Source organism: Crocodylus siamensis, chromosome 5 (genome assembly GCF_052110815.1).
Source record: "Crocodylus siamensis isolate JL-2025a chromosome 5, ASM5211081v1, whole genome shotgun sequence".
Classification (NCBI taxonomy): Eukaryota; Metazoa; Chordata; order Crocodylia; family Crocodylidae; genus Crocodylus; species Crocodylus siamensis.
Genome location: NC_143399.1, coordinates 161,670,589 through 161,742,677, shown reverse-complemented (window position 1 = coordinate 161,742,677; position 72,089 = coordinate 161,670,589). Strand labels below are relative to the sequence as shown.

Genomic DNA, 72,089 nt, shown 5'->3' with positions numbered 1-72,089 from the left:
TCCTTCCTCAAGGAGGCTATCCTTGGGGCACAGCAGGATGCAATTCCTCTGCTCAGGAAGGCAGGAAAAGGGTCCAAGAAACCTTCATGTCTGAGCGTGGCTATCCAGGCTGGCCTGAAGGCAAAGAAAAAAGCGTACTGGCGGTGGAAGCAGGGGCCAGGGACCAAGGAGGAGTACTACACCTCCCTGACCCGAGCTTGTAGGGATTTGGTGAGGAAGGCTAAGGCAGCACTGGAGCTTAGATTAGTTTCTGGGATTAAGGATAACAAAAAGTCCTTCAAGTATATAGGTAGCAAGAAGAAGTCTTGGGGTAACATTGGACCCCTACGAGGCAGGGCAGGGCAGTTGGTGATGGATGCGCGAGAGAAGGCAGAACTCTTCAACAAGTTCTTTGCCTCCATGTTCCTGTCCGCTGACAATGGGGTGCTCTCGGGTGATAGTGTAGAGAGGCCCAAGAAGGATGCGAGTCCCTCGACTGTTAGTTAAGACCTAGTTAAGGACTACTTGGAGGGCTTAGATGTGTCCAAGTCAGTGGGCCCAGATGACCTTCGTCCGCGGGTACTGAGGGAATTGGCTGGTGTCATTGTGGAGCCATTGGCACGGCTGTTCAAGGACTCCTGGTGCTCGAGCCAAGTCCCTGAAGACTGGAAAAGGGCCAATGTGGTCCCTATTTTCAAGAAGGGGAGGAAGGATAAGCCTGGCAACTACTGGCCAGTCAGCCTCACTTCTATCCTGAGGAAGGTCTTTGAAAAAGTTATCAAGGTCCACATTTGTGAGAGCCCTGCAGGGGAAGTGATGTTGAGGGGTAACCAACATGGGTTCATGCAAGGCTGATCCTGCCTGACTAACCTGGTCTCTTTCTATGACCAGGTAACAAAGAGCTTAGATGGGAAGGAGGAAGTCGATGTCATCTTCTTGGACTTCCAGAAGCCCTTCGACACGGTGTCCCACCCAATTCTGGTGGGCAAGCTGTGCATTCATCAATGCCACAGTCCCTCAGTCACATGGGTGGCAAACTGGCTCCAGAGGTGTACCCAGAGGGTGGTGGTGGACAGGTCGATGTTGACCTGGGAGGGTGTGGGCAGTGGAGTCCCCCAGGGCTCGGTCCTTGGGCTGGTGCTGTTCAACATCTTCATTAGTGACCTGGATGAGGGTGTGGAGAGCACCCTGTTCAAGTTTGCTGATGACACCAAGCTGTGGGGTAAAGTGAATACACCAGCAGGCAGGGACCGCATCTAGGCAGACCTGGATAGGTTAGAGAAGTGGGTGGATCTGAACAGGATGTGGTTCAACAAGGACAAGTGCAGGGTGCTGCACCTGGGGAGAGGGAACCAGCATTATGGTCATTGGTTAGGGGCTGACCCTCTCGGCAGCACAGAGGCAGAGAGGGATCTTGGAGTCAGGATTGACTCCAGGATGAATATGAGTTGCCAGTGCAATGAAGCAATAGGCAGAGCCAACTGCACCCTATCATGCATCAACAGGGGTATCGCTAACAGGTCCAGAGAGGTCTTGCTCCCCCTCTATGCAGCGCTGGTCAGGCCACAGCTGGAGTACTGTGTCCAGTTCTGGGCACCGCACTTCAAGAAGGACGTGGAGAACCTGGAGAGGGTCCAGAGGAGAGCCACTCATATGGTTGAGGGCCTCCATGGTCAGCCCTATGAGGAGAGACTGAGGGACCTGAATCTCTTCATTCTCCACAAGATGAGACTGAAGGGGGATCTTGTGGCTGCCTACAATGTTATCAGGGGCCACCATCAGGGACTCAGGGAAAGTCTGCTCACCAGGGCCCCCCTTGGAGTCACCAGGAACAATGGCCACAAGCTGAGGGATGATAGGTTTAGGTTGGATATTAGGAAGTGTCCCGGGACGCAAAGATACTCACCGGCAACTCCAGAGCCCACAAACAGAGAGCAAAAGGCAAAGCCCGCGCGGCTTGTTAGCCGGTTGTTTATCCAGCTGCAGCCGGCCGGTGATGTAACTGCGGAGTGCCAGCCGGCTCAAATAAAAATGGCGGCGCATGCTGTGGGGCCGGCAGAGAGGGTGAGGAGGCTGCACCCGATGTCCCTGCAACTAAGGCAGGCAGTAACATCAGAGCAAGGGGAGAGAAACACCCAGTACGGGTGTGAGAAGAAGGAAGAAAGACGCTTGGACAGCTCTGCGGGAGTGGCTGCCAGGAAGTGCCTGAATTGCCCCTCGGGAACTTTGAAGAATACCCCAGAGAGGTCCGTCTCAGGAACAAGAGACTGCGGGGAATCCTGGAGAGAGGTGCCACTGAGGGAAACACCGTCGCTGGACTGAGAGGTGACAGGGAATAGGCAGGGACTGAGTGAGGCTTAAGGCACTCAGTGCTCCAGTAAGGTGGGAGGGTGGGGGGGCCATTAAAGGGGTGGTATGCCCAAGTTGTGTGTTGGAATTTCTTTGGTTTTCTTTTGGATTTGCCTTCTCCCCGAACCCCAGGGGATACCGGAGGGCATAAAATCCTCACAGTAGGCCTAGTCGGCGTTAGGCAAGAGCCCGCTTAGGATCCGGTCAAGCTAGGGGGCAGAACAATGAACAGCTTGGCACCACTGTATAGGAGGCGTGAGGCCGGGGTGTAGGGGTGCTGGAGCCCTGAGACTGACTGCCGGGAGGAACCCCAGGGCCGACGAGCGTGCACATTGAATGACCCCAGACACTGAAACCATCAAGTCGTGGCAAGTCGGAACGGGGTCAAGGAGTCGTGCGGAAACCATCAGCTCGGGCGAAGGCGCAAATACTGGAGGGGTGGGACATCAATCACCCGGGGAAGAGTGGCACGAGAACAACTAGTCGAGTCCCGGCGGCGACAGGAAGAACTACTTCACTGTAAGGGTGGTCAGAGCCTTGAATAGGCTTCCCAGAGAGGCGGTGCTCTCACCTTCCCTGGAAATCTTCAAGAGGAGACTGGGTAGGCACCTGGCTGACCCCTCTCACCCCCAGTGCTCCTTCCTGCCCATGGCAGAGGGTTGGACTAGATGATCTGTCTAGGTCCTGTCATGTCTGAATTCTACCTATCAGTTACAGTGCCGATGCCAGCAGAGCAAAAGACTATAATAACTTAGTAAGGACACAGGCCAAGAAAGACCCCTCAGCACTAGTAGCCTTTATTTCTTTGCTGAGGGAAGCATTGCAGTTGGAGTTCGTTAAAAGTTTGTTCTCCATACTTAAGAAGCTTGTTATCTGTAATGGTAAGAATTGCAGGTGCCAATCGCATGTTTGACCTTTTGAACCTGCTGAGGGCAGTAAAGTAGGTCAGATGAATAATGTATCTAGGTCAGATGAATATGTATCTAGGTCACTGGTGTAAGAACGTAATTGGCGGTCAGTAAATAGTCACAATTGGCATGTAGTGATTGGTCACCACTGACTATAACTAAGAGCAGATTCCCGCCATTAAGCAGAGAATCCGTGCACACCAAGGAGACACAGTCAGCAGATTGGCCACCTGCAGACATCATCTTCCCGCCAACCGATCTTCATTTTGGCATACTTCGTTCCTCACCGGTTCATCTGTTCTTCTCGTCAAAGAGCTCTCGGAAGTTTGCTGATCGAAAGTGCATTATAGTTTCTCCCTGTGTATGAGCTGTTGACCAGTTCTGGGACTATTGAGTCGGGCAGCCGCACCTAGCCTGCGGGTTAGAAAGCAAGGGCTCGGCTCAGGAACCCCGTGAACCAACAGACCCCTTTAGATTGTTCTGTTTTATGCACTGTATCTGAACAAGCCAGCTATCCTGCCTACGCTGCGACCATTGGTAGCATAAGTACAATAAACCTTTCGTACAACCAATACGCTTCAAGCCGCCTGACTCCTACTCGCCGCTACTCCCCACCTGTCCGGTCATCTATCCCTTCTGTGCCAAGCCAGTCGTGCCGACCCAGGCTCGCAGGTCAAGGGTACACCAGTTATGAGGTGCAACAGGTCTCTTCCGACTCATTGATTCTATGACTGTCCAGGTGCAGAGAATGTCTTCACATACCCTAATATTTTGCATGCACCCCAACTCTGACTTATCCCTGCAAATGATGTTTGCTGCTAGAAATTGGGTATAGAAAATGGGTTAATTAGACCAAAATATTTATATGGTGTTTTTAAATGTGATGACAATTTAGTTGTTCCAAAATTGGTTACTCCTGAAAATGAGCCTGCAAATTTCATGGCTGAAGTGGTCACCTTAAAATTATGCCTTGGTAATTATTCATGGTCCTTTTTTCATATGGTGTGGTTGAAGCTGAGTGGCATTATTAAAATAAGTTTAATCCTTTTGTTGCATTCTAGTCATATAGTGAATTTTTATAACTATAACTAGTGCTGCTTTATTTGCTGTCCCAATAGCGCATGGCTGAGGAATAATAATAATATTTCACAGCATGGTTGTCTTATTTCACAAAACGTTTCATTGCATCTTTAGAGCCATCTCTTACCTAATAAGCTTTCCCGCCAATGTGCACACCCACCTAAATCAACCACAGTCAGCAGACTTGGGAGGTAAATGTTCTTAGAACAGTTTAACAAATATCTAGGCAGATAATTTTGCTTAAGAAGAACCAGCAGGAGCTGTGAAGTGGAGGATTATTATGTCTGCACCCTGTTGTTCCCAACTGTGGCTTTAATTCCCAGTTGTATAATGTGAGTTGGTAATCATAATCCTTCATAGTACAGTGGATCCTGCTGCTTCTGAAGCTCTAGTAGGATATATATTACCAATAACATTTTTTAAAACCTAAATATGACATATATTAGATGCAAAGATGCTAATTTGCACTCTTCATGCTCTGTCTCAAGTAAATATTGTGGTAGGTACAAAAAACAGGAAAAATAAACCCTACATCAAAATATTGTTCATAAAGAAATTCTTAGAGAAAACACTGTTCATATGAATTCTATGCTTCTCCAGGTGTTTGTCGTTCTCTTCCCTGATGCTCAGTATTTACATGTTTTGACATTTACTCTCATGAATTTCCAGTGGCCCTTGCAAAACAATATTGTTGCCCTATCATACAGTATTCCCAGGAGAAGACTCCCTATTTGTTTTTAAAAGCAGGTGACAGGATGATTGATGTGGTGTTGAAAAGGCATTTGAGAGATGTAGACAACTTTGTGACCTAACAAATTTAAACTCTAAGCAAACTAAAACTAGATAAGAATGGAGAAAGTGATGGGATCATCTAGCAAAATTGTGTTTGATATTTCATTATATTTGTAACTTATTTTTGGCAGTCTTAACTCTCCATGGGCACATCTACACATTCATTAACGGATCATAATTATGGTGCATGAAGCGTAGTACCTGTAATGATGGGTACTAAACTTAATGCACCATAATTGGCGCTATCCTGCATTAGTACAAATGAACAGTCTTTTGTGATGTTAATGCACAGTAGTTTAAATTTGCTGCACGTTAGCATGGTTTTTGCCCACCACACTAATGCACAGTAGAATTAGTCTACTTTGCTCAAAGGATCTCATGTAGACATGCCCCACACGTGTTCATTACATCAAAATACCAAACGTTTGATGTAACATCAGCAGTTATTGAAGACTAAACACCATGCCAAAAAACAGGTGGAAAATGTATACTTGAACTAGGAAAGTATAGTACCAGTTAGATCATGAACTGTTCCTCTTTCATATCTATGTGGCTTCCGCTAACTGTTTTGGCTCAAACCGGTAATGTCTGTCCCTGACCCCTTGCTGGTTTAAGATAAACCAGCATCCCGGCATGCTTTCTAGGCTGGGTGGGACTCTCTGCTCTACAGCAGGGCTGGCCCTTCCCCTCTGCTCTCTAGCCAGAGCAGGGACCAGCCCTAGCAGTGATGCCAGCAGGCATGACCCCATTAAGGCAAAGTGGGCAGGGAGGGGATTAATTCTTCCCTCCTTTCCTTCTTCCCCCACTGCAGCTGGGGTCTGCCTGTCTGCCAGGGAGCAGAGGGGAGGGGGCTGCAGCTGTAGTCTCTGAAGCTGGCAGACAGTGGCTGCAGGGAAGGGCTGGAGGGAGGAATTAACCCTTCTTTGTTCCTTTCACCTTAATGGGGCCATGCTGGGTTGGTTGGGTGGGGGGAGGCTCTGTCCATGCAGGGGGAATCTCTTCCCACTTCTCCTCCCAGGGTGTGGAGGGGGATGCTGTGAGGCACTGGATAGGGACTCTTCCTCCTCCTCCCCTTTCCCCCCGCCACCCTGGGGCTGGGGGGGAGGGTGCTCCACGTGATGCTTCTTGGCCCCAGAGTGAGGGTGCGGGGCAGAGGGAGGCTCTCTTCCATGCTGGGGGAACTCTTCCCTCTCCTCCTCCTCCTCCCCCCAGAAGGGCAGTGGGAGCGTGAAGCTCAGCTGGGCAGGGTGTGGGGGTGTGGTTGGGGGGTGTATGGGCGTCCACTGTGGCGTGCAGTCCGTGCTGCCTCGCAGCAACAGCAGGTGGGGACATCAGGGCACGTGGGCCTGATGCAAATGCGGCTCTGGCCAGCACTGTGCAGAGGAGGGAGCAGAGCTTGCCTTATCCCCAAGTCTCTGCTCTGTATGCCTGTGGTGGGCCTGTGCTCCTTTCCCCCAGTGCAGTGCTGGCTGCCTCTATCTCTGATGCCCCATGCTGCATGCCTGCAGCTGCATACTCACAGAGGGGAAGCCCTGCACTGGACTCCAGGGGAAAGCAGGGGTCGGGGCTCCATCTACTCCCAGCAGAGTGTAGGGACTGCACAGTTGGGAGCAGGGGAGACAGCAGGCTCCAGTCTGGGGCTTCCCCTGCTGCAAGGGATGGAGCTACAGGCATGGGGAGCAGAGCCTTGGGGATAAGGCAAGCTCCACTCCCTCCTCTGCACAGCACTGGCTAGAGCCGCACCTGCATCAGGCACGAGTGCCCTGACATCCCCCACCTGCTGCTGCTGCTGCCAGGCAGTGGGGCCTGCATGCCATGGGGGGAATGTGTGGGGGTCCCTATACCCCCTGCCCCCACACCCTGCCCAGCTGAGCTCTATGCTCCTGCTGCCATCCTAGGGGAGGAGGAGGAAGGGGGAAGAGTTCCCCTCAGCATGGAACAGAGCCTCCCCCTGCCCGGGCGGGGTGGGGAGTAGTGGGGGGAAGAGTCCTTCTCAGGGGCTGGGTAGCATCCCATAAAGTCCCCCTCCCCACTCTGTAGCAATTGGGGGGGAAGCATGACAGGTTGCAACGGTGGGCAGACGAGAATAGGATGGGGTTTAACACTGATAAGTGCAAGGTGTTGCACATGGGGAGGAAGAACCGGCACCACACTTACAGGTTGGGGAACTCCCCTCTTGCCAACACGGAGACGGAAAAGGATCTTGGAGTCGTCATTGACTCCACGATGAACATGGGCCGGCAGTGTGGGGAGCCAGTCAAGAAGGCCAACCGTATCCTGTCATGCATCCACAGATGCATCTCGAGCAGGTCCAGGGAGGTGATCCTCCCCCTCTATGCGGCACTGGTCAGGCCGCAGCTGGAGTACTGCGTCCAGTTCTGGGTGCCACACTTCAAGAGGGACGTGGACAATATGGAAAGAGTCCAGAGGAGGGCCACTCGTATGATCAGGGGTCAGCAGGGCAGGCCTTATGAGGAGAGGCTACGGGACCTGAACCTGTTTAGCCTCCACAAGAGAAGGTTAAGGGGGGACCTTGTGGCCTGCTACAAACTGGTCAGGGGGGATCAGCAGGTATTGGGGGAGTCCCTGTTCCCCTGTGCGCTGCCAGGAGTGACCAGAAATAACGGTCACAAGCTGGCAGAGGGTAGGTTTAGATTAGATATTAGGAGGCGCTACTTCACAGTCAGGGCGGCTAGGGCCTGGAACCGGCTTCCAGGGGAAGTGGTGCAGGCTCCTAGCCTAGGGATTTTTAAAAGGAAGTTAGATGAGCACCTTGCCGGGGTCATCTGACCCCGGTGCTCTTTCCTGCCAAGGCAGGGGGTCGGACTAGATGATCTTCCTAGGTCCCTTCCGACTCTAGCTACTATGAAACTATGAAACTATGGGGAAGAGTTCCCCTCTGGGGCCACGCAGTCTCACAGAGGCCTCTTCCCCACCCCATGGTGGCAGCAGGGGAGGAGGAGGGAGAAGAGCATGCCCAGCACTGAACAGGACCCCCTTCCTGGCTCCGTGGTGGTGGGGGAGAGGGAAGAGGGAGAGAGTTCTCCTCTGGGGCCAGGCAACCCTGTGTGCCGGGATTGTTCCTGACTGTCAGGAGCCACTGGGATGGGCCTGCTGGGGCCTGGGCATGCTCCCCCCACCCTGCTCTCTGCTTAGCTTCCCTGGGGAAGGCAGGGTTCCTCTAGCACCCCCAGGTTTCTTGCTTGAGCTACTGCAGGTAGGTGCTAAATGTCTACCCATTTGCAAACCAGTTCACTTTCTGCAGGGTAGACTAACCTGCAAAGATTGAAACAATTCAGGGTCAGGCTTTTTGAATGGCTGTCCCTAGCCTAAAAGGCTGCCATGTTGTTGTCCAGATTCTACCTTATACAATCTAAGGCACCTTAGAAGTTTGTTGAAGTTGTTTAAAATAACATTCAGGGACAAGGGCAGGGTGTGTGTGATATGCAGGCCACTGTAAAATAAGGACAGGGGGACAGGAAATGGGGGAAGGGGTGTCTTACACGCCTGGGATCTCTACACAGAATGTAGCTGCTAGTGCTATGGTAGCAGCTACAGGAGGCTGCCTCTGCTATGATAAAGACTTCTGTGGGGAGAGGGAAATTCTGTCCCTCTCCCCACCCCTTCCCCCCCAGTAGTCAGAGCTGGGGCTGATCCCCCCGCCATTTGCCCTGACCTAGTTTCTTAGAGGCAGGGCTGTGGTTCGAGAGACTTCTAACAAACCGGTAGGAATCAAGAAATTCAGCTAAGGTCTCACATACTAATCACAAATGCTTCTAACCCACTGTAGTAATCATAGTGTGGAAGCATACTAAAGATTTCTTTTTAAACCTAAACTGAAATTTCTAAGAGATGCAATAATAATGCAAAGGGGTTTTGGTGGTTTTTTCTTCCTATTTATGTATGGTAAAGTTATACTTCCTTCCACTCTACCTCCTAGGGTGATGGGATTCACAGCACTTTATTTTCCAAGTAGAGTTCATAGAAATTCCTATAACATACTGTGTTGTGAATACAATGTTTGCTTTGTTCATAGCTAACTGATTATAATATGAAACTTTTCGATAGGTCTGCCCTGAGACAGGATCCTGCTCTTCACGGATTGCTGGGGAAAGTGGTTTAAAAACAGCATGAGTTAAAAAAGATATCTATTGATGGGCAAAGAAATTTAACAACTTCATAATGGCAATAAACAGTTACTGAGTGAACTGCCAACAGACAAACATTGAAACAATGACTCTAGCAGGATTTAAGGTTCATACAGAAATTACAGAAGAGCAATACAAGTTCTCTGCAATTTATTCATCACCTAAACAAAATATACCAAGGAATGCAAATAATTCAACTCAAAGCTTAATAATAAACTTTAAGGCTAGGGACATATGTTACACTGGTTTTAAATGATCAGAAACTGGTTTAAACCTGTAACAGAACAGAAGTTCTGTGCACATAAACTGATTGAAACTGGTTTAAGCAGTACAGAAGTAAGAAAGTTTGGACCCAGGGCAAGCCCGCAGAAGCAGCCCACCCTCACCCCATGCACAGATCCAGGGCACACACCTTCCACCTTCCTGGCCCAGGAGTGCACATGGCGTCAGAAGCCGCCCTCCCGTCTCTGCACACCCTCCCCACAAACAAGCTGCTTATGGCTCTATCCCATCCCCACCCCAGCTGGGCAGTGACTATTGGCACGCCTTGGCTTCAGCACTCAGGGCAGTCACCCTGCTTACCCTCGCTGCTATGGTACTGGGTTTAAGATAAACCTGGTTGAATGTAGTATCAAACTTAACTGATTTAGATCAAACTGGTTTAAGATACTTCTGTCCCAGACCCCTTTCTGGTTCAAGTTAAATCATAGCATCCCAGCATTTTGCAGCCCTGGGCTGGGCTGTCTGCTCCAGAGAGCAGGGCTGCTGGTCCTGCTCCTCTGCTTCTTAGCTGCAGCAGTGGGACCTAGCTCACTGCCCTCCCCCAGCAAACCCCAGGTAGTAACTGGGGCCAGGTAGGGGGGTTAAACTTCCCTTCCCTTAAATACAGAGTTGCCCTGCCCTGCTTACTTAATGTTGGCTGCAACTGTGGGCTACCAATCCCAGAGGTACCTGGAAGAGAAAATGATGAGCAACCCTGAAGAGTATTGCTGCTGTGATTGGACTGAAAATCCCAGAGACCTCGGGGGAGCAGACAGAGGAAGCAAGCACACAGCCTATGCTGGCTACATGTCAAAGAGCGATGTGCTAGCACCTCCTCTGGCTTCTGGTTTGAACCGCTGCAGGCATGTGGCTGTATTTCCTGAATCAAAAAATGAATTCCTGTTCATTTGCTTACTGGTGCAATCTTTGCAGCTTAAGACTAACCTGCAAAGACTGAATTGATTCAGCCTTAATCTTTTTGACTGTCTGTACTTAGCCTAAAAGGATTCCATGAACACTATTTTTAATCAACTGTTCTATCTTTGTAATAAGGCTGAAAGGAACCTCAAGAGTTCATCTAGTTAAGCTTTGTGTTCCAGGTAGAATAATCCTGATCAAAATTATTTCAGACAAATGTTTGCCTAACCTTTGCTTAAAACCTCCTATAATGGAGGTTCCACAACCTCCCTACAGATTCTCCCTTGGCAACATATTATGTAGATTATAGGTGCAAGGTTACAGAGAATTGCACAAAGTGTGTATGTACAGAGCTCAGTTCTGCAAGGATTTCATTGCACTGGTACATGTTAGGAAGCAGGAATAAAGCATGGCTAGGCTGAGGGAAGGAGTCCCATAACATTTGTAAGAACCACTTCAGCCTCATGACTCTAGTTGCCAATAACCTATGAATCTGAAGCTGGTCTGAGATTTCAGGGGGAAGATTTTTCTCCTAGTTTCCTACTTTAGAGTGTATGTATACATGCACCCAGTATGCAGTACTCCAGCTGCGGCCTTACCAATGCCACATAAAGGGGAAGTATCACCTCCTTAGACCTGCTCGTGATGTACCTTCCAATGCATGAAAGAGCGTGGCTGGCTTTACTTATCACTTTGTCACATTGACGACTCATGTTCATTTTGGGTAGCTTATTACTTATCACTTCATCAAAATTGATGACTCATATTAGCTTTACGGTAGCTTATTATTATTAAATTAATTTGGCTTCAGTGGCCACGTCTAGACAAGCAGGGGTGTATGCTTGCAGAGGCACAAATATGCTTGCAGAGGCAAAAATGTGTCCCACTACTTTGTGCCTCGGCGAGCGCCCCTGCATGTGCACTTTGTTGTGGGACACTTTGTCCTGAAAATTGCCCTTTCTTAGCTCCTCCTGGCTCTCAGCATGCTTGAGCAGCCAGGGCACAAATGGAGCTGCAGAGATGCTCTGGCCAGCAGCCATACATCACTGAAGGACCAAGGTTTTGCATGTCAAATTTTGAAGTGCATCAGCAACACTGTAGACTGAAAAGAATTAAAAGGGAAAAGTCCCTAACAAATACAACAGCCATGACATTTATCTTGGCAGGAATGATTTTCCCTTGACTTTGTGTATTACTTGTGATTTGTAGGAGAATCGGTAGAAAACTGGCACCTCTGTTGATCACCTTCATAGGTGACTGCGGGCACGGGAGGGACGCTGCTGGCGGTGTCTGTGGGTGCTCAACATGCCCCCCCCTGACTGGGCCATCCCCTCTGGCACCACCTACAGCGTCTGCGGATGCTCACCAACTCCGGCCACAGGTAGCGTCTGCCCCCCAGGCTCAGGAGGCACGAGTCGCCCATGACCACATTTATAACAGAAGGTGACAAAACTAGGGAGGGCTAATCTATTGCCAACTTAAAACCTGACTTTATTCAATATTTTCAGTTAAACTTGCTAAACTTGCATGAACTTGAGAAACTTGATGACAATGCTGTCTATCAGGAAGAGCTGAAAGGAGGGAAGACTCCTTAGTGAATATGGGAAGAGCATTTATCACCTCATTGTACTGAAATTTTACTCCTATACTAATTATTTTTTGAAAGATTACCAATATATTTGCCCATGACATTTATTTTAAGGAAAAAAATCCCTTTGTTTTATTTAAAAAAAAAAAAAAAAGGTTTGGGATCAGTAGATAAAATAAGAAGTCATTCCTTATACATATCTAACTTCCTAATCCTCAGGGTTTGAGGGTATTAACTACTATATTAAATTTCCTGGCAGTAGGTAATTGCTCAGACCATCTTAGTGCATATTTCCTTTTTATGTAAATGCTGAGTTTCTGGAAGAAATCAATAGTGTTTTTTGCCCCTTAGGACTATTTTGAAAAGGACACTATTGAGAGATGCTGTCAAACCTGAAGATATGGCTGCTCAGAGGTTAAAAATAGTACTGTTTATAATGGCATATAACATCAGGGGGTTAAAAATAATGAATATCAAAAAGTGTTTCCTTTCTTTCCTTGAGAGGTAATTTGATGACAAGCATGTGGTTATGTATAGGATCATTGTGATGTCTCCCATCAACAGGACTGTTTTACACAATCAGTGTGCAATAGGATTGCAAGTTTTAAGCCAAACGCTGAATTCTCAGTGTAGAATCAAAACAAATCCTGTGCTAATCTACCATGCCCATTAAGAAATCAGATTCCATCCCTATCTAAAGCCTTCCTGCAGAGTATCAAAAAGTGTTCTATAAAACGTTAAAGAATTAAGCAGTACGGCCTCTGTGAAGCAGATGGTTAGAATTTGAAAAGTGCCTGAAGGTGTTAAGAGCTTAATTCCCATTGGCTTCCCATTACTTCAGAGCAACCCAAAGACCTAAAACGTCAATAAAAAATAAGTGTTAAAGGAAAAATAAGTCATGGTTCACTTGGAATTTTATTCTAACATTATAAGAGAGAGAATAATGTCAGCAGGAGCCAGGCTATGAAGTTAATTTGCCTTTTTCTCTGGTACCTGATCAACCTCATTTTAGTGGAAAATGGCTCATTCACTCCTATGGGAGTTGAGACTTACCCAAATCAGATGCTTCTGCATCTGATCTGACTCCTATTAAAGGCTTCTGGAACTGATCTTCGGGTCCTTGGAATCTAACACTGGCTGACCAGCTTCCTCCCACCCCTCTCAGCCATATGTACAGTGAACTAAATGGGGAGAAGGCAACCTCTGATGATTTTAAGAGTTGTAAATTTTGGATCCATATGACAGATCCTTTCAGATTCTAAGTCGTGATCAGATAATGGTTAGGGAGACTTGTGCCATCAAACACCTGCTGATGTTCACCAAATGAAAAGGGACTACTGTGGTTAGAAAATGACTGATATAATCTAAAAATGTAGGGGCACAGACCTGGAAACTCTGCTTCTTTATTGTTTGTGCCCCTGGCTTTCCAGGCTGCGGGCTCTTTAAATTTTGTGTTTGATGGCTTTTGATGTAGCATAAATAACTCTCCCACCAGCTGTCAGGAGACATATTGGTTGTAATCCCCTTACATACCTGGTTGGTATAAAATAACACCATCAATCTTCTCAGAAGGACCCCTTGTTCTCCATCCTACTGCTCAGTTGTTAATATTGTCTGTCCGTAAGTCATGCTTTCTCCCAGAACAGCAGGAACACATCAGAGATTTATCTTTTTTTAGGGCTACCCTTATTACAAATGATCTTGTTACCTTACTGAGTAGTCTCACTGCAGGACATTTTTGCTAATAGATTCCCTTGAGCACTTGCAATCTGTGTTCTTCATTTAACTGGATCCCAGGTGCCATGCATGATAAACAACTCATTTATAATTTCTCTGAACAGGAGATTTCTCTCTTACACATTCTAAACATCTCTTGCTGTTTGCAATCTCTTGAGTCCCCAGTACAAACATAATGCAGTGCTTTACTATAATTTCGTTAGAAGAGTGGCTTGTGGAAATTATTCAGTCTCAGAAAGAACAGCATCACACACTCTTGTGCCATCTCTTCATCTACAACTCTGAGTTTCCTCCTCCTTTCAGACCCCAATCAAACTCCATTCCATTTTAGTTGCAAGTCTCTGAGACCAAAGTAGATTTTCAAAGGAAGTTAGTGTTGTCCTAACTCCGCTCTTACTGAAGTCAATGGGGATTTTACCATTTACTTTGTTGGGAGTAGGATTACACAGTTCTGAGTGCTTTTGAAAATCTCACCCTTGCTGCTTGCTCAGAGCAAGAGACTGTGCTTGGAAGGCTCTCCTAAACAACAGGGAAACCCTTCATGTAGCATAAGAAGAAAGCTTGAAAAACTGACAGAGAAAGAAGAGGGGAGGTTCAGTCTCTTCCAAGTGGAAGGCAGAGTTCACTCTCTCTGTGCATGCTTTGGGGGTTGTGCTCCAAAGTCTGGGCTGTGTTAGGACATAAAGGAACTGGATACAGTAACAGGACTGTGAGCACTAGGAGGAAGAAGAGAAGACAATGTTGTTGAAGAACTAGGATGGGAAAGGTAATTAGATTACCCCAAACACAATCCCACGTTAATGTGGAATAAGAATCTCAGCAGGGACTGTCCTTACTGTGAAAAGAAGAAGGTTAAATAGCAGGGCTTGAACTTAAGCTGGAGCCTTAGATGACTGGAAGGAGCAACTCTGGGAAGGAGGGATGGGGAGAGAGTCTTTGTTGTTCTTTCCATTACAAATATACAAAGGAATTGCCTGCTCAGGGGGCCAATAGTCATTGACCAAAAGCATTCTCTTTCTTTCTTTGAGACCTAAGACGAGAACAAGCAGATGGTTATGTATAGAACAATTAAACAACCCGCCCCCCTTAGCTACCTTTGTTCTGCTTCTTTAGCTGATTACTGGTTGTTTTTAAATTCATAAGAACACAGTGAAGTTTCACTAACCATGTGCCTTATAGGAATACACTATTGGTGTTATTTTCTAGTCACCCCCTTACTAGTATGAGAAGAATCAGGTTTATTTAACAGAAAATAGGTAGCTTACAAACACTGATAGAGGTCATATAAACATGTGCATTCCCATAAAGAAATAAAATGTGTAACACCCCCACACACAGTTGTATATTGTGCTTTTGTGTGCATGTGTTATTTTTATGCAGGCAAGAAGGCCCCTGTATTTTGGCCATGCTGGCAAGCTGGGGCCTGTATATGGGGAAAAGATATCAAACCCTCTGGCCTCATTGGCTAGGAGAAGCAGAGAATGCTTCAGGCTGATTGGCTGGGAGAGGAACTAGAGTGTGGAACTAATTGGACAAGGCTAGGGTGATGTCATAGGTGAGCTAAGCTGGTCTCCATCAAGAGTAGAGTTTGCAGATAACAAAAAGGGAACCTCAGGTAGTAAGGGGTGGTTGTCCCAGTGTCTAGGGCTCCTCTTTCCTACTTTTCTTCCCCTTGGTTCTTTGGAGGTTGTAAGGGATTAATACTGGGGAAAAGAGTATTGGTTCCTTGGGGTTTGCTGGCCAGGAGTTAGGCCTGGCAGTTTAAACAGGGTTGCAACCTGGAAATTTCTAATTCTGCCAGTTTTGGGCTGGGGTTGAGGTTTGCAACTTTCTGTTCCCGTGGAGCTGTGACCCAAACTACCTGTAGCCTAGGCCTAGAGGGTGGGCCTGGTTTTTCCCCTCATTTCTCTTGATGGTGCTTTGCTCTAGTCACGCTGTGTGGTTGCCATTAATCAACCTGGCTCCTTTTGGAGTTTTTCTTGCAATTTTGTTTTGTAGGCCATATGACCAAGCCCAGAAGTTTTGGGGTGTGTGCATGCTGTTTGGAGCTGCAGTCACTCCCCACACACACGTAGCTTCTCTGTGGGAGCAAAGATTGGCGTGCTACCATTCCTCCAAGAGCAATGAAGGGTCCCTTGCACTGCAGAAGGACCCATGCTTTCTAGCAGCTTCCCCGGTGCAGCGGAACCTATAGACTATGTCCTGTAGTTAGTAGTGTTTTATGTTGCATTTGGCATTTTTCTCTATTTTCTGTAATAAATCTGTCTTGTGTTGCACTGCTTGCGAGGTGGGGTTTTTTTGTTTATGCAGGACACCTTAATAATTCATTTAGTGTTTCCCAGGTGGTTTGGATGGGGGCTTGAGCCAAGGTAAAATATATTTAGTACCCCAAAATTGAATCTGGCCCTTGTTGCTGTCTGGCAGAAGGGTTACAAATGCAATTTGGACTTTAAGGACATGGCCAGGAAGTACTTTTCTAACTAACTGGTTCTGGTATTTTATCCACTGCTCCTCACTTTCCATTAACACTTCTGTCTTACTGATGGCCCCATTACATGGTAATTCTAGGTGATTTCTGGAGCTCTTAGCCACTGGACTGGCTGCCCATTAAAACCTTTTAAGCAGTCTAAAGCACTTGTTATTCAGCTGAACATTATACCACTCCAGGACAGGATTATTTCTAATCTGCCTAGTCTTGTTCCTGTTCTATTAATTTGTGGCCAATCTCCACAGCTTTTCCACCTAAATTGAAGTCCTCCAGAATCCCAGGAGGCAGTGGGTGAGATGGGATGCCAGGGCACAGTGGGGGCTGAGCACAGCGCCTCACCCCCTGCAGACATCCAGCAGAGTGAATACTGTAGCCCTGGAGTGCCTTGTTGCTGCAGTGCTTCCTGCCACCTCTTGCACTGGCTCTGCTGAGAGCTGCAATCCTATGTCTAGAAACATTAAGTAAGGAGCTGATGGTTGGCATGGGACTAGGACCTAGGATGGGGTTCTGGTATACAGCTACTGAGCTAAGAGTTGTAGTTATAGCTAGAGGGCCTATGCTTTTCATTTGGTTCACTGGTAGTTTAGGAATGGTTGTGAGGGGAATGTGTGATGGCCATGGTGGGATGCCTGAGGTGGGGTGCATTCTGGTTAACCCTAGTCTGGCTTCTGAGGGGTACTGTGGGTAACCACAGCGAGGTGCCAAGGGCAAACCAGTGTTTTGGAGCTCTGCCTGTGGCTCCGTTTAAGATGAAGGCAGCTAGAGGCTGAGATGCCTGATGCCTAAGAGAAGAGAGGTGGCCTGAGGCAGAGCAGGCTATAGTTGCCACCCAAGAGGAGGAGTGACCAGGGACAGGGGCCCACAGCACAAGAAGGGCAGAGACCAGAGCCTGAGACAGTGAAAATTAAGTTGGAGCCCAGAAGCCAAGTCCAACACAATGAATCTGAGCTAAATGGCCCACTGAGAGAAAAAAGGCAGAGACCAAGAAAGTCAAGACCTCAAGAAGGGAGATTGATTGACTGGATGACAACACCTGCAAGGTATAGGGATATTGCTGTATGGGAGGTCAGAGACCATGACAGGCCAGTAGGCTCACTTAATGCTCCAGGGATAAGATTGGGATCAGTGAGGTCTGGGAGAGACCTACTGGTCGAAAGACAGACAAGGACTCAATCTAGGACCTGAGGGCAGCCTCCCTTATTACCCATCAACTAGTTACATCAAGGTATGACAGGTGGGAGAAAAGGGGAGGGTACCCAGGGAGCCAGGACAGAGCAGGAGCTACATGGCCACCAGTTGGTATCACAGCCACCCCTGAGGCCCAGTCCTGTTATACGGAGAATAAAGAATCTATTGTATTTCATATCTTGGTCAGATAAGAAATGATATCAATTAATCTCCAAATTCTGTAAAAATTTCTCAAGAATTGCTTGCCTAATTGGTTCAATATTATGGGCTTAACCATCAGTTCCTTTCCCACATGAGTTTAGAGTGCCAAAGAATTGCCAGACAAGCCGTTTATCTGACTAAAGCACAAGACTGGATTAATATTCTGTGTGCAATAGCTATACAGTGTTATCCCTTGACAATCTGGACAGCTGGAAATTATTTTAAATATGACAATGATGTTTGCTTAGCTCTGACACTGCATTATGAGACCTAAGGTGCTAATTAAAGCATATTTAATTTATATGAAAGTTGTGTTTAAGTAAGTTTCAAGAAATTATCTGTTTGATTATGTACATAATTAGTAGACTCCGTCATGATTCTTATTAAAATTTCGTATCCAGCTTTTTCACTAATCAATACTTCTTCCTTTAAATTTGGAAGTATTCAGCAATGTATGCTTGGTACATTTAAAAAAAATTGCATACATAAAAGCATAGTTTCATGAGCTGTGATACCAAACAAGTTAAACATAATTTACATGGCATACACATAAACTAGATTCTGATTACAGGCACAGCCTTGATCCCAGAAACGTTAGTGTAACCTGTAATAAATTCTGTGTTTCCACAGCAAGGCTTCTAGCTTGGACATCTCAACTCTATTTCTGGGACTGTATGGTGGACATAGCCTAAATTCTTTTCTCTTGAATGGTGAATGGACGTTTGGTAAATGTTGAATGGTAAATGGTGTGTATGCATGCTGGTGGGGCAAATGGACATGTAAGCTACTCAGGAGAACTAGGAGAGGAAGCTCCAGGCAGGTAAGGCCCATGGGCTGCAGAGGGGTAAGACTTCTTATTTCTTTTGCAGAGCAGATAGCTTGTGCCTTTTTGTGTATTGTATAATTTGATTTGGACTTGGGATTTGAAGGACTGAATTGTGGATACAGGGGAGAGGGAGGCTCCGTAGAGGGGCATGGGGTGCACCCTCCATGTTTATTTTGACATAGCTAAAGGAAAGCCCCACGCTGAGGGGCAGACCTTAGCTTAGAGAGAGAACTATAGAGAGGTGTGAGGTGCCCTTTGGGGCTGGGCCTAAAGTTCAGAAGCTGAACCTTTTACTGGTGGGCTACAGTAGGCATGGCTGGAGAAAAAAGGCGCCTAGGCTTTAACATCTGAAATCCCTGACAAGGCCTCAAAATCCACAGGGATAACTTCTGTGTAGTGGGGGGAACCCTGCATGGGTGGAGTCTGGCCAGGCACCCGGTGGAGCTACTGCTGGTCTTAGGGCTTTCTTATACCTCCCAGTACCTGGTAACATCAAAGCTGTGGCAGGAATAATGGGCTGGGAGTGAGTAGTAGCAGAGCAGCATTACAGACTTTTATAAACACATTAAATCTTTGAAAAAAATGCAACCCCTGGAACTTAGCAAATCTTGGCTTTTCTTCACTTCAATACGGATTTCATGTTTTGGCTGATTTTTCTAACACCAAGGCAGGAATTTTAATTTTGACAGAACGTATTTATATGGCTAGAAAAACACTTTACTTTGGTATGACTAAAACAGTTTTACTATGTAGAAAATATTATCAGCTAAATTGTGCTCAGAATAGCACTAATTCAGAAGCCATTCAACGTATGTTGATAGGAGTTTTGAGTAATGAGTAATAATCATCCAGATATTTTATCATGGTAGGATTCACTGAAGTAGTAGCAAAACTGTGTAAAAACTGAAAAACAAGACAGACATTTCTCTTTGTATACTAATCTCTATATGATGGATGAAAGAATTCTGTATTTGTTGCAAGTGATGAATCACAGTCTCTTCACAAAAGGCAAGGTGCTTTTGTTTTTTCTTTTTCTTTCTTGTTTTATTTTTAAGAGAATAAATAGCTATTGTAAGGAATATTCAACTTTCTTAAGTAGCGAAGTAAACTTGCTAGCTTAAGGCTGGTTTGACTTCAGGAACTCTGTTAACAAATCTAAAGGTGTCAGTAGGGGATGAAAAATGAGACAGCACCAGTATAATATGACACCAATCAAATAAGCTGATTTTCACAGGTGTTCAGGTCAAGCCACTGAGGCTGTTAGGTTTCAGAAATAAACTTCTGGGCTGCCTTCTGTCACAGCTGTAAAAATCACTGACGTTCGTGAGTGTCTACCTGTATGGATTTCTGCTTTATGTACAAATATGCGAGATGAAAAGTTATTCAGCTGTGAACTAAGATCAGTTGTGAAGTAAGGACTTGTTATAAATCTTTTAATAAAATTAATTTTAGATTTACAGAAGCCTTGACTGTGGTCTTGATTCTGTTCCTACTAGAAATATGGTAGGGTGTTTAGGCAGAATTCTAATATATGATAAAGTAGCTGGCTTATTCAAAAAATATTTATAGATTCATGGATTCATAGATGATAGGGTCAGAAGGGACCTCAATAGATCATCGAGTCTAACCCCCTGCATAGACAGGAAAGAGTGCTGGGTTCAGATGACCCCAGCCAGATGCCCATCCAACCTCCTCTTGAAGACCCACAGGGTGGGGGAGAGCACGACCTCCCTTAGGAGCCCATTCCAGACCTTGGCCACTCTAACTGTGAGTTAAGTTCAGATATCACGATCCATTTTCTTATTTATTTGTTATGATCTTCAATCTGCTTTCATACTTTTTCCAGTTTTGTTTTTCTAAATTCTGAACTTTCTTTTAAATTTAAGTCTAACAGTGGAAATCCTTAGACATAGGCATACCCTTTCATTTGCATGAAAATGTGAAATCCTGGTCCTATTGAGGTCCATGGGGGAGTTTTGCCACTTACTTCACTGAGACAAGAGTTTCACCCTCTACACGAGAGTGAATCATCTGAGGCAGGACAGCATCATCCCATAGTCAACTGTATGACATGCTGCTTAGGTCTAGGAGTATAAGAGTGACTGACTGAAGTATCAAATGAGTCCCACTTCCTAACATCCTTCAGCATTTGTATAATAAAGCAATTTTTACAGTATAATCATGTAATCAAGAGATCTAGAATTCCTTACTGCATGCAGAAATAACAAGGGGTTAGCAGGCTCAACTACGGCATTCAGCGTGATAAGCAAATGCAGGCTTCTTACTGTGTGTAGTACTAGCTCAGATATGATTTTCCAAATACACTCAGAGGACTTTGGCTGCTTTCAGATCATGCAGTAATATAAATAATGTGCAGAAAGATCATGTGTGCATGCACAATTTATACATAGTGATAAAAGCATGCACTGAAGTAGTAAATGCTTATTCTAATATCCACTGAGTTCTTTCAGTTGGTATGCCAAAAATCCACTTACAGTAATAGCATGCATCAAAATAACTCGGAACCCTACAACTGGCTTAACTGTGGCCAATTCTTTCATTTTTATTGGCTCCTTAATATGCCACCAGTTAAAGAAATAGATGAAAAGCATCCATAACCACCCAATGCATAGGATCATGGGAAATTAGGGCTACATGGTCACAAAGTCATCTAGTCCAGGCCCTGCTTAAGACAAGATTATCCCTGATTAAACCATCACAGTCAACTGTTTTACCTGCTCTTGAAAATTTCATAGGATGGAGATTCCACAGTTTCTCTAAGTTGCCTTCTCCAATTCTTGACCATCCTCATAGTCAGAAAGTTTCTCCTAATCTCCAACCAAATCCCTGCTGCATTTTAAGGCCATTGTTCCTAGTCTTGTACTCTGTGACCAAAGAGAAAAACCTATCTCCATCTTCTCTATAATTACCCTTCAAGTATTTGAAGACTACTATCAAATCCCTGCACAGTCCTCTCTTCTCCAGACTAAATAACCCTAGTTTTTTCAGTTTTTCCTCGTAAGATCATTTCCCAGGCCCTTAATCATTTTGGTTGCTCTTTGTTGGACTCTTTTTCAGTCTGTGCACATCCTTTTTGAAGTGTGGGTCCCAAAACTGGACACAATACTCTAAGTAAGGCATTACCAGTGATGAATAGAGTGGAAGAATCACTACCCTTGATTTACAAGTGACACTCCTCTTGAAACAACCAACAGCATCCTGAGTTGTAGTGGTTTTGGGGGTTTTTTTTGCAATAAGAGGACACGGTTTGCTCATTCTGCTTGTGGTCTACTGCAGAACTGAAGCCAGTTGTTCCCCAGTCTGTATTTTGCGTGCAATTATCCTGTTGCCAGTGCAGGACTTTACCCTTGTCCTTGCTGAATTTCTTTTGGTTGCTTTCAGACCATTTCTCTAGTTTGTCCATGAGTCCTAACCTCATTCCCTGGATTCTCCTTCTTCCCTTTCGTAAAGATGGGCACTATATTTGCCGTTTTCCATTATCTGGGATCTCCCCTGATGTCCATGATTTCTCAAAGAGGATAGTCAATGGCTCTGAAATTACTTCAGCCAATTCCTTCAGTACACTATCATGCATCCCATCCAGCTCTGCCACCCTGAAAGCTTCCCTAAGTAATCTAGCTTCTCTAAGTAATCACTAATCTGTTCTGCTGCTACTGTAGGCTGTATGTCTCTTTCCATATCTTTGCTGCCAACAGTTGGCATTAGATTTATGATCCAGAAACCTTGTTCCAGGTGGACCCAAACCCTCAGACCAACCATGACCTCTCCATTTAATAATAGGAACATTTTATTGATACTGACAGCAGATAAGAATAATGCAAACAATTCTATATCTATCCATCCTAGAGCTGTCAGAGGGAAGGCATGTCTGGCCAGTACACAAGCTTCACCCTGTGGTTCTTTCTTGGATGTCAGATGCTAGTAGCCTGGAGGTTGAAGACCAAGGTGGGGTATGCCCTCTGCCCATGGTAGCCTTGGGTTCCCCTCTTGGGAACACTTTGCTGCTCTGAAATCTCTCCTTTTGTATCCTCTCTCCCTTTTTGATACCTCTCTGTTTTTGGGTATTGTTGATTGGTTTCCCTGTGGCTGTCATTCTGTCATGTTAGCATATTCCTTTGTTCCAACAAACCCATCACATGTACCAATCTTAATTTGGGCTCTTACTGGTCTCCTAATTTGGTCTGTTTGCCAAAGCCAGAAATCTCAAAGGCTCTGCACTTGGGCACTGTGACCTGGTGCCAGTGCTGCAGTGTACCTGTCTCTGTTATGGAATAGTGTGATATGTGTCTTCAGTTTCCCAGCCTGTGTGTCTGCTGGCTTCAGAAACAGCAGGCCTTGAAGGAGACTTTGTCACAAACAGGCTTTTGGAAACCAGTTAACCCTTGCCACTCCCCTAGACCATTGCTCTAATGCATATCTACTTTACCTACAAGCTAATTCCTAAAGGTAAATCTCTAAATAGCATTTTCTAGCCATCACCAACTGCACTCACCATTAGGTAGCTGCCTTTATTTGTGAAGACTGAAACAAAACAAACAAAAACCCCAGCATCAAATACTCCAGCCTTCTCAGCATCATCTGTAACTAGACTGCGTTCTGTATTGTGCAAGGGACCTATGGTTGCTCAAGAAAACTTCTGGCCTGTTCACTGTCTTGATAGTGTAACCTGTCTTCCTTAAAGTTTAGTGTCAGTCCTACACCAAAATTGATTGATATCAAGCAAAATGGAATACCTAGGTCTCTGGTCCAGCTAGGATACCATGAAAGACAGCAGCTATATACTTGCCTTACCTGGTTATGTTGTCTTTCTGTATGCACAGATCATAGCATTCCTCTACTGCTTGTTCCTGTCATGCCATTCATTCTGGTTAAATGAATAGAAAAATGAATGTGTAAGAGTTCTCTCCCTATTAAAGCAAGATATTGTGAGTGTAGTGCACACCTCAGGTTTTGTAACAGCTGCCTTTATGTTCCTGAAGATCCAGGCATGCTAATATGTTCTTCAAGGGCCTACCCTAACATTGATATTGGGGGAGAACATCAGGGGCTAGCAAACAACTATTCACCAAAGCACCCCAGGGGAATACCAGGAGCAATAGTCATAAACTCCTAGAAGAAAGCTTCAGATTGGATATAAGGAAAAACTTCTTCACAGTTAACGTGACCAGACTCTGGAATAGACTCCCAGAGGGAGTGATGCAGGCACCCACCCTAGAGATCTTCAGAAGGAGACTGGACAGACCTTGCTGGGGTTATTGACCCCGGCAGTCTTTCCTGCCTAGGATGAGACCTAATGATTTCATGAGGTCCCTTCCAGCCCTAAACTTCTCTGAATCTAATCAGCCTATAACTTTGAAGGAGGTAACTGGTAGGGCTGTGCAAAATTTCATCAGACATTTCATTTCAAAGGTGTTTAGACACGTTTTGAGCTTGAAACACCGAAACTGAAATGAACCACAAGGCTTCAAAACAGCTTCAAAATGAAACGGGGGCACTCAAAATGTTTAAAAAATTTTGAGGAGTTTTGAAGATGGGTTTGCAGGGAAATGCAAACTAGGAAGAGGGAAGAGGAGGGAAGGACTGCTCTGATACAGACATGTGTAGCTGGCCAGTGACTGTGATCCTTCCCTGAGGTCCCTTCCAATCTCAGTGCTCTGGGGGAGGGACAGAGAAGAAGCATAAAAGCACTGTTTGAAATTAGCTTTGTCAGCTGTGCCTTTGTCAGCTTACTGAGCTGTGTCCTCTAGCAACATCAGGAGCATCAGGAAGACTCACACTTCCTACTTGCTAGTCTCTTCCTAGCAATTGGGATCCAGTCCTTTCCAAATTACTAATCCCCTTTCATAATCCATTCCAGGTAGAGAGGACAAAGTAGGGTGTGTTGCAGTTGTTGGCATCTAGGCATGTCTGTGGGCACCTCAGCAAGCCTCGAGGTGCCAGAAGTCATGCTCCATGGCCATTTAGCAGCTGCTGATTCAGTAATTACACAGTTCCTTAATGGGCATCAAGGAAGCCTGTGAACCGCTTCATCATCAGGGCTGTGGTGAGTAGACAGAGTCTTCTTGCTCCAAGGGGAATTCAAGCCCTTGTTTCCTACTTCCAAAGAGTGCCCAAACCACGAGACAATAGATTATTGTATGACAGCATTTAAATTAATGGTTTTAATTTCTGAAAGACTTAGGAAAAGGTTGTGATTTAGGGTTGTGAATATATATGATCTGTACTGGTTGCTATTAAGCCTCTCAAATCCTTGAGAGTAATGTATATTTATTAAAAGCCTTGTAATAATGCAATACATTATACGTGGCCTGAACCATGAATCATTAACCCAAGTATCCTGGGAAAGTTATAGCTTTTAACTCTTTACAATACTTATTATAGTCAAGTTATTCAAGTTTGTGATTTGATTTGGACTGTTTTTTCTGAAACGAGAATTTACTAAAATATTAGTAACAAGGCATTAGCTGAAGAATATTCATAACAAGGTATTAGCTGAAGAATACCTTGTTAAGGTCCTACAGCTATCATTTCATTGCAGAACATTTGATGAGCTTCATTTTGCACTGTACAAAAGTAAACCAATCTCACAGCTTCCTCCCACTTCTTCTGTACTCGGAATGGACATCTCAGGAGATGCTTCTTTGTGGCACATGAATGCTTTAGCCTGGATGATAGCAGCTATAGAAGTATGTTAAATCTGAAAGATTTTGAGTGGTATGAAGACTCAAGTGGAGCTCTTTTTCCTGACAAATGTTTCCATTCTGTTCCTGATGAATCATTGCTGACATGTAACTGCAAGAGGCAAGTGCCAAAAAAATTACATTTCTTGTACTGAATACTGCAAATATGGTGAAAACTATATAAGGAAAACCAGTTAGTCTGATGGATGATGAGCTGAATCACCCCAAAACATTAAAAGAAAAAATGTTTCAATAGTCTCATGAATTTGTTTAATATCATCTTGTATGTTATGCACTTAATTCCATAGTGGCATTCCAGTTTTACATACAGCACTTACATTTCAATTGGTATGTAAGAAAAATTTTCCTAAATAACATTGAGATAATTTCCCTTGAGAGAATTTTGTCACTGTGATATTAGAAACATCTTTATTGGAGTGTTTGGCCTTAAAAACATTGGGTTAAACAGCAGGATTACCTTTGTACCATACTTGGAAGAGGAGATACCAGTCACTAAAGAGCGATTGTTGCTATGTTCAAAGATGGCACCCTCCTACATTCTGTGCACCAAATGGTGAAGTCTACCCAAGTTTTTTTATCCTTTCACATGTGTTTTCTCAAGTACAGGTAGTTACCATTAGTCAGTTTTGACTTTTCTACAGGGGTCTATGCCAGGGACAGGACTATTTGCAGTGTAGTGGGGTTTTTTGACACTAGGATCTCCCAGTGTCAAAAAAACCTGTGCCAGGAAAAAAAGGGGATGGGGGTGGGGGTGATGCATGTGGTGGCAGTGTCCAACTGAATTCTTGGGAAAAATCAAAAGCTTTTAGTTCCATACCATGGCAGAAAGGCCTGGTCTGGCATACCACTAGTCAATAGGACACTTGTTGCTTAACAGCTGCCTTGTTACTGCCTGGTGATACTGGCTCTTATTCTGGTGCCTAGTTTTGCTAAACTTGATTTTAAAATGGATTTAAATTTTTCTTGTTTTTACTTTTCAGGGTAAGAAATTCCTGTAGTTGCTATGGCATTATTATGAAACTGTCTACTCACAAGTAGGTGGAACATATGTAGTTTTCAAAATAATTGTTTGGATACAGCCCAGAATATGAAGACATTTAGGAATCCCTGTTCTATAGATATTATCCTGCAGAATGTGGTGAATGACCATGCCCAGAACACCCTGCTTAATTATCTGAAACAATGCACCAGTCCTCTGACCCTAAGGTTCAAGAAGGTATCAAACAGCTGTTATATGTATGGCTGTCAAACTCCCACCATCCAAGGAAGTATGTTTACTGAAGCATCTTGTGTACTTGAAACTGAGTTGAGTTGGACACATAAATCATGAGGAATGGAAACAAAGGAAATGAGAGGTAAATAGAGCATGTCCAAGGTGCCCACCTCACAAGAGACATGTGATATTTTTTTAAACAAGAAAAATGCATTTAATATATACTGAAACCCTATCGTCTATCCTTCATACATTGTGGGTTCCAACTAATTCAAAGCTTGTGGACATCCATATTTCATTAGGATCTGAACAAGAAAAGGGGAGGATCATTGATTTAGTGGTAACTAAGAATGACTTCAAATCCACAGTGATATAAAATCACTGCTGTAGGTCCTGTCAGAAATCTTAGAGTGTAAAATCTTATTTACAAGGCTTTATGGAAAAGGGTAGTAAAGCTCTTGGGCTGTAACTTGGCTTATTAAATCTAAACCCCAGAGAGATTATTGGTTTTTTAAGGGTGTTGAAATATCCTAATAACAATAAGCTTATTAGATTCAACAGCTTTCATCTGCACTTGTGTTAGATGAAATAGCTTACAGTGAATCTTGTAAATAAAATAATCCTTCTAATCATTCTGTTTTCCATGTATCCTCCAGTATAAGCATTGCAGGGGCACACTTGGGAGTTGTGAAAACCCTAAATAAAAAGTTAAAGAAAAAGGTAGTTAGTCTGAAGTTAGGCAGAAGACGGCAATGTGGCACTTCAGGGCACGTACACGCATGCCCATTGCCCAATACCTGCTCTGACACATGCTAATTAGCACACTCCAGCAGCCTTGGTGTCTCATGTATTCATTGTCCCTGCACTTCAAAATGGCAGCAGGGGCAGTTTAACTAAAGCTCATTAATCAAGCTTTAGTTAAAGCACCCATGCCTGCAGTTTTAAGTGCGGGACACTGAATATACAAGAAGCTGTGGGCACTTTAATTAGAGTGTCCTCCCACGCCAGAGCACATGTAAAGATGCCCTTATAGACTAACTCATTCAGAGATGCATGAGCTTTCACAGGCTACAGCCTACTTGGTCAGGTGCTATGAATGGATTGTAGAGAGCAGGAATATGGTCATTTCAACACAAAAGATAGGGAAAGAAGGAGGAAAGGAAAGGGCACTGCTAAGAGACGCAAAGGTAAATTGAAGAGATCAAAGAGGATAAGCAAAGCAGTCAACCTGCACCAGAAAAAAAAAAGGGGTGTGCGTGTGATGTATGTGGCATCAGTGTCTACTGCCCAAAACTGAAGCCTGGCCAGCCAGAGCCATGTCCAGCTGTTGACCACGCACCCTAACTGCACAGCTCCCAGCTGGTGTCAATGGAGACCCCAGGATCATGGGGTCATGACAGTGTGGCAGAGCCAGGACCCCACTTACTGCATGTCCCTGTTCACAGAACAGGGGCTCTGCTCTCCCTTGGTGTCATGGCCCTGTGATCCCAGGATGGGCAGGCAGGTGAGAAGCTGCATGTAGATCTGAGGCCAAGATCCACTGATGGTGACAGCGTGGAGCTGAGTCTGGGGCAGAGCCAAGATCCATTCTCCACACTTGCCCACCTGTGGAACCCATGCCCATCGCAGGGATGTGTGGGTAGTAGATTATGTCTCTGCCCCAGCCCTGCACTGTTACTAGCCCAAGATCCTGGGGTCTCCTTGGCCCTGCCTGCCCATCCAGCTCCCAAATATTGGTCTGTGCCCATGGCCCAATCCCATGTAGGAAGTTTTGGTGAGCTGGTGCAGGAGGAGTGGAGGGTGCTAACCCGGCCCATGACAGCTCACTAAAACTTGTATGGACCCAAGTAATTGCCCATCCCTCCTCTAGACATAGAAGGAAAAAAATGGTTGCTACTTTAAACAGCTTACAGCCTAGGTTTAAAAAGAAAGGACTCTACTTCTAAGATAGCAATTATTTTTAAAGTGGAATTGTGTCCATTGTCAAAATCAATAGAAAAGCTCCTTTTAATGATTTATTTGACTCCTAAAAAATTTTTTTTTTAATTGCAATAGTAACTAAAATACTGCAATTCTTTAAGAGATGCACTCCTAAAGATGCACTAGAAGACACAGCACATACAAAAGGCTATCTTAATGATACTATAAACTGATATATTATTTTAAATATTTGTCTGATGCTGCCTTTTCCTGAACTGTTGACCAAATTAAAACACAAGTAAATTGCAAAGAAAAACAAATGCAGGATTGAGGATTTAAGATCACATTTTTGGAGATTGTTAAGGAAAATGAAAGAAGAAGTTATGACAGAATTGTGACTTAGTTTACTTGTAGCTTGTGGCTTTCAACACAAGATCTGTTTTGCATATTTTTCCAGTGTGTTTGTTCATCTGCAAAAAGATCCTGCAATTTAGTGGCACAGATGAAAATACTTATAGCTTCGTTCCTTGTTTTTGTCCAATAAGGTCTCCTTAATCTTATTTCATTCTAAAAGTGGATTACATTTTCCTAAAAATATATAGTGAATTTTGGTCAGAAAAATATCAAACCTACCTTGTTTTGCAAAAAAGTTTACTACCTTTCCTCTTCTGGTGGTTTAAAGTTGCTTTCCCTTGATATAGCAAGTAATATGCTGCCATCTAGTGGCAATGAAACACTTTATTTCTTCAAAGTTAGTTTAGATGATTAAGATTGGAAGCATGTTTCTCTTGAATAAAACTATATGCACCTCAGTAATTCACAATGGATTATTTATGCAAACGTGTGCTGAGAACTTCTGTTGATCTTTATAACTAAATGCAAAAACCTTATCACCGATCTTGGCTGACAGCTGATTCAGGGTTGAAGACCTACAACACTTGAAACATTATTATCTATTCATAGTAAGCCAGAAATCACCCTACATCTTTTGCAAAAATAAACAAATAAGATAAATGAAATATTGGGATGAGATTACAGTGAACCAGATCAGTAAGAGCACTGAAATTTAGTGGACTCACTCTAGATGTTATTTTAAAGGTGATGACCTGGGTGAGAACAGGATTAGGGGGTAACAATGTAAAGAGAAGTTTACAGTTCTAAGATCATGTCATGACTCATTTGTTTTTGGTGTTTGCACAGTTCCTTTTCCCCTTCCCATTGAGTCTGCTGTGCATAGATAAACTTCTGTTGCAGTATTACCAACCCTACTGTGCTAAAAATCATGAGACAAACTCTTAAAAATTCAAGAGATTGGCACATAAATCATGAGATGCAGTTTTTGAAGTGTATGTGTTGGGGGGTCATTTGTGAAGGTGTGGGGGGGCTGTGGGTGTGGGGGGGGGGGTTGGAGCCTGGAGAGGGGGAGTCCCCACACACCCTGGCAGGATGTGGGCTACTGTGGTTCAGGAGTGAGAAGCAGCAGCAGGGCTGGGTGGACTGTGGCTTGGGAGTGAGGAGCAGACAGAGATGCAGACATAGAGACCCTGACAGATGCACAGACAGTGCCCAGCTGGTAAGTGGAGGGAAAGGGGCATGAGGCACGGGAGATCGAGACCCCCATGGTGAGGGAGGGAATGGGACAGGGGCAGGGGTGAATGGGGCACAGGGGGCAAGTCATCCAGCAGTGCCAGGGAGGGGCATAGCTCCCCATAGCAGCAAACACCCCTATGGGAGACATAGGGGCATGTGCCCCCCACAGGGCAGAGGTGGGCTGCCTCTTGCAGGCTGGGGCTCTGCACCCTGCTGCCTTACCCCAGGAGCTCAGCCGCGTGACGCCATTGCCACCCACTGGGCGGGCAGCGTATGTGGGATGTACTGACCACGCGGCACATCCCCTGCCCACCCAGCAGCAGGAGACACACTGGGGTTGGACAGCTGAGCTCCTGGGGCAAAACAGAAGGGCGCAGAGCCCCAGCCCACAGCAGGCAGCCCACCTCTGTCCCGCCAGGGGCACATGCTCCCATGCCTTCGCTGGGCTGTACACTTCTGTGGGGAGCCGTGTCCCTCCCTGGCACCTCTGGATAACCAGCCCTAGCTGTGGGGCCCCATTCACCCCAGCCCCTGCTCCTGCCCTACTCCCTCCTGCACCACGGGGCCCTCGATCCTCCCCACTTATTAGCTGGGAAAATCCAGAGATCTGAGGGTTGGATCGGGAGATCATGAGTTGGAGTTATTTTGACTTTGAAATCCTGAGTCTTGCAAGGATTTTGCGACAGTTGTCATTACTGTGTTAAGCTGAAGAGGAGTCTTGTTTGGTTTTCATCAAAGATAATAAACTAAGCCAGCATACCAACTGAATGCTATAATTCAGCCTAGTTGTGGCCTATGTTGCAATTCTTGAGGTCTTGGCTCAGGTTTTAGACTTGTAATGGTTCTGGAACCAGGGGAACCAGCTTGTTACTTAAATGCTTGTATTACTCTTGGTTTCCCACATGACTTGATCACACAGTCTACTTGTACTCTAAGAGGACAATGGAATCAGGCCCCATCTGTATTTTACTTTGTAAACTGTGTGTTGCCAGAGTCGTCACAGTGAGTAGGGAATTGCACTGTATTTTTAATTTTACACTTTTTCATAGGCTGTCTCATACACCCCCTTCTCACTTGTAAAAGTGCATGTACAAATGCTCTGTAAATGTGTGTGTAAGATTATTTTTCCCCCTAAAGTTCTAAGATCCATCCATGGTTTAGAGAAGTTATGTTAAGGAGTGTGCGCCCAGCAGTAAATGACTCTGGCAACAGACTATTTACAAACTGAAATGCAAATGATTTTGCTGTCCTATGCCATATAATACAAGGAGAATATTAAGTTGGTGTATAATGCTTCCACTCTGATTTACAGACAATTTGTATTCAGGACAAATTGACAAACAGCAAACACGGCCCTCCAAGTCATGAAAGTGAATTTAGCAAAATCCCATGGTTTAGCAGAACTTGAAATACAACAGTTCTCCTTCCCTTTCATCTTGCTGTTCTGTTTTCTTCAATTAGATTTCCCCTCTAAAATCTTTGTTTTCTAACATTTGAAACAATAGAAATGAACCCATGGCCCTGTTGCTAGGTTTCAAGCTGGTTTTATGCTGTCAACTGAGTCACTATTTTCATTTTTGAATTCTGAATTAAGTCCTGAGGCAAAAAGGATCCTGTTTCTTAGCAACACAGATGGGCAGATTATACATTCCAGCTCTTTTGTACAACAAAAGAATAAACAGCTCCTGGAATAAACATGTGCTGCAAGTTCATCTGTTTGCTTTGCTTCCCCGGGCCCCGTGCAGAGGAGGAGGCTGGCTATGTGATACAGCGTGTGAAGTTTGTCGGAAAGAACTGACTTGAGAGAGAGGTAAGCGATGTCCTTTAATCTTTTCTGTCAAATGCCTCTCTGGAGTTGCACTGTTGTTGTCACTGCCTGTATTCACCTGGGATTTAGGTACTTCTGTTTCTAAGACACAAAAGTCAAGTGTGCAGATGGTAATAGTATTGACAGGGTTAGCAAATGTGTGAACTTTTTCTTTTAGTGTTTATTGTAATCCCAGATTTTCCCCTTGGCCCACTTAAAGCTTGAAAAAGAGGCTTTAAAAACTCCCTGGCTGTAATACAAAGCCTGGAGAGTCCCTAAAAGGGAGGAGCACATTGGTAACCATTGCACAGTATTTATAAATCATTGAATAACTATGCCAGTTTCTCATCTTGAAACAAATTACCCACCACCTTCCCAAATAAGCAGCCATGTTGCAGACTTACTGCTTGAAGCTAGATGCTTCAGCTTTGTCTACTGGACAGAGAGCTGGTTATTTTGACTGTGTACTTGGGCCAGGGTTTGCTTCTGACTGAATAGGCTGTCACTTGTAAAGCATTATGCCTCTCTGAACAAATTAGTCTCTAAACCCATTTATAGATATTATGTTTTCCTAGGTATAATCCAGACTACATCAGTTGCTATATACACATGGACATCTGTACTTGGAATTAAAATTGGCTCCAGTCTGAATTAATAATCCTCATTGAATGAGGATTAAAATGAGTACAGATTAGGGCAGTCTGAATTAAGCAATTTAAACTGTATTTATTTATTTACTTTGTTACACACACACACACACACACACACACACAGCATTGCTTTTAGGAAAAACAGTTTTTAAGAATTTAGCAGATAAGCATTGCAAATATCAGTCCTCACAAGGGACACTCAATTTGGGTTTTTGAAACACAAGAGAGGCTATCAGGCACAAAATAACACCTTTACAGAATCAAATGTGCCAACAACACCTCACAGTAACTAAGCATCATTATCCTGACTACCCCCAGCCCTGCCCAAGCACACAGGCTACTGGTCTGGAAGAAGGGGGAAAACTCCCTGGTCTCTGCCAATGGTCAACACTCAGGTCAATTCCTATGAACAGCACTTTAGACAACTTTCGGTACCTGTGCAACAATGTAGCAGTGCTCAAACAGGTTTATTATCATCTCCTAATTATTTCCATCCCCAAATGCTAAGCATATAAGCCAACACAGAGATGCTGTGTATTGAGTCTATTAAGGGGCTGATGGTCAATAATAATCTATTAACCCTTAATTCAAATTGAAATTTGATGCAAACTGTGATATGAAGCAGTTAACATGTTTTAGAAAATGGTGAGCATATCTACAAATGGCCTAAGGTACCACCCTGCCCTGACCTCTGTCTGACTTCAGATTAATATGGCTAACTACCTCTCTCTATCCCCATTTTATATATCAGGAACCAAGGCACAGAAAGATCAAAGTCCTGACAAGCTGGCAAAACCAGGCAGATCCTGATGCCCTTAACTTTAAGGGGGCTCTTTAAGTGTTTACTTGTTCAGATCAGTTTGCAGATTGATGCCCTACCCCCCTTCCCCCCCACAAGGCAACACAGCTCTGGTGATGAATAGGACATAAGAAACTATTTTAACATTATAAAAGCCTATGTCTGTCTGTCTGTCTGTCCATAATGCTTTATTCGCACTCTGATTGACTGACGGAAACAGCCAATCGGAGTAATCTAAGCTTGGGGGGCACCACCATGATTCTGAAGCCACTCTGAGGACCGGACAGAGGGTGAGGGAGCCGAGGCTGCTGGCCTTGGCTCCCCCACCCCACTCTCTGCAAGAGGCAGACCAGCAGCAGCATGGGGCAGGAGGTGGTGGCCCTGCATCCCAGCTGCCCCTTCCCTCCACCTGCCCCCTGTCATTTTTGACGGGCAATTGGCTAGTATCGAATAAAAACGAGTTGGAATCTATGCATAAGCAAGAAGATGAACTAAGTCACAGTTTTTAGCCCCTTAACCACAAGATCATCTTCCTCTCATCCTAGCTGAGCCACACAATTATATTACTGTTCTAAATTAGGGTGCTAAGTAACAACCTTAAGTATGAGTACAGGCATTTGGTTATTTTAAATATAATAATGCTTTATCAACCTAAGTCAAAATAATTATTATCTTTAGCAGGTACCACGTGAAGCAGAAATGGTGACCATTCTTCACAAAGGCAAACATCCCTTCTTCTCCTTTGATAGAAAAATCAAATTTACTGCAAGCCTGGATTTGGCCTTTGCACAGAATCAGAGTTTTAAGCAGCCTCCCAGAACCGGTTCAGATACATGGCAAAAGCAGCCTCCTGATTTTAGTTACAAGCTTTATCAAACTTCCCAACCACCACCTCAGGCATGTCAAAAAGAAAAAGAAGAACTGAAGAAGAGCAAGAGCTCAAAAGCTGGCACCATCCAGCAGCTATCTATGATATATTCTAGCCAGTTCCTCCCTCCTTTGGGAGGGAAGAAGAAATTGCCCATGTTTGTCACAAGGTTTCCCCAGGTGGGCTTATATGAAGCTGAGATAATGTTTGTAAAGAATGGAAAGTATAAGACTGGCACATACCAGGATCCCAAACCCTATGACTTTAGGCAGGTAAGTTATGCGACTCCTAGCCCTTTTGAACCAACTTCTTCTCCTGCAGTCACCAGAAAATTCTGAATAACTACTTAGGCCACTAGATGTCACTCTTCAAAAAGCATTCAGTCACTAACTCTACTATAGCTGGACACAAGCTGTGAATTTGAAAAACTGTATTAGTCTTTGAACGGTTTCACTGAAACCCTAAAGGTTCATTGAGGCCTCAGGCATTTTAAATCTGGCCTTTTAATTTAGCTGTTCATTTCAGCTCTTGGGCTTGGTGCAGTCTGTAGATGGCTAGAAAACTTTTGTTTTTGCATCAAAGAACAAAATTACAATTATGGACATGTTTAGTTCATGATCATCTTATTCATCCTTACCTTCCTTCTCTCTGCTTCCTAGCTCCAGTGCCTGTTCCCAAACAAATAAAGCCCACTTAGGTTGTCTGATATTTTAAGTAAAATTATTCATTCCTACATCTTTTTATTTGCTTTAACAATACCCACTGAGATCAGTCTCATTGTGAGAGATGTTATATATAACAGATGGGAAGAGACAGTTTCTTCCCCGAAGATTTTACAGGTGAAATAGGCAAGGACAAGGGAGAGAGGGAGAGAGAAAATATTATCAGCCCATTTTGAAGACAAGGATCTGCCACACAAAGCCATTCTGATCCAAATACCAAATATCCTTGGGCCTGATCCAAATATCCTTAGAAAAGCTCCTATCAACTTCAATAGGATTAGGATTAGGTAGTAAATAGCTCTTCCAGATTCTGAAAGACTATAACAGGGTACATCTACACAAAACTGCTATTGTCTAAGGAGCTGCCTAATTAGCTCTGCAGTAAATGTCTCAGTGTCTACACGTGCGGTCCTATTAGGCTGCAGGAAACTAATGAACTCCACAGCAGGGTAGTCCTTGTATTTACAAGGACTACCCTGCTGTGGAGTTTTTTCCGTTCAGCAGCACAGATCTACATGCTGACCCAGCTGGCTGGAGTATAAGGGTGCTTCAGTGTGTGGACTGCCTGCCATGCTAGCCCTGCACTCTTGTGCCCCAGCCAGCCCTTCCACATCATGTCGGAGCAGCCCTGGGCTGGCAGGCTGACTCTCCAGGGCCTTCTGCCAGCTGGGGATGCTCTGACCTGCCTCAGCATGCTGTAGTTCTGGGCACACATGTATATGTGGCATCAGGGAACAATAAACTATGGTGTGATAAACACTGGAGTTTATTGCTCCTCATTTAATAGGCATGTGTAGATGTGCCCACAGGTGAAGAGTTGGACCCAGATCTCATGAGTCAGGCATTAGTGCTAATTCCTCTGCTAATTCCTCTGCTAACCATTGGTGCTAATTCCTCTGCTAACCATGTTCCATACGTTATTGATTTATTGGCAAATAGAACAAGTTAACGTTCTCGTTCTCAATTTCATTAAAACAGTTTACCAGAAATAATTAAATAGGAATAAGAAAATTTTATAAAGGTATAACATTAGAACACAACTGCAGCAATTACTCATCTCACTATCTGGAGTTCTCATATCTATTAGTATTATTATTTATATAGAGCCATTCAAGCACATGGTTTGTTACAGAGAAGTAAAGAGTTTTTCTCCATGCCAAGTATAATTGTAAGCTTTGGGACACATGCCTTTACTAAAACAACCATTAGCTGAATCGGTGTGCCCATTTTTTCCCCCTCAGACCTGAAGAAGAATGCACTACATTCAAAAGCTTAAGTCCATCTCAACCATGCAGTTGATTCAACAAAAGATATTGCCCACAAAAATCCTTGCCTCTCACATTCGTGGAATCTCAGTTGTTGGGTATAAAGAACTAGATGCAATCAAATGACTTCAGTAACCACTCTGCTGCCGCTGTTGAGATTGGTATTAGTTTCTTACTGTAAGTTCTTCTTTGTAGTGGGGTTAGAGTGTTGTTATAGCCATGATGTACAAGATGTGAGGGGCTCTTAGCGATATTTTTTATTTTCATTATTCCTCAGAAGATCTGAGGAAGGTCTCTTCATGTCCCAAAACTTGGCTAACTTCTCTATATGCTTGGTTCAGTAAAAGTTCTTCATTAGAATTCTAGATTCTTTGAATGTTTCTATGGTCTTTGGTTAAATCCATGGGTGAAATATGTTTAACTCAGACCAATGAGCCATACTACTTCTTTTAGAGTGGCTTCAAGATTTTAACTCCAAATGCATAGCGGAGATTTTTGAAAGGGTTGAAAAATTAGGTTTAGAGTTTCCTTTAGCTGAATTTTATTTGCTTGAAATAGGCCACAGTGTTTTTAAAAGTCTGTTTTGCTTGCATAATAGAAATGTATCACATTTACTCCATTGTTTTCCTGGAAGATTTGTGGATGACCATAGAATTAGTAGGTTTGACATTAAAATCGCTGAAGAAGAGGAATTGTTTTAAGTGAAGTGCTTTTTATTCAGATTTGTTATATGGGGCTAATAATTTGGTTTTGTAACATCTATTTAACTCAGATGCCCTAGAAGTGGCTAAAAAAAAGCATAGCTGATTAAGGCACTATTTCATTCAACTGAAACCTTTCCAAAGCTTCATGTCTTCAGTCCTCTGGGTCTTTCAAAGAAACTGCCAGGAAAAAAAAAAGAAAGTGGTGGGAGGAGAGGGACAATACACACTTTTCCTGCTGTTTTAAAGTGAAATATCTACTTTAAAAAGTCCTCATCTTTGATTCTCATTCTGTACCTACAAATTTAAACCTTAGTGCCTGTTTAAAAACGAAACAAGAAAAAACAAAAAACAAGTACCCCATGTCATCTTTGCATACCGCCTTTGCATGGAACATGATGCCTTTTTCCTATTTCCTTCTGGCAGACCTATAACAAAGATCTAAGTTCCTTTGCCAAACTGCTTTCACCAGAATTCAGCTTCCTTGTTGTTTTGAGTTCACTTTGTTTAAATTGAAAATACACTCTGTTACCTGATAAAGGAAAATTACCTAACTGAATCCTGTCTCAAGGAAAGTCCCCCTCTTTTCAAAGCTGTTGGTTTAAGGGTGTAAGCAGATAAGGTTCTTTCTGATATCTTTCATTAAACAAACTAAAATAGCTGGAAAAATATCTTTCCAAAGAATAATTGTTCTGGGGCTGTTTACTAGACTAGGGTAGCAATTGGCTTTTCCATTGCACATGCATTCAAAATGTCTTTAAGTTTCCCGATATTCACTTGAGCAGAACCAAATCTTTTTTTTTTTTGTGACAAAAGCAGATAGAGACACTTGCCTACCTCAGAATAACCAAGAGCTTTCTGAGTAGAACATATACCTGGGATGTGGGAGACTCACATTCAAGTTTCTTGTTGAGTTCAGAAATTTAATTTTGTTAAATCTTGTAAGTACATAGCTATTGAACTCCACTCATTTGGGAAATTGGCACTTTCTGTCAAAATATTTAATTGGAAAATTTCTGACCATCTCTAGTGCTAAGAGCTAGGTACTCTCACCATCTATGGAATCCAGCATCAGGTCTGACTAAACAAAAGTACCACTTAAAAACTGCAAGGAACACAGTATTCAGTTGCCTAATGGCTAAATTTTATCATGCCACCAGAGATTCAGTTAATCAGCAGACTGAAATTACCTTAATCTCACAAACCCTAAAAGATTCCCTTGTAGAGGGATACAAGTTTGGTAGACAGTTAATAAGGGCTTCACTATAAATGGAAATTTACTGGAACAGTTTTGCTATTACTCTTTCATCCTTAAGATTTACTGCCTCAGCCAGCCACTCCGCAGCATGTGGAGCTTGGTCAGAGCATCCCTGAGCTGGCAGGCTGACCCCTGGGTCCCCTGCCAGTCTGGGCTTCTCTGACTGGGCTCCACATGCTGCGCACTAATAAACTCCAGAGCAATATGTTCTGAAGTATTTTTGCTCTTGAATGCATGTTCAAATGGAGCACCCAGGAGCAAAAAACCCTGGAGCAATAAGCCCCGGTGTTTATTAATGCATATTAATTACACGTATTTCATAGATTTCATAGACATTAGGGCTGGAAGGGGCCTCGGAAGAGTCCAGCCCCCCGCCTGAAGGGCAGGATGTCATCTGGGGTCATAGGATCCCAGCAAGATAAGCGTCACATTTTCTCTTGAAGGTATTCAATGTAGGTGCTTGAACCACCTTCGATAGCAGGCTATTCCAGACCTTGGGGGCTTGGGCAGTAAAGAAATTATTCCTTATGTTCAGCCTGAAATGGTCTTGCAGTTTAACCATTCGATCTTGTCATCCCTTGGGGCACTCTGGGGGCACTCTGCCCCCAGATCTTGCTGGTCACCCCTAATAAACTTATAGATGGCCATCAGATGAACCCTGAGCCTGTGCTTTTCCAGGTTAAAGAGCCCCATAGCTATCAGCCTGTCGTTGTAAGGTCTGTTTTCCTGACCTCTGATCATGTGGCTCTTCTCTGGACTCTCTCAAGCTTCTTCACATCCTTTTTGAATTGTGGGACCCAAAACTGAACACAGTACTCCAGCTGGAGGCCAAGTGCAAGGGGAGAATGACGTCCTGGGATTTGCTTGAGAAGCATCTATGGATGCACGCCAGCATTTTGCTTGCTTTGCCTGCATTACTCTAAACTGTGCATCAGTAAAATTTGCCTATTATTGAATGGAAGAAATTGTGGTTGGCCTGAGGGTTTAGGTCTACCTGGAACAAGGGGAATGATGTCCCAGGATTTGCTTGAGAAGCAAAAATGGATGAAAGCCAGTGTTTTGATTGCTTTACTAGCCACAGCATCGCATTGAAGGCTCATGTTCATCTTTTGGCCAATGATGACCCCCAAGTCTCTTTCTTCCATAGTGCTAGCCAGCGTAGCACTACGGAGCCTATAAGGATGCTGCAGGTTTTTCCTCCCAAAGTGAAGAACCTTGCATTTTTCAGTGTTAAACGCCATCAGGCTCTCATCTGCCCATTTGCTGAGCCTGTCTAGGTCAGCCTGGATCACCCTCCTGTCTTCAGATGTGGATGCTTTGCCCCTAAGTTTGATGTCATTGGCGAACTTGGCCAGTCAGCTTCTGACTCCAATGTCCCCGTCATTAATGAAGATGTTGAACAAAATGGGTTCAAGGACAGAGCCGTGGGGGACCCCACTGGTCACAGGGCACCATAACAATTGACTTCTGTCAATTACCACCCTCTGGGTCTGACCAGAGCCAATTTCCCAGCCAGCAGATCGTGGTGAACCCAAGGCCACAATTGGCCAGTTTCGCCAAGAGGGGATACCAGATTAAAGGCTTTTTTGAAGTCAAGATATGACATCAATCTCTTCTCCCTTGTCCAGGTGATAGGTCACCTGGTCATAAAAGGAAATGAGATTGGTCAAGCAAGACCTACCCATAACAAACCCATGCTGGCTATCCCTCAGGATGTTGGCGTTGGCTAGTCCATTAAGGATGAGCTCTTTAATAAGCTTTTCTAAGACCTTCCTTGGGATAGAGGTCAGGCTGATGGGCCCGTAGTTTGCTGGATCCACTTTCCTCTCTTTCTTGAAGATAGGTACCACATTGGCGTTCTTCCAGTGTTTGGGCACTACACCAGAGTGCCAGGATTTCTCAAAGATCTGTACCAGGGGCTGGGCTATGATGTTCACCAGCTCCTTGAGGTGTAGATTGTCAGCGTCAGCTGACTTGAGAGGCTGGATACCTTCAAGATGTTCCTTCACAAGGTCAGCATTGATGGAGGTCAGAGGATCTCCCTCACCTGGACCTCCCTGTCCTGTAGTGAGCATGGGCATCCCATGGGAGTGATGAAAGACCAACGCAAAGTATTTAATAGGTTGGCTTTTTCCTGGGAGTTAGTTGTCCCATCTGGTTTAGCAGGGTTCCAATGTTTCTGTTGCTTTTCCTCTGGCTCCCCACATATCTGAAAAAGGACTTTTCATTGTCCTTGATACTCAAAGCTAGTTGGAGTTCAGTTGCAGCCTTGGCTTTCCCAGTTTGCTCGCTGCAGGACTGGACCACTGCAGTATATTCCTCCTTGGAGGTGAATCCCATCCTCCATCCTTTGTAGGCCTTTCTTTTTAGCCTTAGGAGGCCTGCTAGATCCCTGGAGAGCCAGGGGGGCTGCTGTGCCCTCTTGCTGCCTTTCCTCCAAGATGGAATAGACGTAGCTTGTGCATTGAGGATCACTCCCTTGAGGAGCAACCAGTCTTCCTGAATTCCCCTCTCCCTGGGGTCATGGTCCCAGGACAAGCCTCCTGAACGTGTTAAGGGCGGCTTTCCTGAAGTCAAGGACTTCTGTGTTGCTGACTGCCTTGCCAGCTTTACGGCAGATGATGAAGGTGATCAGCTCATGGTCACTGTTACCCAGCTTCCCATTGATCACTAGGTCACTGATTAGGTCATCTCCAGTAGCCAGTACCAGGTCAAGCAGCGCTTTACCTCTCATTGGTCCGTAGACTTCTTGAGTCAGGTAGAGGTCGTCCATGCATGATAGGAAGCTTTGCGACTGCTCGGATTTTGCTGAGTGATACTCCCACTAGATGTCTGGGTAGTTGAAGTCACCCATGACAACCATGGTCCTGAAGCATGCAGCCTCAGCCAGTTCCTGGGTGAACTCCTGGTCAAGCTCTTGACTTTGGGTGGGAGGTCTGTAGTAGACTCCCACCGTTGTGTTCCCTGTGCTGTGTTGCCCACGGATTTTAACCCACAGGGTCTCCAGTCATCCACCCTGGTCACCAATATCAGCTTACAGGGACATGTAGCTTTCCTTAACATAGCTAGACCCTGCCCCTTTTATCTACTTGATCTCTCCTGTACAAGGTGTAGCCGTCTATACCTATGGTCCAGTCATGGGTGGAGTTCCACCAGGTCTCTGTTATCCCTATGATGTCGTAATTATTTGTGTTAAGCAGGAGGATGAGTTCCTCCTGCTTATTCCCAATCTCCTGGCATTTGTGTACAGGCAGGCAAGTGTCCCCTTGGGGGCTCTTGCCTTGCCCACAGATTGTACCAGGGCTGGGGCAGGGGTAGGCTTCCTTAACTGCCTTGGCCTGCTGGTTTTGCAAGGGTTGCTTAGCGGGCCAGCAGTGACGGTAGTCCCCCCATCCCACAGCAGGCTTAATTTAAAGCCCGGTGGAGCAGGTCAGCCAGCCTGGCTGAGAAGAGCCTCCTCCCCAGGGGGGAGAGGTGGAGGCCATCTCTTCCCAGCAGCTCGCTGCCTCTCTCGCCAAAGAGCGGGCTGTGGTCATGGAAGCCAAAGCCTTCCCAATGACACCAGCGCTGCAGTCTTTGGTTAACTACCTGGATCCTCCTCTCCCTCCTCAGCCCATAGCCCAAGACTGGGAGGATTGAAGAGAACACCACCTGTGCCCCCAGACCCTTTAGCCCCACTCCCAAATCCCTGTAGTTCCTCATGACCCAGCTGGGAGTGCTCCGAGCCTTGTGTTGATGCACCCATTATGTAAAAAACTCTTACTGTCTTGTCCTTGACTCAACCCCAGGTTTTCCCTGTGGTCTGGGCTTCTTTGTATCATGTCATCAGTGAAAAGCAGGCCTAAAGCCATTACACAGAATTCTCTGGGGGTGAAGAACCAGTGGAGTGGTTTAAATTCACACTTTCATTCTGTTCTTCTGAGTTGTGGGCATAGGGTACACAAAGACCCTTTGGCCTTGTCTCCAATATATCTGCATGAGTCTGAGTATAAGTTAAACAAGTACAAGGCATTTTCTTTATCCCTCCCCCCCATGAAGGATCCATGTGCTAATTAGCCCCCCACTCGTGACTGAAACTGAGTATTCTTGTCATGAGTCCTGGGATTCTCAAAAAATATATATGTTGATGAGGTGCAGGGCAACCTTGGTCAGTTCTAGCTCATGATGGGCATGGCTACACTAATCATATGCAACAAGCTGAGAAGAAGAGTGACAGAGTGAAATGTCTGGGGTCCTGTTTGGTGATATTTGTCAAACATGTAGGGCTGGTGAGTAAACAGGGATCATTGGAAATGAGAAAGAAAGGCATAGCTCAACTGTGGAAAGGAAATTGAAATATATTCAGTGTAGTGGCTCACCATGACTTGGAAAAAGAATGGGCACTTTGCACAATGGGTGCTACTGTGACCCCTTGCGGAGCTATTCCCAAAGACACAGAGTCGCTGTCTGTCTCAAAATTTATTCGGCATGCTGGGCACCCTGAGCGAACTCAGAGGCCCCCAATAAAACTGTTAGAGGCATTTTATAGTTTACAGACAAGATGCGCGTGCAGGTGGGAATTTTCCACTGTGGAAGAAAACAAGATATCAGGTCAGTTTGAGAGACCCTTAATTGGTTCAAACTGGTTTTTGGCTATGTGCTTGTTTTTGAAATGCTAACTAATCCTTGATTGCTTCAGACTTTAAGACGACTAAGGTTTAGTCATTCCAGAGTCTTATCAGGCTGTGTTCATGAAATGCTGAGTCTTGCTTTGTAGATGATTTCTACAGTATTATCTATGATCTTGTTAGAAAATTTCTACACTACTGTATCTTATTCAGGTGAGCATCACTAACCTATCCTTCTGGTAGGTTCCCATTAATATGTTTGCCTAATATGGGCCACGTGCTTTATAGTCATACTCCATGCTAGCTGCATTTAATCAAGTTCATAATTGGTTTCTGTTACTGAGCTCGTGCTATTTGGCAGTGGTTTAAGGATACTGTTTTAAATGATATTTCCTTGTATGCAAATGTAAAACAAGGAGCTTTTTCCCTGTGCTGACTCAGGAGGTGGGGAGGGAAACCTGTCTTATAGTCAAGTAAATACATGCAGGTGGATCACAGGCTCTGATACCTTCTCTTTCCCTTACAAGGGAGGACACAACTGCAGAAGGTGGTGAGAAGTCAGAACCAGTTCTTACTCCCTGAATCCTGGTCTTTTTCCTATGAATATATGTTCAGAGGCTATGTTAATTGATTCTAAGACATAAGAAGGTCTGTTTTTTCAGGGTCTTGCTTTATACAGGAAAGCCTTCTGTGTTGAGACAGTTCAATCTAAAGCAGTCGACCAAACTAAAGGTGCCCTCAAAATCCAGGCAATGTTATTGGTTTTCTTGTTTTCAGTCTTATCCATTTTGAACCCAGAGTCCCTTTCCAGCCAAGGAAAATGTATCTTTTAAAATAAAGTGTCCGTTTGTAGCTCCATGGCTACTTTGTTCCAACCTTCTTCTAAACCCTCTCAAAGTTCTCTCATTACCACGCTCACCAAAGTACACATAATTGTGGACTTCGTTAATCATTCTCTTGAGGCTTCACAAAGGGTGGCATATGGAAACTGAAGGAAAGGATTCCCTTTATACAAACAGCTTAACCTACTGACTTCAAGATATATCACCACTGTGGTATAATATTAGGTTGTGGACTCCTTTCTGTGGAAACATGCTATGCTGCCATGGTGGTGGTTTAATTTTATTGCAGTAATTATCAGGAATCCTGGTTTTACCTGATAAAAACATCACAAATTATCTGATAAAACCTCCAAATCTGTGGTTAAAATGAAAGGCCCCCCAGCCCTACTTCTGTCCCTCATACCCCACCACAACCCCGCCCCAGCCCTGCTGGTGCTCCTCACCCCGCATCCACAGGTCCTGTGCACCCAGCCCTGCCAGAGGGGCCCCTCAGCTGCCAGGGCTATGGGGCCAGGGACCTGGGTCCATAGACCCATGCCCCTGGCAGGAGGCAGTGGCTGCTGCAACGGAGCAGAACACGGAGTCTGGCTCCCCACCTGCTGCCTGCTGTAGGCTTGGGCAGGAGGTGGTGCTGCTCTCCACCATGGTGCACACTCCTGGAGGATGGGAGGGACCCATGCCCCCCCCAGATCTGTGTGCAGGGCTGTGTGCTGCCTACTTCAGGCTTGGGCTCCCACCCTGCTGCCCTCCCCCCAGGGCCTTTGCAGCCTAGTGCAAAGAACAGCAGAGCTGTGCAGGAAGCTGCCTGCTGCTGTGAGCTCTGCACTGTTCTGCTGACATGTCCCCTGCCTGCACTGCTGCAATGGGGATGGCAGTGCAGGGTTGCATGCAGGGGATGCAGGCAGTGTGGAGGTCACAGTGGTAGGCAGCTTTCTGTGTGGTTCCACCTGTTCCCTGCAGTGCTAGGTTGCACATGCTGGGCTGCAGAGGCCCCAGAGGAGGGCAACAGGGTGGAGAGCACGAGCCTGAAGTAGGCAGCATGCAGCTTTTGTTCCATGTATAGATCTGGGAGGTACAGGTCCTGGCTGCCCCCAGGAGTGTGAGCAGCAGTGGGGAGCCGGCCCCACTCCTCTGCCTGAGCCTGCAACAGGCAGCTCACCCCCACCCCTGTCCCGCGCACAGATCTGAGGAGCACAGGTCCCCCCAGGAGTGCATACAGCAGTGGGGAGCTGGTCCTGCCCCCACCCACCCACCCCCTGCATCCCACATGAGCTGCCTGCAGCCCCATCCTGCTTCCCACCAGGGCCCTGCAACCACGCCCCAGGCCCCAGGCACTGCCCCAGCCCTACCCAACTCCCTTCCTCCTTCCCTCCCTCTCTATGGGAGCTTCAATCCCCCCCCCCACTTACCTGTGGGAGCTGCTCTCCAGGCTGCCTGGGGTCATGTGCATATACATACATATTGCACCCCTGCCTTCCTGCCCTGCCACTACCTCCCAGCCCCCTGAAGGTTTGAACTCTGCCAGCCTGCAGAGAGCTCTTTCCAAAACTGCAAAATCTGCAGGTTTCTCCAGTAAAATGAGAAATACAGGTTTGCCTCTGGTAAAAAGTAAAATCATGATTTACTTTGTTTTCCCGTGGGAAATGGAAAACCTGGGTCCCTGGTAATCCATGTAGAAGCACCATCATTGATTGGGGCCGATGTACTGGGCACTGTTCAAAAACACAAAAGAAATAAATGGTTTCTGCCACAAAACAGTTTATTTCTGAATAACTAAACTTAGTGTTAACTTTTTTGCCAATGTAAAATGGTGTGGCTCCATTAAAATCAATAGTGCTCTTTTGATTTTGCCAGCTGGGGATAAAACCTTAAACCTCTTGTGTTTTTTAAATTGGAAAAGCCTTTTTTGATATACCGGTATATCTTACCTAATTTCAACACATTTATCTATTTTCAACATGTGGTTTTGTCAAGATGACGTTGAAATGTTTCCTTTTCACATGCAGTCTGAAGCTAATATGCCAGAATTTGTGACAAGTTACGCCAGAGACCCTTTCAATTTGAAGTTCAAATCACAGAATTTAAACACAGGTAAGTCTTTTCTAACACAGAAGTTAATTGAACCAAGGATGTTTAATATACATTCAGGCTAATTACAGACACTCAAAAAGCCCACAGCAGAATGGATCCAATCTACACAGGTTTGTCTAAGCTGCTTAGATTGAATCAGGAGTGATGGAAACACACATTTGCCCTTTGGTGGGGGGGAGGTGGGCAGATGCCTGCGCTAGCTGAGGCCAGAAGGTGGGGGCTCCACTTGCACACCCTCCAGCATCCACTTGCATGCCTCCCAGCATGCCGGAGATTGCCAAGGGCAGCTGAGCCCAGCCAAAAGGGGCGGTCCCTTTTTTGGCTGTTGGCATATGCCCCAACCCTTTGCTGTTAGCCACAGGGAAGCGGGGAGCCAGCACCAAATCTGTCTCCTGACCTGTCCCTTGCCAGAGGTCAGATACAGTGGTGGCAGGGGAGAGGGAAGGGGAAGAAAATGGAAGCTCCTGCTGCACAGACCCCTCAGCTGTTCTGGCTCAGCTTTTCCCTATTCCCCCTCTGACCTCCTGACAGCCAGAGCCCCCACCCTGCTTCCCCAGGCTGCCCCCCACCCTGAACCAGCAATCTGGGGGGGCCCCACATTTCCCTTCTCCCCCACCCCCTTCCCCCACCCCTGGTATGGTGGACAGCCGGACTCTGAGCTGTGGCTTCTGTTTGCAACAGTCAGGTGGTCAGGGCAGGTCAGGGAATGGATGCCCCTGCTGTATGACCCCCCAGCTGTACTGGCTCAGGAGGGGGCTAGGGTAGGGTCTCTGCTTTGCCCACTCCCCACCCCCTGCTGCTGCCAGCTTGTGGTGGGACAGGGCTGTGGAGTGAAGCTGTGCTGGCCAGGTGGGCCAGGCAATGGGGAAGTGGGGAAGCCCCTGCTGCACAGCCTCACCCCAGCCATGCTGACTGGGGGAGTGGAGTGGGGACAGATCCCCCCTACACCTGGTTCAGCTGAGAGGTGCAGGCAGGACCCAGGACTGGGAACCAGAGGCTTTGCTGCCATAGCTCTGTGACAGCCCAGGGGCAGTGCTGGCCCAGCCCTTGGCCACAAAAGGAAGCTGAGGGGGGATCTGGTGGCCATCTACAAACTGGCCAAGGGGGACCAGCAGGCTATGGGAGAGTCCCTGTTCCCCCAAGCACTACCAGGAGTAACAAGGAATAATGGCTATAAGTTGACCAAGAGTAGATTCAGGCTAGATATCAGGAGGCGCTACTTCATAGTCAGGGCGACTAGGACCTGGAACCAACTTCCAAGGGAAGTGGTGCTCGCTCCTATCCTGGGGGTCTTCAAAAGGAGGCTGGATAGTCACCTAGCCAGAGTCGTTTGACCCCAGCATCCTTTCCTGCCCATGGCAGGAGGTGAAACTAGATGATCTGCTTAGGTCCCCTCCGACCCTACCAACTATGAAACAGCAGAACAACATGGACCAAGGCTAGCCCAGTCACCAAGTGAGTTGGTGGAGGGGAGCCAGCTGAAGAGCTGCAAAGGCTCCTGGGATGCCAGGGGACTGCAGCCTAACTTGAGTCAGGAGGGGGATCTGGGACAGAAGTTCAATAGACTAGTCTAACATAAACAGTTCTTCCTACTCTTTGTTTTTAGGTCCTTTTATTATGAACGTATGAGCATATATTGTCCAGCCGCTTCCCTGTCATTGCAATGGCAGTATCCCCATATCCTCTGCTTTGGCCTATGGCATATTATAGGATGGTCTTGATGTTCCAGGTATTGTGCCTTGTAGCTGGAGGTGAGAGTAAGAAGTCACACTATTGGCAATTCCTTTGGTTTATAATTGCCTGTCAATACAGGGGTCTGGATTCAAATGGTCCAGGAAGTGCCTTTCAGTCCTAGGTCCCTATGACTGAGGTGTCCAAAAGAGCCAAATTTGACACCCTATGGAGGAATAGTCCCCAGTGGAAGTTAGGAAGCCCAAGAAAGGATTATACCAGAGCACTTGCCAAATACTGGGCAGTCCCTGCTTGATGCAGCTGATCTATACAGTTCATGATATTTAATGGATTTGAACTCCATATGCATTGTCTTTATTATGCAGGTGCCATCCAGTGTTGGCTGTAGCTTTGTTACAGTACTCGGATGTAAAGAGGGAGGAGTGTTTTTACTGTAACTAATGTAGCTGCTAACTACTATAAGCATGTGTTACTTGCAATTAAATAATTACTCGTAATCAAGTGGCTACGGTATGTATACACCGTACCAATGGTCTGGGCGAGATGGTTATTTTTTAAAATGCATATATTTTTTCACTCCTGTTTCTGGGATTCTCTTTCAAACTTCTATCTGCTGTAGGCCCAGATTTCCAAATTCTAATAATTCTTGAGCTACTATTGATAACAGGATAGTCTGCAGAGCCTGGACCGTCTAATAGTAAGTTGTTCATTTAATTTCTTCAGTTTACAGACTGGAACCACTGACAGAAAAACAAAAAGATGTTGACCGAAGATTTGTTACTTACAAGTCTCGTGAATGCAAGTGGGATTCCAGGTTAATTCTACCAAAGAACCCCTGGCCACCCAAATCTGCCTCATTTACGGTTAGTTGTATTCTGAGCCAAGTAATCTGCCTTTATGTTGCTGAAAAGTTTTACTCCTGACCTGAACTGATTTCAAAAGGTTTTGATTCATGCCCTTAGTGGTGGGCAGATGATTGTTCCTAGAGAGAGTAAGAACCGCAACAACTAGACTAGCAGTTCATTCCATCTCTTAGAATAGAGCAGGGGTCAGCAACCCCCGGGACGTGTGCTGAGCATGGCACACAAGGCCAGTTTGCTTGGCACACCGCCGCCAGCCGGGGCTCTAAGAGGCTGCTGCCAGCCATGGAGCCCAGGCTGCTCCCAGCAGGTGGCTGAGAGGCTGCAAGCCCTGCTGCAAGGAGACTGGGCTCCGTGGGCCGGTTGCAGCTGGGAGGCTGCAAACAACTGCTCCAGGCTCCGGCATGTTGGCACTCCGGCACCTTCTGAGGTAGATGTGGTTTTTTCGGCATTCCAGCCAAAAAACATTGCCTACCCCTGGAATAGAGTTTTGTACCTGGGGGAGGGTTGGCTGTGGGACTCCCACTTATGAGAGTAGGAGCTGAAATTATTGAAGGATGCTTTAAAAGTGTAATCTTTACTGCACAAGTATACAACACTGTACATGGCAATGATGTAAACTTACCTCTCCCTACTGCCAAGGAAGCCATGCACAAAAAAATGCTCAGTGGGGCCCAAAATCTATGTGCCAGATGTAGGCTATTTCAGAGGAGAAATATTTGTGATGGCTCATAAACATGAACTAAACATTTAGTGATGAATTCTTTAGATATGAAAAGAATTCTTGGTTCATGCACTCAGCTACCATTAATGTTAATAGAGACTTTGCAGATGCATTGCTTTAAAGAAATGGTATGAATAGCAAATGAACTAAGCTATGAGTTTATCCTTTTGGAAGAATGAGGAAGATGGATGTTTCTGTACCTAATATATTTGTATCTATATAATAACAACAATAGTTTCCATATCTAAATGTAGTAAGTACTGAATTTGCACATACCAATCAAGTGCTTAGACATACATTCAGAACAGGCATAACTAGCTATTTTAGCACCCTGGGAAGAGTGGGGCTTGTGCTGAGCACTGGAAAGCTAAGGAGCACGGGGATGCCAAGCAAGTATTACTTGAACCTGTAGACTCAAAGAGCTGGCTGCTGCTGGCATAGTTCAGGTTCACCGTCAGGTGCTTCCATGACACAGCATCAGATTTGTCTCTCTCACTCACCCTCAGTTATGATGTTGGTTTGGAGTATGTCTACACCATGTCCTTGGCTTGATCTTGGTCTGGCTTGCCCACCTGCTCCTTCCTTGCATGTGCCAGATTAAAAAATGTGGTAGTAAGGACACACTGCGGTGTTCCCACAAGCCTCTCTCAAGCATGTTGTCAATCAACATTTTCAAAGTGGGTGTAGTGTGCCCCTGGAATGACTTAGGTGCTGTATTCCTAGATTTGGTGCGTGCAAACAGGAGCAGGTGGGTGGGCCTTGCTTGGGATATCTCTCTCAGGACACAATGAAGATGTTATTTAGACACATCCTTTCATAATTGCTGCCTGATTCACATGTGAAGGCATGTCTGTGGAGCTGGGTCTTCAGCTCACTCCTTAGACATGTTAAAAATATTCATATGTCAGTGACCTCTCATCTATTTAATTGCTCTAATTTGTTTTTCCTTCTAATTCTGTTGTTAGAGACACAAAAGGCGGCGTGGTGCCTACACTGCATTCTTAGATCGTGTGGAAGAAAGGTTAAGTAACATCTGGCAACATGGGTAGGTGATGACTTAGTATTCTTGTACCATTAATCCACTGTATTTGGAGGACCAAATCATGGTTGCTAGCGCAGAGTGCAGAGCAGTTTGTAGATGTTAGGTTCGGAAGGGACCTCAGTAAAGAGCACTGGGGTGAGATGAACCCAGCTAGGTGCTTGTCCAGTCTCCACTTGAAGACCCGCAGGGTAGGGGAGATTCTGGCAACCCTTCCTGTGAAGAAGTTCTTTCTAATGTCCGACCTAAATCTGCTCCCTATCAATTTATGGCCATGGTTTCTAGTTACTCCAGGGGGTGCCCTAGTAAATAGAGCATATCCTATTCCGTGCTGCCTTCCCTGATGAATTTATAGGCAGCCACAAGATCATCTCTCAGTCTTCTCTTGCAAAAGAGGTATTGGTCCCTCAGTCTCTCCTTGTAGGGCCTTGTCTGCAGGTCTCTGACCATAAGAGTGGCCCTCCTCTGAACCCTCTCAAGATTCTTCACATCCTTCTTGAAGTGCAGCACCCAAAACTGGATGCATACTCCAACTGCAGCCTGACCAGTGCCGCATAGCGGGGAAGCATCACCTCCCTAGTCCTGTTCATCATGCACCTGCTAATGCATGATAAAGCGTGGTTAGCCTTGTTGATCACTTCATCACATTGCTGACTCGTATTTCATCTTGGAGTCAGCTATGACTCCAAGATCCCTTTTCACTGCTGTGCTGCTGCGAAGGTCATCCTCCAGCCTGTAAGTGTCAGTGGTTCTTTTTCCCTAGGTGCAGCACTTTGCACTTGTCTTTGTTGAACTGCATCCTATTTTGTTCTGGCCCTTTTTCCAACCTGTCCAGATCCACCTGGATCCATTCCCTACCTTCTGGTGTGTTAACTTTGCCCCATAATTTGGTATCATCTGCAAACTTGGACAGGGTGCTCTTCACACCCTTGTCCAAGTCACTGATGAAGACATTGAATAGCACTAGCCCAAGGACTGAGCCTTGCAGGACTCCACGGCTCGCGTCTTTCCAGGTCGATATCAACCCATCCACCACCACTCTCTGGGTGCAACCCCTAAGCCAATTCGCCACCCACCTAAACATGTAATAATCTACATCACAGCCTGTCAGTTTATTTACGAGAACAGAATGAGATACCATATCGAAGGCCTTCTTAAAGTCTAGGTAGATGACATCTACCTCAACTCCTGAGTCCTAAGCATTTTGTGACCTAGTCATAAAAAGAAACAAGGTTAGTCAGACAGGATCTACCTGCAATGAACCTGTGCTGATTTCCTTTCAGCATTATTTCCCCTACAGGGCTCCCACAAGTGGGATCCTTAATCATTTTTTTCCAGAGTTTTCCCAAGGATAGAGGTATAACTGGCCTATGGTTTCATGGTTCCTTCTTCCTCCCCTTCTTGAAAATAGGGACCACACTGGCCCTTTCCCAGTCCTCTGGGACCTGACTGGAGCACCACGGGTGCTCAAACATCTGTGCCAGCAGCTCCACTATGACATTGGTCAATTCCTTCAGCACCATTGGATGAAGTTCATCCAGGCCCTCCAAGTGCCCCTTCACTAAGTCGGTGCTAACAGTTGGTGGGCTGGTGCCCCTCCTGTGTCTGTCAGTGATCCAACTGGGAGATTTGTCTTGGTCTGTGTCTAGGAATACAGATGCAAAGAACTCATTGAGGAGCTCAACTTTGTTCATCTTCTTTGTCACCAATTGCCCTAATTTGTCCTGTAGGGGTCCTATGCTACCCTGCACCTTCCTTTTGCTCCCTGTATACCTGAAGAAGGGCTTTTTGTTGTCCTTAATTTTTGTCACCAGCCTAAGTTCTAATCCTGCTTTGGCCTTCCTAACTGATTCCCTGCAGGTGCGAGCCAGGGAGGTATACTCCTTGGTAGCTACCCCCTGTTTCCACAGCCTGTATACCTCTTTCTTTGCCCTTAGGCTTTCTTGAACTTCCCTGTTCAGCCAAGAGGGCTTCTTGGCCCCTTTGCCCCCTTTTATGTGCAATGGGATTGTCTACTTCTGCCCCCACAGGATCGCTCCCTTGAGAAATGACCACTCTTCCTGGACCCCCATTTTGCCAATGTTCTTGAGCTTTAGCACCTCACTAACTAATCTCCTGAGCACACTGAAGGTAGCCTTTCTGAAGTCTAGCTCTTCAGCCCTGCTGGTTAGCTTACCCACCCTTCATCAGATAGTGAATTTAATCAGTTGATGGTCACTATCCCCTAGGTTATCTTGTACCTGCAGATTCCTCACCAGGTCATCCCCTGTAGCTAACATCAAGTCCAGCAAGGCATTTCTCCTAGTGGGATCATATACTTCCTGTGTTAGGTGGCAGTTCTGTATGCAGGTTAAGAACAAATGTGAGCAGTTAGATTTGGCTGACTGTTCCTCCCTGCAGATTTCAGGGTAGTTTAGGACACCTATGACAACCATATCTCTCGACCTCTAAGAGCTGTCTGGAGAATTCCAGGTCTAGCTCATCCTCCTGGTGTGGCAGTAGATCCCCACTACCAACTCCCTTTCCCCTTGATCCCCTGACAGTTATGATGCTGTCATTTGTTTCCTATGAAATTGAGTATAGAGCTGCTTAGGGATTGTCAACAGTAGATGGCACTCCTGATGGGAGAAGACTGGGGGCAGTGAATGGTGGTAAAATAGCATGCTGTTTGGGTGTTGATGTAGAAATCCTCAGGAATGGGATATACCCACAAACTGTTGTGCTACTTGCACAGGAAAATTGGGACCCCTGCACACAGATACTGCTGAATGAGGTGGTATTCCTGTCCAATCAAAGTATCCATTATCATGCAGGCTTCTCCCATCTTCCAGCAGCGCATGGTTTCTTAGTCACTGTAGACTGCAACATAATGTAGATATATGCCAGGTAGCTGTAACTGAATTAACTTGTAGTACTGGGAGGACTCTACCTGTAGTAGTATGGAACTTAATAGAAGTAAAAAAGCAGAGTAATTTGGACTATTTTGAGGTCCCTGCTGTTACAACTAAACTGTAGTATCCAAGTTATACTGTTTAAAGGTAGTTCAGGTATTTACACTCAGAGCTTCATATAGATGTACATAGATATAGAGCTGCAGTGTACCTAAAAGCTGTAGCTGAACCTTTAGAAAGTGAAGGTGGTTAATCTGACAATGTATCTCCTGATTTAATCATCAGTCATTCTGTACGTGATATAGGTTTCCTGATTTCTAACCACAATATGACTGAGATTTGTTACTGTAGGTGAATAGAAAAGTTGCTGAAATTAAATTGCATTTCCTGCTGACAGTTTTTCTTAATAGAAGCCACCTCTCTATTGAAAAGTTAGGATGTTTATCTAGAGTTATGGCATGTTGATTAGTTGAATCAAAACTTGCTTTTGTCATGCATTTAGGGTGAAAATATATCCTAATTTATCCTGAAAATATATCCTTATATCCTACTTGCATCCCTTAAGCTGTGCTCTGAATAGGAACATATTTCATCCTGGTGTACTTAGAATCATAGAAATCATAGAAAATTGGGTTGGAAGGGACCTCAGGAGGTCATCTAGTCCATTCCCCTGCTCAAAGCAGGACCATCCCTAACTACTTGTGTGGCCATATATTTGGTCCCCGCCAAAACCCAGGACTCATGTAACATGGTGTTCAGAATAAGGTATCAGAAATCTTGGTAAGAACTGCTATGCTACTGCTCTTCATTGTAGCCCCAGTACAGTGATTCTTTAAGTATGAAATTAGCAGCACCAATCTTGAAACTGGAAAAATCAATCCTTTCTAAATACTCTGTTTTAATTCTTCTTTTATTCCATGGAGTCTCCTACAAACCTGATGCAGTTTTATATTATAAATTGTTACATTAAATAGGAGCATCTTCATTTCGTAGGGATCCCAGGCTATTGGTCAGGACAAGAAGAGAGCAACGCAATGGAAGTTCTACAGCAATATCCAACATTCCTGACATATGAAACATAAATACCACCACAAACTCTGAGAGATACTAGCAGTGTTTATCCATATTTCTTGTACATCTTGTTGTGTCAGGTCTCAACTTTTTGAGAATCCTGGCTTGGAATAACAAAGGAGAGCTAGAGCTCTTAGTTCATACTAATTATTCTGGGTAGATCCATTAACTAAGAACTTGTAATATGTATAGTACAATGCAGTTGGTGTAACTTTTAAAGCACTGATTCAAAATGGAAACAAAGTAAAATGTAGCATGAGTTTGCAAAACAGTCTCCTATGGTCTTTCTTGTTGTACATTTGAGCTCTCTGCTTTGCATGGTTTTTATTCCTGAAAAAACAGAAGTGATATTGTGACTTCATCCTTAAAAAATACTTTTTTATATATTTCCTCTTTCACTTCATACCTTTCTTCTCTTCTTCATGTCCTTAGTTTTAAACCTACCTAAACTTATTAGTCATTTGCCACTTCATTTGTTTACCCAGGCACTTTGAAGCTGAGGGGAGAATGGGCCTCCCATCACTTTCAGAAGCTACAATTTCCAAGTCACAGATCAAGAATTTAGAACTGACACCCTGTACCACTGATGCCATGTTCACGTTCTTGTCTATCCCATTGAAACAAGTGGCCATTTTGCCATTGACTCCAATGTGGGAAAAGCCAATGTCTGGAAGGCTAGATATTGTGAGGTGAATTCATTATTTGTTGAGACTAGTGCTCAGCAATTCAAAGGGTCAGGCCTTCTAAGGGCAGAGACTCATCTTTTTAAAGGGCACTAAAAGCAGTTACAATTACAGGGACCTATAAATATGATGATGATGTTCTTTTATTACTTAATTCACTTTGGCATCCTCTGGAAACAGTGGTCCATAGCAGGAAATATTATAACATGTGAAGATAAGTGACTTAGGTAAAACACTAAGAAGGAGAGAGACCAATCTGGAATTTATTGTGTCCTAACTGAACATTCAAATCTTTGTTTTTCCTTTCCTTTCCTTTCCATAAACTACTCCCCCCCCGCCACACACACACACACACACACACACACACTCACACACACACACACATTGAACTTTGTTCCTTTGTTCTTGGGGGTTTTTTGTCAGAGCTAGGCTTAAGCTGTAAGATAACAGTGCAAAAGTGGACACTAACTGCTGTGTTAGTATGAGGAAATTACATGCAGGATTGATTTGTCCTTTCAGAAAGAAAGTAAGGCCATAATTTAATTCTCACCAATGATTCTCCCTTAGGAAATGATCTCATAGTTCTGAGTGGACTCCTAGCCAGTTTAGAGTCTTTGTAATAATTCCCAGATGTACATCTTCATAGTATGCTGGGCCAGGAGGAAATCCATTACATTCCCAGATTCTTGTCTGGTTTGGAATGTGGAGCTCACTGTTAATCTCATTTTAAAAATCTAAATCTGGATTCAGAATGAACAGAATTTGGGAATTCTCTTCCTCTGTGCACCAGCAGATGCAGTCATTTTCAAGTTAATTTAGCTTGGTTGTGCAGTCCTTACACAGCACCAGATGGGATTGCTAAATGCTGAGTGAAGGCTCTATATGACCTCGTATTTGAAAGTATACAGCTATTTTGCACTTGTACCATGTTGAAAACATTAACTGGGCCTTCCCAAACCTCTAATGGATAGGGAAGTAATACACAATATTTGGTGCATCTAGCATTCCTCCAGCATCATGCAGCAATGGAGATTGACCAGAAGCCTATACTAAGGATGGACATAGACAGGTAAGCAGAAGCCTTACATCATCTTTCTTGGATGTAGAGACATGTGGGTGCCACCACTCGCTAACTGCTTTTGAAGAGTCTAGTCTGGGATCACAGCCAGACAATGGAGGGAAATACACGGAAGCTCAAGAGCCAGCCCACAGGGTAGCCAAATACACATTGCAACCCATGACGTGCCTTGCTCCTGGAGCAATTCAGTATCCTCAGCCTCCACTTTCACTGGGTTGGATACCTGTGTGCTGATTGGGCACACATTTTGGCTGAGTGAAAATCTGTGACTGGTCAGCCTAATACTGTCCTACTGGTCACCGTACCACAGAAAGCCTTCTAGGAGAGCCCCTGTGGATCCTGTCTGGCCACAGCAGGAAAATAAATACAACCTGTCATCAGGCTAACTTCTTTGTGGAGGACAAAGTGGAGAGATCTGCCTTCAGGCATAACTTATGCAGAGGATTTCACCAGTGCCTGTAGACTTGAAAACAGCTTAGCAAGATGTGCTGCAGAAAGACCTAATCAAGCACAGGAATGTGGGGATTGGCCAATGGGACGGTTATGGAAAAGTCTGTGCAGCATGAGAGAAGGAGTTACCAGCTGGTGGTGGGGCTTGTACTTGGTGGGTTGTACTTTGCACCTTCAGTAAAGGGTATGAGGCTTCTGAGTACAACAGAGTCCAGTATGTATATGTACCAAATTCCTTATGTCCAGGGTGACTGCTATGCTCACAGGGAATGAGCACAATCTGCTGGGTTGCTGATATTATGCATGACTTTGGTTTTAACCCACTTAGAGCACATACTTCACATCTCTCAAGATAGCAAGTCAGACACTGTCTCTCTCTCTTTTTCTTCTTCTCACAAACAGAGATGGTGTGTTTCTCTCCCTCTGCCTTCCTTTACTTCCCCAGGAAAGCAAATCTAGTACATACAATGAAGTACCCTGCCCTGCCTGGCCTTGTCTGACTCCCCAAACTGTCTCTAGATCATGGTCAGTGCACCTTATACTCTCCCTACACTGAACTGGTGGCATCTCATGGGGTTTGTTTTGTTTTGTTTTGTTTTGGGGGGGGGGGGTTTTGAGTGGGGGTAAAGGGGGGTGATGTGAGTCTTCATAAATTCACAGGCTACCTGTGAAGCAGCAGGGTACAGACTGAAAACATGGCATTAATCCTACTCTGAAGATGATTAATGGCATTTTTCTCTCCAAAGACAAAAGCAGAGCTTTGCTCGAGAATTGTTCCAGATCCCATTTTGAAATTTGCTGGCAAAGTGAACGTTCTGTGGCATTTCAGACAGGTACACACATCTACGTGGGACTGTGTACAGTGCCAAATGGACGTGCATGTTGGATTTAGGCACACAATTTTTGGTGTTCAATCTAGGGTGAATCACTTAAAGATATGAGTATCCAACTCTGTCCTAAATTCCAGTTATACAAATAGCTGCAGGAAGCTCCAAGTAGGTGTATCTGGCCCAAGGATGGGATTTTAAGATTTGGACACTTATTTCGTATAAGCCTTTTTGAAATGCCTAGTTCCTTATACCAAAAAAGGGGAACCATTCCTACTAAGAACATCATGGGGGAAAAAGAGAGGCATCCCAGAACTTACAGTTTGCACCCAAAGTTGAACCCCCAGCATTGCTGCGAAGAGAAATGTAGATGCTGACAGGCTAGGAAATACATCAGACTTCATGCTTAGCTTCCAAATTCTTGTGTCCAGGTGACTACAGTGGCTTTTCTAAAATGAAGCAGGAGTTAAGCTAAGTATGCAGCTGTGAGCCTCCAGGACTTATCAGTGTCAGTCTTCAGCACAATAGAGCAGTGTGACCAGTATTGTACAACCTAGAATCCAAACAGAGAGTGAAATCCTTCCATGATTATGATAAAGTACAAATTGGAGAGCTTGAGTGCACTCTAACATACAGCATAGAAATCACATGACTTTTTTTATGAGTCCTTCATTGCTGTTTCCAAGGGTAATTAGCAAGTTAATGATTCTCAGGAAATCCACTGACCCATGCAAAGTGCCATGGTAAACTGAAAGACTGCTATCGGAGTAGAGTGTCTCTTGTCTGTATTCCATGTCTGAACTCATTTGCCATACAAACTATCCTGTGATTCCATCTCAAAGACGCTAGTCTCTCAGGCTGATCTCTCCTTTTACTGCATGCTTCATATCGCCTTAAAGAAACAAGGTGTATTTTCTGTAGCGAGCAGTGGCTAAATATGTAATTACATCTCGGCAGATGTTGGTATTGAAGTCTAGCAGAATCTCTTAACTTTTTTTTTTTTTCCACCTTCACTGTCTAAATGTAAATGCAATTTAAATCCTGCTGGCACCCTTGTGCTCTGAACATCCTTTTTGAGCATGTTGTCAGCTGCAATGTGAGCATTATTTTGCAAAGTATAGAAAGAATGATCAACATCTTGTACTGTAAGTGTCTCTGGAAATATGCCTTAATCCAAGGCAGGCTGGAGTCTATTAGAAACTTTCAGTTTACTCTGGGCTTTGGATGACGTGTGTGGAAGCTGAATTGCTTTGTTTTGGATTTGTATTACACACATGGCATTAATTTGAGAAGGACTGTGTTTTGAAATGTGCTTTGGTACAACCTCCTGCAGTTTCCTTAAACAAAATGGAATCAATCTGAGAACTTTACTTTGGATACTTGTGACAGACTGATGTAAGCTTCGACAGAGATTAGTTGTAGATGGTGTGCAACTAGAATACTGCGTAAGAGCAAACAAACTCATTTCAAACGAGCTTTCTTTTTAAAAGGAAAAATCAGCAGACTCATGAGCTACTGTTACTAATACTATACAATACAGTGCCTTTTCTGTGCATCTCCAAGTGTTTACAGACCTTTATCAACTCCAATTTAGACACAGAATGTGAGAAGGAGAGCTGCGTAAGACTATCAGAAGAACAACCCTACTTTGGATAGCCCTTTAGACATGTCTAAAGATCATTGTGCACTCAGAAACTTTGGTCATCAAGACTGGACTTAAGCATGCATTTAGTTACTTTCTTGTGTTGGGGGTCTAAGGGATTTCGCAAAAGGCCACGTAATCAGGCTCTGGATTAGACTTCACTTTGTGCTCAATCCATTTTATCAATTACAGTAACTTCATTACACATAAACCAGTTTAAATGATCAGAAACTGATTTAAACAAGTAACAGAATAGAAGTTCAATGCAGATAAACCAGTTTCAAAGTGGCTGAAACTAGTTTAAAGATAAACCTGATTGAATGCCGTATCAGACTTAACTGATATGGGTCAAACGGGTTTATGAAACTTCTGTCCCAGACTCCTTCCTGGTTCAAGTTAAATCATGGTCCTCCAGCAGCCCAGCATTTTGCAGCCCTGGGCTGGGCAGGCTGTGCTGTCTGCTCTAGAGAGCAGGGCTAGCTGGAGCAGTGAGGATTGACTGACAAAGGGGGAACGGAAGTGGGGGGGGCAAGCCCAGTCTATAAGGAGGGGAACTGACCCCCCCCAACAAACCCTGGGCTGGGGGCTGGGGCCAGGGAAGGGGGTTAAACAACCCTTTTCCCACTCAAACTTACTGTTGGCTGCAATTGTGGACTACAAATTTCACAGGCACTTGGAGACAGGAAGAAGAAGTGATGTGAGCAACCCTGCAGAATCCTGCTGATGTAATACTGGACTTCAAATCCTAATGCCTTTGGGGGCAGGAGGAAGAGGAAATGAGCATACAGACAGAGACCTGTGCTCTTGTGCCCCCTGGCTTCTGGCCTGAGTCACTGATGCATAAAATACAGCCATATACCTGCAAAGGTAAATGTCTGTTCACTTATGTTTCATTTTTATTTGTGCAGTTTAGATTAACTTGCAAAGGCTGAATCAATTCAGCCTCGGGCTTTTTGACTGTCTGTACCTAGCCTAAGAAAAATCTGACACCTTTAGATAGCTGGAGCCAAGATCGTGCCCAGGAGCAACAGTCTTAGTCATCAGCTGACCTGGCCTAGGGAAGGCAGAGAAAAACAGGTATATGCTTATACAGAGAACCATGTGAGCAAACCCAACAGTATACAGGCAACAAGTGTGTGGAAGCATGTCTTCCATCAAAGGTAGTAACACAGACAAGAAGCAGGAGGCTGGCTCAAAGACCAATATATTTGAAGACAACAAAGTGTAGTAGGCAACTTTGGGATAAAGACTTCATCCCTAGAGAGGCCTATGTAGCCTTGACTCTAGCAAATCTGCAAGTTGCTGCACATTAGACAAAACAACAATAATAAAAGCAACTGTTGAAAGGAAGAAGACATGCTGCAGGAAGAATGAGATGCTTGAGCTGATATCTGTAAGTTGGTCTGTGTATGTGACTAAAATACTATCTGTAATTGCAGCATCTCTGGCAGTGGTTCTTTTGCTAAGGATTCAGTTTACTTTCATATTATTACCCAGCCTTCAGTATACAGAATACAGAAGCTGAACCTGCTTAAGCACAAAGACCTGCAAAGAGAATATTTAATTTTTCTTAATACAAAAATATGGCAAGGGAATGTCTGTGACTTACGCTGAACTAAACAGTATTGTGCGTTGCACATTTCTTTAGTGAATTCACTAATGCTTGTTAACAAACATCCTTCACATTCATTGCTGAAACTTCTTTTTACTTGCATCAAAAATAGTGTAGAAGTTTCTATGTGAGTAGTGATATACCCTTTTCTACCAATGGTTCGGGCTAAAACAGTCCCTTAGTGTACAGTGGAAGGTCAAATTACAATGCAATAAACAGATTCATCCTGGTCTATATTTTTAGAAACAGGAAAAATCCCTCCTGGTGCCTTTTGAAGTAAAAAAAGCACTGTGAATAGTCAAAAATAATTAGAACCAGAGTGTGACTTTTTTTTTTCAGTTAAGGAAATATTCTGCCTTTGTGGAGCTGACAAACAGTGTAAAAGGAAACACAATTGCCTACTCTATTTTAAAGCGCTAGAGCATGGATATACTATCCACTAATTATTTCTATAGAAGCTGGCTGGTATGCTCTATGTGAAACTTCAGACCAGATAGGTCTGCTGAAGGTCTTATGTAGTTCTTTGTGGTCATATGATTTTGTCCATTCTGCATTAGAGCTGATAACAAGTGTTTACTGAGTTAAATAGGAACTGGGTCATGCCCAAAGTGCATTAAACAAATGGCTCTGGCATTCTGAGAAGACAGTCCATTTTCATGATGCTGCAACCAAATATTACATACATCTGTCAAATGGATTCACTGATTTTACTGGCTTCCCTTTTGTTATTTCTCACTATATTCATTGTTACTGCACTGTAATATTTTGGCCTGTTTAAGGGTAAGCACAACAAATTCAGGTATTAATGGGGATTTTGCCTTTTGAAAACAGAGGAGCTCCGGTAAATGTGATTACAGAAGGAAGTCACATCATTGCAAGTCCCCTAGGAAATAATGGGTATCTAATAGAACTTAATTTTCTAGTGAAGAAGACTAAAAAGCTATATTGAACTGCACACTTCTGTGACCTTGTAGTCGCTGCTGATAGGGGCAGGTTGGGTTTAACATATTATCAGTTAAACATCAGTAACTGAGGTTCCAACAGAACTTGCTCATCGTCAGTTAATACAATATGAAGCAAGACGGTTTGTGACTCCGTTGACTGTAGGTCTAGTTTAATGCCAGGTTTACGTGTGACCTTATGATTGTGTTCTAACATAGATGTGTCTATTGAAGAGGCACACTCAGAACCACCAGGGACAACCATCAGTAAATATCATTAATACACTTTCATCATTGCTATTAGCTGTGTTCACTCATGGTAGACTTGGAGCCCTGCTTTTGCTCATGATGATGCACCTTTCTTATTTCTGAAAGTCCCCTTAGGAAAAACAGGAAGTCTATTTTAGCTTCCAGTTGAAACACATTTCACTTTATCACTTAATAAAAGTGAGAGTGTAAATCTGAAACATTTTCCTGAAATTCCCCGTGAACAAAAACTTTCTCAATTGAAATAGATTTTTTAAAATTTTCATCTTCACATCCCTTTTCTATATGAAATTTCTCACTTGTAATTTGGATATTTTGCCTTAACCTGTACTTAATTCTCATTTAATTCTTTGTATGGGGGCCTAGAAAACAGAATGGATGCATTTTGGAAAAAAAACACAAAGTAATACAAGTCACTATTACAAGTCATTTAGTTTCTTTTATAGGGTTACATGATGGAACAGAATGTCTTCCTATTGCATCTAAACCTGTGGAATAAACCTAAAAAGGATTTTATTTTGACAATGAGCTTTCTAATATTGGTGCATTTTCCACATACTTTCTGCAGTCAGGAAAGAGACAGGAAAAAAACATGTCTATTTCCAGTAAACATGTTTATCAGCATCTGGAAACTGAAACTGATTCTAAGTTTGATTTAAAAATATATCTTCATCTAGACTTTAATGCTCCTGGACAATTTTGCTTTGACCATATCCCATTCCATCCCTCTGATTGCTTCCGATGCTGTTCCCAGCAGCTCTAGAGGATGAGTATGCCTTCTACTTCCACAGAGGAAGGGAAGAGGTGAAGTCACTCTACATCAGGGGTAGACAAAATGTGGCCCAGGGGCTGAATGCAGCCCACCAGGCCATTCTATTCAGCCTGCGGGGCGCCTAAAAAATGTAGAAAATTAATATTAATCTGCCCTGGGCTGCCTGTCATGTGGCCCTCGATGGCTTTCCAAAACTCAGTAAGTGGCCCTCTGCCCAAAATAATTGCCCGCCCCTGCTCTACATTATAATTCAGGTGGACTCTCTGGACATACCTAATCCAATTGGTTGGTTTGGATTTGGGCTTTCTTGAAAGCCTAGCACATTCAATGATAGGGCTCCCATTAACTTCAGTGGGTTTGGGATCAGTTCCAGGATTTGGGAGACTGATCAGTGAAAAAGAGGTAATATCCTGTCTCATTCTCAGTTAAAACAACAAAACATCAACACAAAAATACAAAGCTCACTGGGTATATTCATGTTGCATTCCCTGTTATGAGAACAAGAGAACCTTAGAGCTATGACAGAAGCTATCAACATTTTGTGCGTGTAGGGTTAACATGGTATTTAGGCCCGGGCTCACAAGCGGGAGAAGTACGCCCCACTGGCCGACACCCTGAGGAGCCGCGGCTATGACGTGACGGTGGACGCGCTCATCGTGGGGACGCTCGGAGCCTGGGACCCCAACAACGAGAGCGTCCTCCACGCCTGCCGCGTTTCCCGCCGCTACGCCAAGCTGATGCGCTGCCTCATGGTGTCCAACACCATCTGCTGGTCCCGCGACATCTACGTGGAGCACATCACAGGCCACCGCCAGTACACCGACCCCTCCAGACCAGCCGCCGCTGGACCGGACCCGGAGGACGCCGCCGCCTGAACCGCCCCCCCACCCCTTCGCTTCGCGTCGCGTCGAGAGGACTTCGCTGCCACGGATGACCCCGCCCCACCCGAAGAGGACCCCCGTGATCGGACTTTATGGACTGAGACGCTCACTCCGAGCCACTTCCTTCAACATCGCGGACCACTGTAATGGGTATGTGTGTATCTATCTTCTTTCCCTCTCAGCGTCGCGATCCCCCCTTCCACCTCCCCCTTCCACACTCCCCCACCCCCGGGCTTAGTTCGCTAACATTGTATGGTATGTAACCTAGTCGCGTTCCACTCCTCTCCCCCACCCCTCGATTGTTAGTCCCTCGCTCGGGTGCTTTGTATTTCCATCTCAACGTTGTCATCTTTTTCCTGGATTCCCCATCCAAAACATCTACTAATAAAAGTCAATTCTTTTGCAGGATATCCTTTAATTGTTATCAAAGGTTATATCTTCCCTCTGTCATTTTAAAGCAGTTGCCTTTAATATATTTTAAAACTATTTTCACCTTTATGCTAACTCAAGTTGGGCAAAAACAGGGTAGGACTTCAACCGAACAAATGTTAGTGTGCAATTGGTGTAAAAATGTTGATGCCTTGAATAGAACAGAATATTATCTATTAAATTTTATTACTGAAAGATTCAAACTAGAGACATTTTGTAGATGATCCTATGAACTTTATTTCATAAATGTACCAGATACAAAAAATCATGGACTCAATATAGACACTGGATTTATGACACATTACAACCTGCCTGACATCTGATTCATCAGGTGCCTGCCCGACCTTACCTTTTATGATTTTCTTCACACCCCATCCCCACCTGCTTCCTCCTCTCCCCTCCTTTTCTACCTTTTGTCTTCCTAATTTCCAGGTATTTACTTTTTTTCCACAGACTACCTCTTTTCTCCCTTGGAGATCTCAAGTACAGTAAAGTCTCCCTTACTTACCTTCGGATTATTTTTCCCCTGCACCTTTCCCTACTCTTTGGTTTCCTAATTTCTACCTGCTTACATTTTCACTGATATCCTGTCAGACTTTTAGTTTCTTTCATTTTTTGGAGATCTCAGAACAGCAGAGACTCCCTATGCCTGAAGAAGGGTGCTTGTACCCAAAAGCTTGTACCCAAAAGCGGGCCTGCACTGTTCAATATCTTCATCAGAGATTTGGATGAGGGGGTGAAAAGCACCTTGTTCAAGTTCGCAAATGACATTAAGATGTGGGGAGAAGTGAGCATGCTAGAAGAGAGGGACAGATTACAATTAGATCTCAACAGGTTACAGTGGTGGGCAGATGAGAATAGGATGAGTTTCAATACAGACAAGTGCAAAGTGTTGCACCTGGGGAGGAAGAACCAGCACCATACCTACGGGCTGGGGAACTCACTTCTCATCAGCACAGAGGCAGAGAAGGATCTTGGAATCATCATTGATGCCAACATGAGCATGGGCCACCAATGTGGGGACGCAGTCAGGAAGGCTAACTGCACTTTGTCATCCATCCATAGATGAATCACGAGCAGGTCCAAGGAGGTGCTCCTCCCCCTCTGTGACACTGATTAGGCCACCGTTGGAGTAGTGCATCCGGTTCTGGGCGCTGCACTTCAGAAGGGATGTGGACAACATGGAGAGGGTCCACAGGAGGGCCACCCACATGATTGGGGGCAGCAGGGCAGGCCCTACGAGGAGAGGCTAAGGGACCTGAACCTGTTCAGCTTCCACAAGAGAAGGCTGAGAGGGGATCTGGTGGCCGCCTATAAACTTGCCAAGGGGGACCAGCAGGCAATGGGAGAGTCCCTGTTCCCCCGGACTACTACCAGGGGTAACAAGGAACAACAGCCTTAAGTTGACTGAGAGCAGATTCAGGCTAGATATCAGGAGGCACTACTTCACAGTCAGGGCAGCTAGGATCTGGAACCAACTTCCAAGGGAAGGGGTGCTTGTCCCTACCCTGGGGGTCTTCAAAAGGAGGCTAGACAGCCACCTAGCTTGGGTCATTTGACCACAGCATCCTTTCCTGCTCATGGCAGGGGGTCAGACTAGATGATCTGCTTAGGTCCCTTCTGACCCTACCAACTATGAAATTTTTCCCCAACTACTCAGTTGGTCTACTAAAACAGGGTTTTCAACCTTTTTGGATCAGTGTGCCCCTGGTGGCTGGATGCAGAGCAGGGAGGGAGAGGGTGGTGTGAGGCCAGACGTGGAGTGGAGGTGGGGGGAATATGGGTGGTGCCTGCGCGGCGGTGCGGGATGGTGCATGGCCTTCTCAAGTATCCCCCATACTAAAAGATATTACATCTACCCAAAGAAGCTTGCCTGTTTATGTCCTTAGACCAACACAGCTACAACCCAAAACCCTGCAGCTAGACAGTAGTATTCAGAGATACCACAGACTCAGTCTTGTACATACAGGCTCATATGTATAGTCCTTAGGCATGCAAACAGTCTCACTGAAGTCAACAGGTATATTTATGTGACTATGGATGACAAGGATGAGTAGGGGTGTTTTGGAAATAGGTCCTAGCTTTGGAACAAATGCCATGTAGGGGTAATATCCTGGCACCATTGACTTCAGCGATAATAAGTAAATGGAGAGAAATAGTCAGCTGTGGTTGAAGTCAGGCAGAAGACAGGGTAAATAAGTAATAACTAAATGGTATAACTAATCAGCATTTTTATCACTGTTGAAGGAAGAAAGCTGATCTTTTTTTCTTTCACAGAAAAGGAACAAGACACATGTTTTTCAGTAGGCATAATTGCTAATGCTTCACACAAACATTTTGCAATTTCACAACCATTGTGTTTAATTCTGGATTACTTCTGAGCATGCCTGTTTTTTGATCAATCATTTAAATGAAATTTAAGAGAAAGAGAGCGATGCATGAAATTTAAGAGAGAGAGCAATGCATAAGAAGGGCGCAGTTATAATTTTCCTTGAGCAAACAATATCAGCTTAGAATCTTATTTTTCCAGAAATGTTTCTTTAATACCACTGTAAGCCTGTACTCAGGAACCCCACAATAGTTCATGAGCTGTCTGAGAATACGAAGTTTGCTTAGAGGGGCTCTCTTGTTTTACTAGAAAGCAGAAGTTTGAAAATAAATTTTTCATTGAAAAATAGCCCTACTGGAAATTTTATTTTTATAGGAACATTTCTATTGGAAATTTTATACTTTTATTTAAAATGAAACTTTTTTTAAAGGAAAATTCTTCAATATTTGACATCGTTAGCTTTTCCTATCATTTTCTTATATCTTTCTACTGTTTTCCACATTTTCCAATTTGAAAGGGATTAAAAAGTGTCTTTTCTGCTTTCCTGTTACTTTTCCTCTCCTTTTCTAGTTGAGAGACAGCAAAAATAGGTGAGCCATAATAATGTAAGCAAAACATATAAACAAAATATTAATATATTTAAACAATATATTGATTTGCAAAAGTAAAACTAAGCAACATTTAAAGTCAAAGTGAAATTTCAAGACTTTCCATCAAAACTTTAAAAATAATACTTTTGCCACAGGAAAAAAATGCAGCATGAAAATACCTTTCTTTTCTGCTGGTCAAAGGTCACAAATATTAGCGTTGGACCTATTTACATGTATGTGCCTATATAAATATATGTGCATGTGTATTGCCTTCTGCAAGACAGAAGCTTCTTGAGACAGAAAATTTCCTTGTTAGAAGTATGTAGCATCCTAATGTTCACTGTCACTGATGATGTTTACATTTTTTCCCATTTAATGCTCACATCACTATTGTCACCGGGTTAAAAGTGCCTGGGTCAGATAAGGCTTATGAGCATGATGGATGATGTCCATATGTTTAATGGCTGCAGCCAAAAGATGACTGTGCTTTCTACCAGTTTTTATTGATTGCTATGCAGTGTATTTGATGGAATTTTACTTGGCTTCCTGTGCTTTTGACATCTTAGTTGGTGGTTGTTAGTTCTAACTGGCATAAACTAACATTTGTTGTGTTGTGGGAAATACTCATTATAAAAGGCTCAAAAGTGATGTGACAGTTTTCTTTTCCTTCTTCTGTAACCATTCAGACCAAGAGAAAGATAAATACCAAAATCTTCATAAAACCTTATTTTCTAGTCCTGTATAAATAGTGAACTTCAATTACCACTTCTTGGTTCTAAAAATACCATTCTGAAACTTGAGCTAAGTTAAAGTATCTGGATTTGACTCTTATATAAAAAGTCTGTGAAGTTCAGTTCTTGAAACTTACAGGAAGTCTGTCTGCTCAGACTATTTCTGGAAATTACCCTCAGCCACTATGGGTGGCCCAGAAGCTATTACGTCTCTTAAAGATTTAAGCCTATGTAACTTCTTCACTTGATCAAAGAATATGCAGCTTGCCTCAGGGACTGAGCCTTCTTTGCCTAGAGAAGTGCTTTCTCATGCTCTCAGTGGATGGCCTTGTGAAACTTCAGAGTGCACAAGCTCATAGCGGTGGTACGTACAGGTAGCCAGTGGGAAATACTAGGTACAAGCATTTCTCCCACTACTCAGCCTCAGGGGTCTATATTATAGGGCCTCCATCATTTTGGTCTGGAGGCAGAGCATCTGTCCACCTTTTACCTAATAGGCTAATGGTTAGGTCACTTTCTTTGGCAGTCAGACAACTGCGGCTGGGTCATTTTCCGTACATTTTACATGGACCTAGGCACCTCCATACAGTCCTGTTTCACTCCTCATAGCCCAACTTCTCGGCTGATATTCCATTAATGTTACGCTGAGTCATGTAAGTTGGGGGTCTGGCCAAGTGCCTCCAAATCTTCATTAACCTAGATAAATGAATTTTCCATTTTTCTGTATTTTCTACCTGTTTTCCAAGAAATACTTTCTCATTGCAATCTTGAATTTTATTCATGGCAAAGATTTGCAGACTTTCCTCATCAAACTAGGACAGGTCTGCCCAAATGCAGAAAACTCTATACTTGGTGGATTGATTTTGATGACAGCTTTTTAAATAGCAACTATTATCATATCTCCATACAGGAAGGAATGATTTATTGCTGTGATAAACCTGAGGAAATTCCTGGAAACCTGCATGATCTGGTAATTTACTACAGTGAGCAAACAAACAAAACCCAAACAAACCAAACCAGTTCCTCTAAACAGGAGGTAGTTGTGTGAGAAGACATGGAAACACATCCTTCTTGACATTTGCCTTCTGTTTGTTCTAGCACAATGATTTTCCACCAGGGTTCCACAGAACACTCAAGTGCCTTTCAAGGGTGTCAAGGCATTCAGACGAGCCCGGATGCACCTCTTGTGCAGCATTTCCAACCCCTTTGAGACACTGCAAGAGGCACACACAGGAACAGAAAAAGGTTCCCCCCGGTTTGCAGCATGGGGGCAAAATTAGACCCCTGGGGGTCTAAAAAAACGGAATTAAAAAAAGTGGGGCTGGGCACGGTCCCGGACTGTGCCCTGAGGCAACTGGAGGCTGGGTCCTCCACAGAGATGGTCTGGCTGCAGCAGGGCTCCAGTGCCAGTAAGTAAGTGGTCTGGGGGACTGGGGGGGGGAGAGGACTATGGGGAGATCCCCGCTGGCCCTGCTTATTCCCCCAGCCCTCCCCTGCCTGCCCCCCAAGCCCCTCAATCCCTGCTGTGCTCCGCCCCACCCTCCGCCTGCCCCCAAGCCCCCGATCCCTTTTCTGCCTGGCCCCACCTCCCACCTGCCCCCCAAGACCCCCTGATCAATGCCCTGCCTGGCCCCATCCCCAGCATCCCCAAAATAAAAAAAATCCTCCCCAAAAAACCCCCCAGCACTTACCAGCAGTCCAGCTGCTGTCAGGGTCACTGGGGCACTGCCTGCAGAGCGCAGGGCAGGGGGACAGACCCAGCCCAGGCCCTGCTGCCACCACTGCCCTGTGCTACCAGTGGGGGCTGTGCCAGGAGGCTATGGAACCCCCACAGCCCCTGCTTGGTAAGTAGAGGCTTTTTTTTTTTCTTTTTAAGTGCTAGTGCCTGAGGTTGGTGGGGCAGCCATAGAGGCCTGGGGGTGCAACTGAGGGCTTGGGCTAGGCTGAGCAGGGCAGCCATTGAGGGGTCTGGGGGAGTGGGGCTGGGTGCGGCAGCCATTGGGCTGGTGGGGGATGGGTCCAGCTGGGGCTGGGGTGGGGTGTGGGCCTTGCAGGGGCTGTGGGGGCCATTTGGACCCTGTGTGGGGGGCCTTAGCCCCTGTGTGGGGGCTGTAACCCTTGTTCGGGTGACAGCAAAATATATATTCATGTATTTGTGAATTCATTAAACATGTATTTAGAGTTCACTTTATTACTGTGAAAAGAGATACTGGTAGTCTTCCAAACTGTTTTAATCCTGCAGATATATCAATAAAACATTGCCCAACTGATTGCTGTCTCTGTATCACTTTTTTTCTCTTTCTTTATAGTGGTCTTTTGTTTTAATTGTGGAGGAACATGGATTTGGGGGTATTTTACAGAGTGACTTTGGGATTTTTTTATTAGGGGGTTTTCAGTTTTTCAATAGGAAACACTAGAATTCCTGGAAGGGAGGCAAGAGGCTGGATCCAGGCAGAGGAGCCTGCTCAGAGCTGGCACCTTGGACCCAGCTGGCTGTGGCTGACCTCCTGGCCAACTGGGGGCAGGAGGACATGCTTTGACAGTTCAGAGCAGGCCACCACACCCAGAACATCTTCCAGGCAATAGCTGCCCAGATGGCCATGCAGGGGGAACACATGGCAGTAGTGCCACACAAAGGCCAACTCTGCAGCCACAACTCACTGGCAGCTGGCCCAGAGGGGCAGGTGCTCTACTGGCTGTGCAGTCCCCATCCAGGTCTGGCAGGTGCGCAGCAGGTCACAGCCAGGCAGCAGCCCCACACCCCACTGCCAGACTGCTGCAGTGGGTAGACGGTGCAGAGAACTCTCAGGGCTGCTTCAGCAGTCCTGCTGGTAGTGTCCCCAGGTAACAACTGGCTGGGCCCCAGAAACTCCTGAGAGTGAATAGCTGTGAGCTACTTGCCAAGGCAGCTTTTTGTATTGATGGGGCCAGGACAGAGCAGCTTTTTATACTCTTGGGGACAGCACAAGTGCTGGCCCTGGGCTCTAGCTTCCCCTGGCTGCAGATCCAGGAGTAGCAAGGCAGGGTTATTTTGCCCCACGTGGCACGATTTGCTCCTCAACAAAGTAGATGTCTGAGCACATGCACTGAGGCAAAAAGCCCCGCCTCAACTTCAGTCTTTCTAAGTTTTGAAATATGCTGCTCTTATTTTTCTGTAGGGAAGAAAGAGTGAAAATGAAGAGTTGGCATTTCCATGGGGTGCCTTGAGTCTTAAGAAGTTAAAGACCACTGTTTTAGCACTAAAAATGTTTTCCTCAGGCAAACATCAACATTGCCAAATAGAGCATTTCTTAATGGTAGTTAATCTCACTAAAACTGGAAAAGATTTCAAATTTAAACTTTGCTTGCTATGTTTGTAAAGCTCTAATGAAATACATGTAGAGATATGTGGTTAAATTCTCTTTTCATTTCTCTTTTCTCTTTTCATTTCAGTGAAGCCTTTGAGGACGATATTGGAGAGGAGAATTTTGTTCTTCTTTTTGAGCTAGTTTGGTGCATGTCTGGAGTAACTCCACAAGAGGAAAGGATTGTTGTGGGAGATATCTTTTATTGGACGAACTGCATGGTTGGGATAGACTTAGGCAGGCGTTCATATGCAAAGCATTCTTCATCAGGTCTGGGGTGAACTCCAGTTATTTCAATGCCCATAGCAGCGTAACAGAGAGAAACTGGACTGCATGTCTTTTTGTATTTTGTCAAAGGTCACACCTTTTACATATTTACTCAATATAAAGCAAACTGTCAGGGCCAACCAGTATGCAAAACTAAAAGGAAAATGGAAGCATATGTAATCTTTGTGGTTTAAAACTGGACTGTAAAGTGCAGCGAATTTGTGGTGAAAGACAAGTCAACCGAACAGAATGGAACTCTGTAAACCCTTGAACGAACTCTGTTACAGTTTGTTTTTTTGATTCTTCAAATATTACTATTTTTCACTATTTAACCTTGTTCATTGTGTAGTTTGTTTTTTTTTGGGGTGGGGGAGTGGGGCTGTGTAGGGATAAGCAGAGAATCAACAAACAACACATGACATCCATGGGGACACAAAGGTGCACCTGCAAGTAAAAGTTGCCAGTTATTTGAAACCTTTCAATAAGCAGAGGAGCTAGAATAGAAAGATGTAAGGTTTGATTTCAGATACAATGAGAAATTTCACTGAGTTAGAAAATCTGAGAGTAATAATTCCTAGCTTCTTTGCACATACTGTACAAGTAAAAGAGATATAAATCGGTACTAGATTTGGCTGGTTTGCTTTTCACTGTTGGGCAAAACCATTAGCACATATCCAATTGTGGCAGCCTGCCACTTTAAAAAAGATATTAAATCAATTTAGGTATGAGAAATTCATTAAGTACTGTCAGCACTGGCAAATCTCAACTAGAGTGAGAAAGGGGTATACCAACCTACATGGCATAAGTGAGTAGAAGTTAAAGGAAGAGTTGGTATTGGCAAAAATGGACAATCTAACTTGACGCTATCTATGAACAAAACATTGTTAAACTTCTTGGAGGATGTCATACTGAAACTTAAATTGGTTAAATTTCTTGGCCTAATAATACCTAAAGTTTTTCTGTTTCTGCTTAATTTCAAATGGCTTGGAATTGCCATGGAACATATGGAGTGAATGAAAAGCATTTTATACTGGGGGAGATGTAGTGTGGATTTACTCACCAAATGAAAAGAAATGTGCCCCAAAGGACAAATAACTAGCAGTGCTTATTATAGTGGACAAAATGTCTACTACAATGTATATGGTGGGTCCAAATTGCCAAAGAAATTACTCACGTGGACATAGCAGAGGATCAGATGCAAAGTGTACACTGAAATGAAGTCTTTTTTTAAAGACAACCCAGATGAAGCAGAGACTGCATCTTGCTCTGTCCGTCCATGTCATCAAGGCTGGTATAATGAGGGACCAAGTGGTGTTGCTAATTTATGGAGGTGTGTTGAAATAACCTCAGGATAACCTGCACCAAGGCTTGCCTGTGTCCATACCCTAAAGGATTACAGAAAGGGAATGTCTTGCCGTAAGTATGATAAAGCAATACTAAGATTTAGTTTA

At 44.6% G+C, this 72,089-nt stretch overlaps 1 protein-coding gene across 4 annotated transcripts; it reads left to right on the top strand.

Annotated features, from left to right (window-relative positions):
• The first annotated feature begins 31,526 nt into the window (after positions 1-31,526).
• C5H7orf78 (chromosome 5 C7orf78 homolog) lies at positions 31,527-71,291 on the top strand. 4 transcript variants are annotated; one of them, XM_090046897.1, is made up of 6 exons: positions 31,527-31,718; positions 33,846-34,304; positions 45,434-45,518; positions 47,934-48,073; positions 49,760-49,839; positions 70,460-71,291. In XM_090046897.1, exons 2-6 carry the CDS (start codon positions 33,864-33,866, stop codon positions 70,650-70,652), a joined length of 939 nt encoding a protein of 312 aa, XP_089903023.1. In that variant the 5' UTR covers positions 31,527-31,718; positions 33,846-33,863; the 3' UTR covers positions 70,653-71,291. The 4 variants fall into 4 exon arrangements, with proteins under 4 accessions (XP_089903023.1, XP_089903022.1, XP_089903025.1 ...); XM_090046896.1 differs by having other exon boundaries at positions 33,843-34,304; XM_090046899.1 differs by lacking the exon at positions 70,460-71,291 and adding an exon at positions 67,938-68,469 and having other exon boundaries at positions 33,843-34,304.
• The last annotated feature ends 798 nt before the right edge of the window (positions 71,292-72,089 follow it).

Excerpts from the sequence above, each read along its gene's own strand:
- C5H7orf78 (XM_090046897.1), top strand. The coding sequence starts at position 33,864 with ATGGTGACCATTCTTCACAAAGGCAAACATCCCTTCTTCTCCTTTGAT. Across the intron at positions 45,519-47,933 it reads ATCACAGAATTTAAACACAG|TTTACAGACTGGAACCACTG; the intron begins GTAAGTCTTTTC and ends TAATTTCTTCAG. Across the intron at positions 49,840-70,459 it reads AGTAACATCTGGCAACATGG|TGAAGCCTTTGAGGACGATA; the intron begins GTAGGTGATGAC and ends TTTTCATTTCAG.